Here is a 72,089-nt window from a genome sequence, read left to right as displayed (position 1 = left end):
CCATGTTCTATGTGGGTAATAGAGGAGTTTTGAGTTATGGTATTGGGGTCCAGTGTAGCAGCAGTGATGGCTTTACAGGACCAGCTCTAGAACATGATCCGGGACATTGTTCTGGCTGTGTATGTAGTCTCAACCCTTGTTCTCCACGCAAAATATTCAATATCCTCTAATAATATTTTTTCACCTTTAAATAGACAAAGTTGTTTCTCTTGCTTGCAACTAAGAATCCTGAGACTTGCCAGTTTGTTGGAGAATGGAGGACCTGCTAAGAAGAATTTGAAAAGTGAATCTTCCGTTTATAGAAAGACAAAGGGATCTTGCATAGGTAATGAAACATTCAGTTATAGTCTTAATTTCCTAAATCATTTGACAATACTGTTTGGACTTTTTTCTGTAGAATGTGGGGAGCTAGTTTGGGAACGTGTCTTCCAACAGCCATAATTATACACATAAGGAGAATGAGGAGACTTTTGTATGAAATGACCCAAATTCAAGGTGTTGCCTCCCGGTGGCCTTTTCATGGAAGTGTAACAGGTTGAGAAAATCTTCTCTCAATCAAGCATGACCGAAATTTGTCTCTTCTGTTACGCGCAAATTAATTTTTAAACTGGCATTCATTTAGTTGAATTCCAAAATGTATCTGCAGTCGATTAGCAGAACAGTGTGGAGTGGTGTAAACAGGCAGTAGGAATGAATTCTTAAGAACATCCATGGCTATTTCCTTTCAGTTAGGCAGCCAAGTGAACTGCACTAGCCATAATTACCACCTGGTTATTGCCAGAATGATCCCAGGAGACACAGATTCTAAAATATGGTCCTAAATTTTCAAATTTGATAAAACTATGCAATTTAGTTCCTCTCATAATGCAATTCATAATTTTAATTATAAAGGATAAGTCTTCAAAGAACTTGATAGAACATATCATACAACAATGTATATTTATTGTTTATTGCTTATCTTCCCTACTACAATGCAAGCTCCATGAAAGCAGAGCCACTGACTGTTTCAATGCTGTGTCTCAGCACATAGTAAGTGCTCAATAAAATTAGTCTAACAGGAGTAGAAGATCATACTCCCTTAGAATTTATGAATAAGAGAGAATATGTGTGTGTTATATATTGTTTGTTCTTCTAACCACGTCTTTGGAGCATGTTCTCATCATTTAGTTTTTTCTTTGTTTGCCTATTTGTTTTATTGTGGTAAATGTATAAATAGTAAAATATTTGGCATTTCAACAATCTTCTCATGTACAGTTCAGTGACATTAAATATGTTCATCATGTTGTTCAACCATCATCCTGAACCATTCCCAAAATTTCCCGTCACCCTTAGCAGAAGGTCAGTGTCTCCTAAGCTCGTTGAGTTTTTAGGGAATAAAATATGGTAGCATGTAAATGAGTGCCAACCAGCAAGTCACAGCTCAGTTAGGTCTTGCTTGTTCTGCACATCACTTGTCCACTAAGGGCTTTCTGTCTTCAGTATGAACACAGAGGTTATTTATACACAAAAGAACTTTAGGTAGATATTCTTGGATTTCTTGTATGTCAATAGAGGGTATGTTTTGTCTTATGATGTGACGGTATGTAAAGAAATGCTTTTATTTAGGCAATTATTTAAGTAAAGTATACGGTTTTAAAAAAACTCTGTGGATCTTCAATATCTTGTCTGTACTTTTTAAGTAAGCAGTACTTCAGAGATAGTTCTTAGGCTTCAGGGTAAATAGTTACTCTCTGAATTGACAATTTGTGAGAGCCTGCCATCCTTCACCTACTTTGCATAACTAATATCCTAAACAATATTAATAATGTTTTTTGATATTGAGGTTGGGAGTGAAATTTTCATTTTAAATGTATTCCACAAATAATTTGATAGTTGATTCTGTACATGTCATTTTTAATGTACTTATAACCGCAACTTCTTGGCAATAAGCCATACCACGCAGCAAATGTTCTCTTTATTTTCTTGGGTTAAATAAAGCAACATTTTATCCTCATCCTTGTTTAGATTTTATTCACTATGATTCACTTTCCTAACCCTGGATTTTGAAAATAAATAGTAAATTCTCTTCACCTTTTGCTTTCTCTCCAAATTTGAGAAAGAATGGTGAATACAAACTTTAAGAATATAAAGTGCCTATAACTCTTAGTCAGAATCAACTCAATGGCAACAGGTCTTTTGTATAACTATTCTATCACAATCTAATTCCAGAAGATAGACAGCTATTTTGCTACCAAAAAAAATAACAAACATTGGCATAGTCAAGTGAACTCCCATTATATTATTAAAACTATTCCTTAATCAGGAGAAAATTTTGGTCTAGGAATTCAGGAGGAAAGCTTTAATGTGGTTCAGTAAAACCCTAAGAATAGGCAGTACCATGGTAGTCAAGACACATCAAGAAGGACTAAGGTTTAGGGAGCAGGTAGATACATTTCTACCCTTCTGTGCATGACCATGTCATCTCCCACAAACATTTGGAGGAAAGAAACATCTGGCACATGTGGGTTTCCTAATACAAAACCAGATCCACTCAATAAGTCTTGTATTAAAATATTGATTTCAAATAATGAAGCTCTGTGGTAATGTAAGAAACCCTAATGGCACAGTGGTTAAGCGCTCAGCTGCTAACCAAAAGGTCGGTGGTTGAAACTGTTCCACAGGAGAAAGACGTGTCAGTCTGCTTCCATAGAGATTATAGCTTTGGAAACCCTATGGGGCAGTTCTAGTCTGAATGAGTCAGAATTGACTCGATAGCAACAGATTTTGGGTTGGTTTGTAGCAATGCAGTTATCAGGGTCCCAGGTCAACTCTCTGTGAGTGATGGTGAGGGAAAGTGGCCTATGAATTTGTCAGTGTGGAGAAAACAGAAAATTTTGTCCACTGATCATCAACACAATGACTTCGTAATACCTTTCCCTATGATATGGGAGATTTGGAGCCAAATTATTGGTGAAGCTTTATGGGGTGTGGCCTTATAATAATAATGACAAGCACATACAGGTAGTCCCTGACTTACGATACATTCAAGTTACAGTGAAACACACTTATGACCTTTTTTTTTTTTTTGGTACATCTTGTTGTTAGTGATATGTATTACATACAATGTTGCAGCATGTAATTTGCTAATGTTACCATTCTCAGGTGTTCATTCACAGATGTTGAATTTCATGATTTACTGTTCAAAACACTGCCATATAGATTTAGTTTTCTAAACTAAATGAAGGGCTTCAGTTGCTTGAAAATATGGACCCAAATGCTGATTGCTTTGCTAAAGCCGATAGACAGATTTGGGAAGCAGTGAGATGTTACCACGAAATATATGATGAAAAAAGTAAGGGACCATACAGACAACTCATAAATTTTCTGACTAGAAACACCATCCCATTCCCAGGGACAATCCAGATGATCACGAACCATCTACAACTGGAGTTATTACCAAAACTGACAAAATGCCAACATAGTCCAACTCTTCTTCATCATTGGAATAAATTGTCATGATTTGTGTATTTTGTTATGTATGTATTAAAGCTTATCCCTAAGTTTGTATGTAAAGTTTCCATCCCCAGAGACAAATAAAGATCAGATTTATAAAGACACTGATAATAAAAAGCAATAATAATGAAAACTTTTTAGTTTTCATTATTGAATTAAAAAAATGAAGTATTTGACTTACATGGAGTCATCAGAATAGAGCCCTGTCAAAAGTCAGGGACCACCTATACTTATCACTTTCTGTGAACTACGCACTGTTGTAAGCACTTTACAAATCTTAGCAACTCTGTAAAGTAAGTACTATGATTAGCCCCATTTTACAGATGAGGAAACTGAAGCACAGAGAAGTTAAATGATTTGCCCTGTTTACAGCTAGAAAGTAATAGAATTCAAGTCCATGATCTTAGCCACTATGTTACGTGTACTAGTAATGATCCATATTCAATAATGGAACCATTAATCTCTAAACAATAATTTTTTTCCTGGATAATGTGGTTCTTTTCGGTAATAAAATAAATATTCTGGTGTGTATAAGTTATGTGTGTCTGTGTTTGTCAGAAGCTCAAAGGACAAAAAACACATAATATATATCACCAGAAATCATCATAAGTTAAACAAATACTTTGAATCAGGTCCAATTCATGTGGAATTAATTTCCTGATAGCTTTCTTACATTATTATCTAGACTTTGATGTGTTGCACAGGGTAATGATCACACCTACTTCCCTTAAAAAAAAAAGTTAGAAGAATAATTAAGTTAGAGCCATGTCACTAACATTTGACAAAAGATGATTGCTGTAAATGTTTTTAAGTAAAAATTAATTTTCTTTTGCAAACAGTTTTAGATCATTCACGTTAGGCACACATCTCAAGGTGGATCATTTTTCATTAGTGTAATTGACTTAAGGCTTATTACTAGAGGGGATAAAGCCTAAGAACTGACAACTGAATCCATCAGAAGCAAAAAGTGATAAATTTTTCACAAATACTTTGAAATATTGATAAGTAGAAAATTTGCCTTTATTTTTCTTTTTCTAATATGTTTAACGGTGGTTATACTGTGGGAAATAACTATGCTATCAATGCTGCTTAACTATTTATGATGTCTCTTTATGCATTAGTTCATATACATGTGTATTTGTGTGTCTCTGTATACATATATATGACATATGTATGTACACACAGAGATTTATATACATACATATTTACGACCATTTGTGTCCCTCTTTGAAGCACCTGAGCTGTAGATACAAGTTCCTAAGCCCTTTGGATTTTAATATAATTAATAGAGTGCTAAATAAGTGGTGAGTAAAAAATAAAAATGGAAACAGAACAATATCTGGCAATATCTTGATGTGTCAGTTATGTTTTTTTTTTTTTTTAGTTTTGTTGAATATATGCACAGCAAAACGTACACCTATTCATCAATTTCCACATGTGTGAGTCAATAACGTTGGTTACATTCTTCACGTGTGTTGCTATTCTTGCTATCTCTACCCATATTGCTTCACCACGATTGACTTAGACTCTCTACCCCTCTAAACTTCTCATCTGTGCTTTAGAGTTACTATTAACAATTTGAGGTCAGTTATGTGTTTAAGAATGTGTCAGCCTCAAGGAGTCAGGAAGCACTGTGGGTTGGAAGAACTTTCAGGTCACTGTCAGATCACATTAAGAAACTGAAAGCTTGACTCACCTTATTTCTCTTGTCCCTAGTTTTTTTATTTACTAAAGGAGAGCGGCTGTGCTAGATGATATTTGAGGGCTCTTTTAGCTCTAATAGCCTGTGAATTGTAAACATCATTAACTATTGATATCTTTCACAAGAGCAAGTAGTTGAATCCTAATTGTGTTCCCTTTTCCGTTTTAGTGTGTTTCAAGCTTCTGAGATTTCGCATTAGACAAGAAATATATTGGGCTCTCTTTTTCCTAATATGAGGGAATGCAGGTGGTGAGACAATGAGTGTCCCTCGAGGGGACTCACATAAATGATTTCACATTGTTGGGCTAGTTCTGAAGACATCAGACATCTGAAAGGGATAGTACTAAAGTTAGTGCTAAGATGGGACAAAGAGAAACTTCCAGTGAATCTGTAAAATAGAACACATGGTGCTTTAATATCTAAGATTTTTTAACATATTATGTTGGCTATAAGTGGTTTTCTTGTTAACTACATGGTTAATACATTCGACTGCTAATCAAAAGATTTAAGGTTCAAATCCTCCCAAAGGACTCTTGGAAGAAAAACCTGGTGATCGATCTACTTTAGAAAAAATAGCCACTAAAAATCCTATGGAACATGTCCACTGTGACACAGGGGTTCATCAGGAGTTAAAATCAACTTGATGGCAACGTTTTTTTTTTCCTGTCTATTTTCAAGCTTAGGTTTTCTGAAAGACTTTTAAGTCATCCCAGCATTCGTTGCAGATGTTTTCAGGATTCTTGCCGTTCTGTGTTAGAGTATCTCAACCAATCCAGACTCTCATGTCTTCTCTGATACCTACACTCCCTCTGATACTACCTCCCACATCACAGGCTTCCAGATGGCCAATTTTAATTCAGTTAGCAACTATTTATGAACTGTATACTATTTGTCCCACTCTGTGGTAGGTGGTAGGTACTAGGGAAGTACACATAAATAAAATAGGGACCTATCAACATGAATTGATCACAAAGCACTCCCCTGGGTTAAATGAACAAATTGATCCGCTATGTAGCTCCATTTGAGAATGAGCACTTAAAAATGAGAGAATGACTGCCTTTTTTTTTTTTTTCCCCCTCACACTGATATTGGAAACTTTTTCTCATAGTGCCATGGTGGAATCATAACAATAAAACAATTACATCAATATTTACGAGAATACTCTTGTTTACTATGTCAAGAGGGAAGGTAAACATTCCTTTCCTTTCATCCAAAATTGACATCAAACTATTAACATACATATTAAAGGAAGTGGTGCTAAAACACATTGTTTATAAATTTTTGAGAACTGATAGGAGCCCTGGTGGCACAGTGGTTAATGTGCTCAGCTGTTAACAAAAAAGGTTGGCGGTTCAAACCCACCAGTCGCTCCATGAGAGAAAGATGTGACAGTCTGCTTCCATAAAGATTTACAACCTTGGAAGCCCTATGAGGCAGTTCTACTCTCTCCTACAGGGTCACTGTGAGTCGGAATTTACTCAACAGCAATGGGATCTTTTTTTTTTTTTTTTCTGGTCTTATATATCTGCCAGAAACCCTGGTGGCGTAGTGATTAAGTGCTACGGCTGCTAACCAAAAGGTCGGCAGCTCAAATCCACCAGGCGCTCCTTGGAAACTCTACGGAGCAGTTCTACTCTGTCCTTTAGGGTTGCTATGAGTCAGCATTAACTCGACTGCAATGGGTTTGGGTTTTTTTTGGTATATATCTGATAACATAAATGGCAACTATACATGTGGACTTCACCTGAAGGAATACAGAGGAATCAAATCAACTACATCTGTGGAAAGAGAAGATGGAAAAGCTCAATATCATCAGTCAGAACAATGCCAGGGGCTGACTGTGAAACAGGCCAGCAATTGCTCATATGCAAGTTCAAAGTGAAGCTGAAGAAATTTAGAACAAGTCAACGAGAGCCAAAGTACAACCTTGATTATATCCCACCTATATTTTGAGACCATCTGAAGAATAGATTTGATGCATTGAACACTAGTGACCAAAGACCAGAAGAGTTGTGGAATGACATCAAGGACATCATACATGAAGAAAGCAAGAGGTCATTAAAAAGACAGGAAAGAAATAAAAGACCAAGATGGATGTCAGAAACGACTCTGAAAGTTGCTCATGAACCTAAAGTAGCTAAAACAAAAGGAAGAAATGAAGTTAAATTGTTGAACAGAGGATTTCAAAGGGTGGCTTGAGAAGACAAAGTAAAGTATTATAATGACATGTGCAAAGACTTGGAGATAGAAAACCAAAAGGGAAGAACATCCACAGCATTTCTCAAGCTGAAAGAACTGAAGAAGAAAATCAAGCCTCGAGTTGCAATATTGGAGGATTCTATAGGGAAAATATTAAATGATGCATGAAGCATCAAAAGAAGATGGAAGGAATATACAGCCACTGTATCAAAGAGAATTGGTTGACGTTCAACCATTTCAGGAGGTAGCATATGATCAAGAACCGATGGTACTGAAGGAAGAGGTCCCAGCTGCACTGAAAGCACTGACAAAAAACAAAGCTCCAGGAACTGACAAAATACCAATTAAAATGTTTCAAGAGACAGATGCAGCCCTGAAAGCACTCACTCATATGTGCCAAGAAATTTGGAAGACAGCTACCTGGCACTGACTGGAAGAGATCCATATTTATTCCTATTGCCAAGAAAGGAGATCCAACAGAATGCAGAAATTATCCAAAAACATTGTTAATATCATACACAAGTAAAATTTTTGCTGAAGATCATTCAAATGTGGTTACAGTGGTACATTGAGAGTTAACTGCCAGAAAGTCAAGCTGGATTCAGAAAAGGACATGCAATAAATAAGGGATATCATTGCTGATGTCAGATGGATCACAAGTGAAAGCAGAGAATACCAGAAAGATGTTTACCTGTGTTTTATTGTCTATGCAAAAGCATATGACTGTGTGGATCATAACAAACTATGGGTAACATTTCAAAGAATGGGAATTCCAGAGCACTTAACTGTGCTCATGAGGAAGCTGTGCTTAGACAAAGAGGCAGTTGTTTGAACAGAACAAGGGAATATGGTGTGGTTTAAAGTCAGGAAAGGTGTGCGTTAGGGTTGTATCCATTCACCATACTTATTCAATCTGTACGTTGACCAAATAATCTGAGAACCTGGACTATATGAAGAAGAATGGGATACAGGATTGGAGAAAGACTCATTAACAACCTGCGATATGCAGATGACACAACCTTGCTAGCAGAAAGCAAAGAGGACTTGAACCACCTATTGATGAAGATCAAAGACTACAGCCTTCAATATAGATTACATCTCAATATAAAGAAAACACAAATCCTCACAACCAGACCAATAAGCAAAATTATGATAAACAGAGAAAAGATTGAAGTTGTCAAGGATTTCATTTTACTTGTATCCACAATTCATGGAAGCATGGAAGCTGCAGTCAAGAAATCAGACGAAGTATTACATTGGTCAAATCTGCTGCAAAAGACTTCTTTTAAGTGTTGAAAAGCAAAGATGTCACTTTGAGGATTAAGGTGGGCCTAATCCAAGCTGTGGTGTTGTCAATAGTCTCGACTGCATGTGAAAGCTCGACAATGAATAAGTAAGACCAAAGAAGAATTGATGCCTTTGAATTACCGTGTCAGAATTGACTCCTCAGCACCTAACTACAACAACATATCTGATAAGGATCTAATACCTAAAATATATAAAATATTTCCACAACTTAAAAACAAAAAGTCAAACAGCCCAATCAAAAAAATGGGTGAAGGACTTAGACATTTCACTAGGAGATTCAAAGGTCAACAAGCATTTGAAAAGATGCACAACATCATTAGCCACTAACCCAGTGGCTAATGATGTTGTGCTGCCACACCTCCTTTAGAATGGCAGTGACCAAAAAAAAAGGAAAACAGCAGGTGTTGGTGAGGTTGTGGAGAAACTGGAATGCTTGTTCATTGCTAGTGGGGATGTAAAATGATGCAGCCACTGTGAAAAACAGTTTGACTGTTCATTAAAAAGCTAAATGTAGAAATACCATATGACTCAGCAATCCCAGTCCTAGGCATATACCTAGAAGAAGTGAAAGCAAGAATGCAAATAGAAACCTGTACATCCAAGTTCACTGCAGCACTTTTCACAATAGCCAAAAGGTAGAAACAATCTAAATGTTCATCAACTGATGAATGGATAAATAGAATGTGCTCTCTCTCTATATGTACATATATATTACTCAGCCAGAAAGACAAATGAAGTCCTGATGCATGTCCCAACATGCATGAACCTTGAAAGTATTATGCTGAGCAAGAAAAGTCATTCACAAAAGAACAAATACTGTATGATCTCACATGTATGAAATAAGCAAATATGTAGAAACCAAAGATTATTAGGTGTTACAAGAGGTGGGAGAGAGGGGAAAAGAGGGAGTTTTTGCTTAGTGGACATTTAGTTTATGTTAATGCTGGTGGAATAATTTGGAAAATGAGAGTGACAAAGGTTATAAAATATAAAGAATGTAAGCAACATCACAAAATTATACATGCCAAAATTGTTGAATTATTAAATGTTTTGTTGAGTATGTTTTCACTACAATAAAAAAAATTCTTAGATAAAAAATAATAAATAACCTGAAGAAAAATAATCTGGTCTGTCATGTGACAGACCATTCCTACCCATTCTAGTTCTATAAACTCACTCATCACTTATCAACATGGTTATGTTCCAAAGACCAGGTCCTTATGAGAAAATCAGTGTCACATGAAAGTGGAGTACAACCACATCAGATCAAAAAATGGAAGATGGCTACATCATTACATAACTGCCAAACCACTGAGAATCATGACCTAGCCAAGTTGACCATAACTTTAACCATCACAGTGTTACTCTTGCCTTGCCCCTCAGTGTTCGTTACTGCCAGACATACATCGTTAGTGCACAAAATAGTCAATGTATTTTTTACAATTGTCGTAAATGCCAAATATCAGATAATGGGATAGTCAGTAAGTAAGGAGTAGATGTAGATGGTTTTAGACAGTAGATTTGGTGGAAACATTAATAAGTAAGGCAAGTAAATTCGTACGCTCTTGGCCCAACTGGCTACTGCTCACTAAATCAAAAGTTGCTGAAGTCAATAAAAGTCGGGAAAAAGATTTAACTTGCTTTGACATATTTCTTCATAGGTGAAAGACAGTATACATAAGTAGTCAATAGTAAAATAATTATATCTGAAATCTGCCTGCTTCTCCTGAAAAGTAGTGAACTTGCATTTCACAAATAAGGATGTTGGTTTCTAATTTTGAGGGTCTCTAACCACAATTGGTCTATTTCTGTGAGAATAGAGGTTCGATTGTCTAGACCTGCACTATCTAATACCCAGAAACCCCAGTGCCGTCGAGTCGATTCCGACTCATAGCGACCCTATAGGACAGAGTAGAACTGCCCCACAGAGTTTCCAAGGAGCACCTGGCAGATTCAAACTGCCGACCTTTTGGTTAGCAGCCGTAGCACTTAACCACTACACCACCAGAGTTTCCAGTGTCTAATACAGTTTTTTTTTTTTTTTTTTTTACAGAGCACTTGAGATGCAGCTACTTGGAACTGAGGTGTGGTCTAAGAATAAAACACACACAGTATTTTGAAGACTTATATGAAAAAAGGAATGACCAATAAGTGCAATAATATTAACAGTTTATTCATATATTGTTATATTAATTACATTGATTAAATGATAATATTTTAGATATGTTGGGTTAAGTAAAATGTATCATTAAAATTAATTTCAGGAGGGGGGGCCAAGATGGCGGACTAGGTAGATGCTACCTCGGATCCCTCTTGCAACAAAGACTCGGAAAAACAAATGAATCGATCAAGTACATAACAATCTACGAACCCTGAACGACAAACACAGATTTAGAGACGGAAAACGAACAAATACGGGGAAGCAGCGATTGTTTTCGGAGCCTGGAGCCAGCGTCCCAGTCAGGTAACCTTTGACGCCCGATTTAGGGCAGAGCCCAGGGGAGCTGACGGCGTAAACAAGGGGCCCAGCCCTACCCCCCGAACTCACCCCGGGAGGGGGCTCAGCCGGTTCGCGTGGGCGGCGTGGCAACACAGCCCGTGGGAGAAGTCCCCTGGAGGCAGTGACTGGTCTTGGAGCTGGGAGAGCAGCGTCCCAGCCGGGGAACCGTCCCGCGGGGATTTTGACTGGGCGCTGGCACGGCACAAGCACGGAGAGCTGCTCCACTCCCCTGAACTAACCCCAGGAGGGGGCCCAGCCGGTCCGCGGGGGCAGCGTGGGGGCGGCGTGGCTGGCGGGACGAGGAGTCCCCAGGAGGCAGCGACTGATTTTGGAGCCGGGAGTAAAGCGTCCCAGCAGGGAAACCTTGACGCTGGCAGCGGGTGGCTTCAGAGGGCCAGACCCCCGGGGGCAATCTCCACACAGCCAGCACATATAGGCAACACGCCCCGAGGGAATCTCAGATATAATAGTCATTCCAAGCAAGACAAGCAACTCTGGCTATATTCTGAGGTGCTACTCTCCTATCTCTCTGATCCCTCCCCCACCCTTCACAGGCGGCTTCATTAACATTGGAATTGCCTGAGCCAGAGGGAGAATGGCTCCTCGGCGGCTTTGCTTTCCACCCTTTTTTTTTCCTTTGGTCTTTTCCTAACCCACTGTTTCGGCCTGAGAGAAGGAACAAAAAAAAGGAAAAAAAACCCAGGAACCAAAAATCCACCCCTAATTGGACTAAAAACACAGAACCAGATACAGCCAAGCATATATGATCCAAATCTCAGACTTTCATCCTTACAGGGAACAAGGCGGCAGTTATAATCCAAAGGCAATTCTGATAGAGATCTGACTGCATTTGTTTTTAGCGGATTTTCTGGAAAAACTAGTTTCCCAGTGATGGCTAAGAGACAGCAGTCCGTATCAAACCACATAAAGAAGCAGACCATGACAGCTTCTACAACCCCCCAAACAAAAGAATCAAAATCTTTCCCAAATGAAGATACAATCCTGGAATTATCAGATACAGAATATAAAAAATTAATTTACAGAATGCTTCAAGACATCACAAACGAACTAAGGCAAACTGCAGAAAAATCCAAGGAACACACTGATAAAACTTTTGAAGAACTCAAAAAGATTATTCAAGAACATAGTGGAAAAATTAATAAGTTGCAAGAATCCATAGAGAGATAGCATGTAGAAATCCAAAAGATTAACAATAAAATTACAGAATTAGACAACGCAATTTTTTTTTAATAGGAAGTCAGAGGAGCAGACTCAAGCAATTAGAATGCAGACTGGGACATCTGGAGGACCAGGGAATTAACACCAACATAGCTGAAAAAAAATCAGATAAAAGAATTAAAAAAAATGAAGAAACCCGAAGAATCATGTGGGACTCTATCAAGAAGGATAACTTGCGTGTGATTGGAGTCCCAGAACAGGGAGGGAAGACAGAAAACACAGAGAAAATAGTTGAAGAACTCCTGACACAAAACTTCCCTGACATCATGAAAGATGAAAGGATATCTATCCAAGATGCTCATCAAACCCCATTTAAGATTGATCCAAAAAGAAAAACACCAAGACATATTATCATCAAACTCACCAAAACCAAAGATAAACAGAAAATTTTAAAAGCAGCCAGGGAGAAAAGAAAGGTTTCCTTCCAGGGAGAATCAATAAGAATAAGTTCAGACTACTCAGCAGAAACCATGCAGGCAAGAAGGGAATGGGACGACATATACAGAGCACTGAAGGAGAAAAACTGCCAGCCAAGGATCATATATCCAGCAAAACTCTCTCTGAAATATGAAGGCGAAATTAAGATATTTACAGATAAACACAAGTTCAGAGAATTTGCAAAAGCCAAACCAAAGCTACAAGAAATACTAAAGGATATTGTTTGGGCAGAAAACCAATAATATCAGATACCAGCACAACACAAGGTCACAAAACAGAACATTCTGATATCAACTCAAACAGGGAAATCACAAAAACAAATTAAGATTAATTAAAAAAAAAAATACTCATAACAGGGAATCACGGAAGTCAATATGTAAAAGATCACAATAATCAAAAAGAGGGACTAAATACAGGAGGCATAGAACTGCCATATGGAGAGTGATACAAGGCGATATAGAACAATACAAATTAGGTTTTTACTTAGAAAAATAGGGGTAAATAATAAGGTAACCACAAACAGGTATAACAACTCCATAACCCAAGATAAAAGCCAAGAAAAATGTAACAACTCAACAAACATAGAGTCAAACACTACGAAAATGAGGATCTCACAATTTAATAAGAAGAACGTCTCAGCACAAAAAAGTAAGTGGAAAAATGAAATTCTCAACAACACACATAAAAAGGCATCAAAATGACAACACTAACCACTTATTTATCTATAATTACGCTGAATGTAAATGGACTAAATGCACCAATTAAGAGACAGAGAGTCTCGGACTGGATAAAGAAACACGATCTGTCTATATGCTGCCTACAAGAGACACACCTTAGACTTAGAGACACAAACAAACTAAAACTCACAGGATGGAAAAAAATATATCAAGCAAACAATGAGCAAAAAAGAAGAGGAGTAGCAATATTAATTTCTGACAAAATGGACTTTAGACTTAAATCCACCACAAAGGATAAAGAAGGACACTATATAATGATAAAAGGGACAACTGATCAGGAAGACATAACCATATTAAATATTTATGCACCCAATGACAGGGCTGCAAGATACATAAATCAAATTTTAACAGAATTGAAAAGTGAGATAGACACCTCCACAATTATAGTAGGAGACTTCAACACACCACTTTCGGAGAAGGACAGGACATCCAGTAAGAAGCTCAATAGAGACATGGAAGACCTAATTACAACAATCAACCAACTTGACCTCATTGACTTATACAGAACTCTCCACCCAACTGCTGCAAAGTATACTTTTTTTTCTAGCGCACATGGAACATTCTCTAGAATAGACCACATATTAGGTCATAAAACAAACCTTTGCAGAGTCCAAAACATCGAAATATTACAAAGCATCTTCTCAGACCACAAGGCAGTAAAACTAGAAATCAATAACAGAAAAACTAGGGAAAAGAAATCAAATACTTGGAAACTGAACAATACCCTCCTGAAAAAAGACTGGGTTATAGCAGACATCAAGGAGGGAATAAGGAAATTCATAGAATGCAACGAGAATGAAAATACTTCCTATCAAAACCTCTGGGACACAGCAAAAGCAGTGCTCAGAGGCCAATTTATATTGATAAATGCACACATACAAAAAGAAGAAAGAGCCAAAATCAGAGAACTGTCCCTACAACTTGAACAAATAGAAAGTGAGCAACAAAAGAATCCATCAGGCACCCGAAGAAAACAAATAATAAAAATTAGAGCTGACCTAAATGAATTAGAGAACAGAAAAACAATTGAAAGAATTAACAAAGCCAAAAGCTGGTTCTTTGAAAAAATTAACAAAATTGATAAACCATTGGCTCGACTGACTAAAGAAATACAGGAAAGGAAACAAATAACCCGAATAAGAAACGAAAAGGACCACATCACAACAGAACCAACTGAAATTAAAAGAATCATACCAGATTATTACGAAAAATTGTACTCTAACAAATTTGCAAACCTAGAAGAAATGGATGAATTCCTGGAAAAACACTACCTACCTAAACTAACACATTCAGAAGTAGAACAACTAAATAGACCCATAACAAAAAAAGAGATTGAAACGGTAATCAAAAAACTCCCAACAAAAAAATGCTCCGGCCCGGACGGCTTCACTGCAGAGTTCTACCAAACTTTCAGAGAAGAGTTAACACCACTACTGCTGAAGGTATTTCAAAGCATAGAAAATGACGGAATACTACCCAACTCATTCTATGAAGCCACCATCTCCCTGATACCAAAACCAGGTAAAGACATTACATAAAAAGAAAATTATAGACCTATATCCCTCATGAACATAGATGCAAAAATCCTCAACAAAATTCTAGCCAATGGAATTCAACAACATATCAAAAAAATAATTCACCACGATCAAGTGGGATTTATACCAGGTATGCAGGGCTGGTTTAATATCAGAAAAACCATTAATGTAATCCATCACATAAATAAAACAAAAGACAAAAACCACATGATCTTATCAATTGATGCAGAAAAGGCATTTGACAAAGTCCAACACCCATTTATGATAAAAACTCTCACCAAAATAGGAATTGAAGGAAAATTCCTCAACATAATAAAGGGCATCTATGCAAAGCCAACAGCCAATATCACTCTAAATGGAGAGAACCTGAAAGCACTTCCCTTGAGAACGGGAAACAGACAAGGATGCCCTTTACCACCGCTCTTATTCAACATCGTGCTAGAAGTCCTAGCCAGGGCAATTAGGCTAGACAAAGAAATAAAGGGCATCGAGATTGGCAAAGAGGAAGTAAAATTATCCCTATTTGCAGATGACATGATCTTATACACAGAAAACCCTAAGGAATCCTCCAGAAAACTACTGAAACTAATAGAAGAGTTTGACAGAGTCTCAGGTTATAAAATAAACATACAAAAATCACCTGGATTCCTCTACATCAACAAAAAGAACACCGAAGAGGAAATAACCAAATCAATACCATTCACAGTAGCCCCCAAGAAGATAAAATACTTAGGAATAAATCTTACCAAGGATGTAAAAGGCCTATACAAAGAAAACTACAAAGCTCTACTATAAGAAATTCAAAAGGACATACTTAAGTGGAAAAACATACCCTGCTCATGGATAGGAAGACTTAACATAGTAAAAATGTCTATTCTACCAAAAGCCATCTATACATATAACCCACTTCTGATCCAAATTCCAATGTCATTTTTTAATGTGACAGAGAAACAAATCACCAACTTCATATGGAAGGGAAAGAAGCCTTGGATAAGCAAAGCATTACTGAAAAAGAAGAAGAAAGTGGGAGGCCTCACTCTACCTCATTTCAGAACCTATTATACAGCCACAGTAGTCAAAACAGCCTGGTACTGGTACAACAGGCACATAGACCAATGGAAGAGAATAGAGAACCCAGATATAAATCCATCTACGTATGAGCAGCTGATATTTGACAAAGGACCAGTGTCAGTTAATTGGGGAAAAGATAGTCTTTTTAACAAATGGTGCTGGCATAACTGGATATCCATTTGCAAAAAAGTGAAACAGGACCCATACCTCACACCATGCACAAAAACTAACTCCAAGTGGTCAAAGACCTAAACATAAAGACTAAAATGATAAAGATCATGGAAGAAAAAGTAGGGACAACCTTAGGAGCCCTAATACAAGGCATAAACAGAATACAAAACATTACCAAAAATGACAAAGAGAAACCAGATAACTGGGAGCTCCTAAAAATCAAACACCTATGCTCATCTAAAGACTTCACCAAAAGAGTAAAAAGACCACTCACAGACTGGGAAAGAATTTTCAGCTATGACATCTCCGACCAGCACCTGATCTCTAAAATCTACATGATTCTGTCAAAACTCAACCACAAAAAGACAAACAACCCAATCAAGAAGTGGGCAAAGGATATGAACACACACTTCACTAAAGAAGATATTCAGGCAGCGAACAGATACATGACAAAATGCTCTCGATCATTAGCCATTACAGAAATGCAAATTAAAACTACGATGAGATTCCGTCTCACTCCAACAAGGCTGGCATTAATCCAAAAAACACAAAATAATAAATGTTGGAGAGGCTGCGGAGAGATTGGAACTCTTATACACTGCTGGTGGGAATGTAAAATGGTACAACCACTTTGGAAATCTATCTGGCGTTATCTTAAACAGTTAGAAATAGAACTACCATACAACCCAGAAATCCCACTCCTCGGAATATACCCTAGAGAAACAAGAGCCTTCACACAAACAGATATATGCACACCCATGTTTACTGAAGCTCTGTTTACAATAGCAAAAAGCTGGAAGCAACCAAGGTGTCCATCAACGGATGAATGGGTAAATAAATTGTGGTATATTCACACAATGGAATACTACACATCGATAAAGAACAGTGACGAATCTGTGAAACATTTCATAACATGGAGGAACCTGGAAGGCATTATGCTGAGCGAAATGAGTCAGAGGCAAAAGGACAAATATTGTATAAGACCACTATTATAAGATCTTGAGAAATAGTAAAAACTGAGAAGAACACATATTTTTGTGGTTACGAGGTGGGGAGGGAGGGAGGGAGGGAGGGAGAGGGTTTTTTATTGATTAATTAGTAGATAAGAACTGCTTTAGGTGAAGGGAAAGACAACACTCAATACATGAAGGCCAGCTCAATTGGACTGGACCAAAAGCAAAGAAGTTTCCGGGATAAAATGAATGCTTCAAAGGTCAGCAGAGCAAGGGCAGGGGTTTGGGGACCATGGTTTAAGGGGACTTCTAAGTCAATTGGTAAAATAATTCTATTATGAAAACATTCTGCATCCCACTTTGAAATGTGGCGTCTGGGGTCTTAAATGCTAACAAGCGGCCATCTAAGATGCATCAATTGGTCTCAACTCACCTGGATCAAAGGAGAATGAAGAACACCAAGGTCACACGACAACTAAGAGCCCAAGAGACAGAAAGGGCCCCATGAACCAGAGACTTATATCATCCTGAGACCAGAAGAACTAGTTGGTGCCCGGCCACAACCGATGACTGCCCCGACAGGGAGCACAACAGAGAACCCCTGAGGGAGCAGGAGATCAGTGGGATGCAGACCCCAAATTCTCATAAAAAGACCATACTTAATGGTCTGACTGAGACTAGAGGAATCCTGGCTGCCATGGTCCCCAGACCTTCTGTTGGCACAGGACAGGAACCATCCCCGAAGACAACTCATCAGACATGAAAGGGACTGGACAGTGGGTGGGAGAGAGATGCTGATGAAGAGTGAGCTAATTATATCAGGAGGACACTTGAGATTGTGTCGGCATCTCCTGTCTGGAGGGGGGATGGGAGGATAGAGAGAGTGGGAAGCTGGCAAAATTGTCACGAAAGGAGAGAGTGGAAGGGTTGACTCATTAGGGGGAGAGCAAGTGGGAGTACGGAGTAAGATGTATGTAAACTTGTAAGTGACAGACTGACTTGATTTGTAAACGTTCACTTGAAGCTCAATAAAAGTTAATAAAAAAAATTAATTTCATGTGTTCCTTTTTAAATGTGGCTACTAGGAAAATTTAAATTACATGTACGTTTTGTATTTTATTTCTGCTGGATAGCACAAATATAAAACCTAATTTTGCTGAAGAGCATTCAAAAGCGGCTGCAGCAGTGTATTGACAGGGAGCTGCCAGAAATTCAGGCCAGATTCAGAAGAGGACATGGAACCAGGGATATCACTGCTGATGTCAAATGGATCCTGGCTGAAAGTAGAGAATACCAGAAAGATGTTTACCTGTGTTTTATTGACTACGCAAAGGCATTTGACTGTGTGGATCATAATTCCCATTGTGAAGAATGGGAATGGGAATTCCAGAACACTTAATTGTGCTCATGAGGAACCTGTACATAGATCAAGAAGCAGTTGTTTGGACAGAACAAGGGGATACTGATTGGTTTAAAGACAGGAAAGGTGTGTGTCAGGGTTGTATCCTTTCGCCATACCAATTCAATCTGTATGCTGAGTAAATAATTCAAAAAGCTGGACTATATGAAGAAGAACAGGATATCAGGATTGGAGAAGACTCATTCACAACCTCTGTTATGTGGATGACACAACCTTGGTTGCTGAAAGTGAAGAGGACTTGAATCACTTACTAATGAAGATCAAAGACAACAGCCTTGAGTATGGATTACACCTCAATGTAAAGAAAACAAAAATCCTCACAACCGGACCAATAAGCCACGTCATGATAAATGGAGAAAAGATTGAAGATGTCAAGGATTTCATTTAACTTGGATCCACAATCAACATCCATGGAAGCTGCAGTCAAGAAATCTAAAGACGCATTCCAAGGGGCAAATTTGCAGCAAAGGACCTCTTTAAAGTGTTAAAAAGCAAAGATGTCACCTTGAAGACTAAGGCGCACCAGACCCAAGCCATGGTATTTTCAATTGCATCATATGCATGTGAAAGCTGGACAATGAATAAGGAAGACCGAAGAAGAATTGATGCTTTTGAAGTGTGTGCTGGCGAAAAATACTGAATATACCACAGACTGCTAAAAGAACAAACAAATCTGTCTTGGAAGAAGTACAACCAGAATGCTCCTTAGAAGCAAGGATGGCGAGACTAGCATCTTAACTACTTTGGACATGTTGTCAGGAGGGATCAGTCCCTGGAGAAGGACATCATGCATGGTAAAGTGCAGGGTCGGTAAAAAAAGACGAAGACCCTCAATGACATGGATTGACACAGTGGCTGCAACAATGAGCTCAAACATAACAATTGTAAGGATGGCGCAGGAGCGGGCAGTGTTTCGTTCTGTGGTACGTAGGGTAGCTATGAGCCTGAACTGACTCAACAGCACCTAACAACAACACAGTACTTCAGTACAGGCAGTGTATTACATATGTGTTTGTTAGTTTCAATTTACACCCTGTCGTTGTTGTTGTTAAGTGCCTCTGAGTTCGTTCCTACTCATAGTGACCCCACGTACAACAGAATAAAAAGGTGCCCAGCCCTGTGCCATCCTCACAATCATTGTTATGCCTGAGCCCATTGTTGCAGCCACTGTGATTTTCTGACTGCTGCTGTCATGGGCATTGATTGTGGATCCAAAAAAAATGAAATCCTTTGTAACTTCGATCTTCTCTCCGTTTATCATAATTTTGCTTATCGGTCCAATTGTGAGGATTTTTGTTTTATGTTGAGGTTTAATCCATACCAAAAGATGTAATCTTTGATTTTCATCAGTAAGTGCTTCAAATCCTCTTCACTTCCTACAAGTTTGCGTCATCTGCATATCGCAGGTTATTAATGATGCCGCGTTCTTCTTCATATAGTGCATATAACGTCAACTCTACTTTGAGGAGGCAGCTCTTCCTCAGTCATATTTTGAGTGCCTTCCAATATGAGGGGCTAATCTTCCGGCACTATACCAATGTTCCACTGCTATCCATAGGTTTCCACTGGGGAATTTTTTCAGAAGTAGACTTCCAGGTCCTTCTTCCTAGTCTGTCTTAGTCTGAAAGCTCCGCTGAAACATGTCCACCATAGATGTCCCTGATGGTATTTGAGCTACTGATGGCATAGCTTTCAGCAACATGAACACCCCCACAGCAGGACAAACTGACAGACATGCAGGGAATTTTTTTTTTTAAGTAAATTTCAAAGCCAACATTCTGCAGATGTATCTTACAAACATTTCAATTCTCCTTATCTCTAATCATATCAGAGGGCATATGAGGTAGACTATGTTATTGTCCCAAATATGTGCAGCAACATTTAGAGTCTCTCTCTATCGGAGAATTATACTTACCCATCCAGGATTGGGCACGTGACTTGCTTTGGTCAAAGAAACATGAGTGGCAATGACTCATACCACTCTGGGCAGACTCTTTAAAAACCATCATGTGGTCTGTCAACTTTCTTTTCCCTCTGCCACAAGACCAGTATGTCCTACACAGGGATTGCTCCTTCAGCCTGGGTCCCTGAAGAACCATAGCTGACCCTGCAGGACATATAACACATTGAGAAGAAAACCTTTCCCCAGAACGTGGCCAAAAATAGGGAAAGAGGAGAGAGGTGATAGTGTAGCATCTGCTTTCCCATCAGCACCAGAACTCGGCGTGTGTTCTTCCATTTCAGCAGGTGAGGGCCAGAAATTTATGGAAGTTTTCAGAGAGACTCTGTGAAATTCAGGTAGAAATCCTGCGAGGCAGAGTCTGTGTCTGTTTTGCTCACTGCTGTGTTATCAGCACATGGTGTTTTCAATTGCCTCTTATGCACGCGAAAGTTAGACAATGAATAGCGAAGACTGAAGAAGAATGATGCCTTGGAATTACGGTGTTGCTGAAGAATATTGAATACACCATGGACTGCCAGGAGCAAGTATAGTGAGGCTTCATCTCACTTACTTTAGACATGTCCCTGGAGAAGGACATCATGCTTGGTAAAGTAGAAGGTCAGCAAAAAAGAGGAAGACCCTCAACGAGATGGATTGACACAGTGGCTGCAACAATGGACTCAAACATAGCAGTGATTGTGAGGACGGTACAGAACCACACAGTGTATCATCCAGTTGTACATGGGGTTGCGATGAGTCACAACTGAGTTGACAGCACCTAACAACAATAACATAGATGTGTTAGGCAGAATAATGGCCTGCCAAAGATATTCACATTCCCAGAATCTTTTAGTATGTTAGGTTACACTGCAAAGGGAAATTAAGGTTGCAGATAGAGTTGCTAACCAGCTGACATTGGTAGTCAATGAAAATGAGGGAAACCCTCAATGAGGTGAATTGATAAAATAGCCAAAACAATGGTCTTCAACATAGTATAACGGCCATGAAGGTAGCGCAGGACCGGGAAACATTTCCTTCTGCTATGCATAAGGTTGCTACGAGTCAGAGCTGACAATGCCACCTAACAACAACAGCAGTCAGCTGGCCTTAAAATGAAATTATCCAGGTGAGTCCGGTGTAAACACTAAACCAAAAAAACCAAAACCATTGCCACCTAGTCGATTCCAATTCATAGAGACCCTATAAGATAGAGTAGAACTGCCCCATAGGATTTCCAAAGCTGTAAATTTTTACGGAAGCAGAATTTGCATTTCCACCCCAGATATACTGAATCCAAATCTACAGTTTAACAAGATCCCCAGGTGACTCTTATGTATTACTTCCTGGGAACTTGTTAGAAATGCAAATTCTCAGCAGGGGTTTGAACCTGAACAAACTGGTGAAGTGGTGAAACCCATGGGAAATTGTGTACCACAGATTAGTAAGTAAACACAATTAAGCCTGTGAGTGCCTTGCTTACCGTAAATCTGTGCGTACCTTGCTTATTGGTTAATCCTCCCTTGAATAGAATGAAACATCGCCCATTTCTGTGCCATCTTCATGATCATTAGCAACAGCAGCAAGAGAAAACTAATGTAATTGACAATAATTAGTTGCATTGCTGTCAGTTGTCTACAATTTACAGAGTTTGAAAATAGCCTAGTCAAAGACAAAGGCTTGTATCCGTATAGGATCAGATGATCTCCAGTGTATCCAACATTCCACTGAAAATATGCTATTCCAAAGTCTTACATTTTTCCTTACATTACCATTTTAGAAAAGTAACAATATTTATTTTATTTTTTGCCTTTTCCTGTCTTTTTTAAAATTTATTTTATTATGCTTTAGTTGAAAGTTAACAGAGCAAAGTTTCTCATTCAAAAATTTATATACAAATTGTTTCCTGACATTGATTGCAATCCCCACAATGCATCAGCACTCTCTTTCCACCCAGGATTACCTGTTCTCATTAGTCCAGTTTTCCTGTGCCTTCCTGCCTTCTCATCTTTGCTTATGGGCAGGAGTCGCCCATTTGGTCTCAGTATACGTGATTGATCTAAGAAGGACGTTCCTCAGGTGTGTTATTGTTTGTTTTATAGGCTTGTCTAGTCTTTGGCTGAAAGGTGAACTTCAGGAGTGGCTTCATTTCTGAGTTAGAAGGGTGTCAGGGTGCCATAATCTCAAAGGTTCCTCCAGTCTCTGTCAGACCAGTAAGTCTGTTTTTGTGTGTGTGTGTGTGTGTGAATTTTGAATTTTGTTTTACATTTTTCTCCCACAGCATCTGGGATCCTCTATTGTGATCCCTGTCTGAGCGGTTGGTGAATGATATTTATTAAAGAAGACCTCATACTCATGCTATATCTGCAATGCTTACAGAGCTTACTTTTTAGGCAAGCAAATGTAAGTGGGAATGTATTCCTAATGAGATGAATGACTTAGCGTTTAGCAATTGCAAAGATGCCCTATCCAACCACAGGATCATTAATCACTGATGGAAGCAGAAGTGAGCAAATTAATGACTTGATGGTTCAGTAGAACCCCCCTTGAAAACTGGGCAGAGCCAAGTCATCAATAACTTTAGAATCAATTCTTGCTCCATCAGCCAATTTCTAGCCGAAAGGAGTAATGGCCTTTTGGTAGCCAACCGCTTCAGCTTCAGGGCTTGTGTTACAGTGAGATTTTCTTTCCTTCAATTAAATTGACCCTGACCCTATGGAAACCTTGCCAAGTAGAAATTGATTGACAGGTACTGATAAAAAATGCAAAAATATAGAAAGCATTAGATAAAAAAAAATGATGATTGTAGTGGAATTATGTTGTTTTTGTTTTCCTACTATCTATATCTCATTCTTTTTCATAGCAGCACACTTAGAGTTTTGGACCAGACTGATCCCATACATATTCTCTTCACCAGCCCCATTCAAACAAGAGTGGCCCATCTGTTTCAATTATTGGTTTAAGAATTCTTATGAGACCAAATTTGACTCAGTGAGAATCAAGCCTAGATCATTAGTTGAAAGTAACAGGAAAGAGGTGCTTTTGCCCTAGTGGGCTTGCTAAACTGGTAGAATATGGACTGGAATTGAGGGAGTATCCGCTTGACAATAAAGCCAATTCAGAGGAAAGCAGAGATGAGAACACAGATTTCTTTGATATCATTTGCACTTCTGAATCCAGCCATGCCTATTATAAGATTTCTTCCTCTGGACTTATCAGAGTAGTCAATTATACTGCCTTTTTACACCCATAAGCCTGTTTAGGCTTAATTTCTATCACTTGCAATCAAAAGAATCTTGACTTATATAACCATGTATGTTTAAGACACTATCTCACTACCAAAGAGAATGATCAAGAAAGTAAAGAAATATGCTAGGAAAAAAAGAACATTTCCGATAGTTAAAAAACACCATCATAAAAGGAATTCAAACACCGTCTGTACATAAACATAACACAACAGATAAAAGTATAGATCATAGATATCACTGCATTCTGTAGTTAAAATTAACCATTGAAAATTCTTAACAGAATCAAATATCTGGACAAAGTAGCTTACCTTCTTCCACTATGGCTTCAGCATACTTTTTTATAACCAAACCCATTGCCATCAAATCGATTCTGATTTATGGTGACCCTATAAGACAGGGTAGAGCTGCCCCATAGGGTTTCCAAGGCTGTAAATCTTTATGGAAGCAGACTGCTGCATCTTTCTCCTACAGAGCGGCTGGTGGGTTCAAACTGCCAACCTTTCAGGTAGCAGTTAAGCAGTTAACCACTGTGCCACCAGGGTTCCTATATATAAAATATCTAAAACACTGTCCTGGAATCCATACCAGCATTTATTGTTTTTTGTTTGTTTTAAGCCTAGGTGAATGACACAGAAATGGAAAAATATAATCTGCCTTTGAGATGCTTATTGCTGTAGGGGGAGACTACAGAAGAAGAAAACCCAGCTGTTACTGAAAGTGAGCACTGTTTGTAAGAATAACTACAGCACAGATCTGATAAGCTGTCACTCTCTTGCTTTTATCAATTCAAAACAAACGCCTTTTTCTTAGAAACCTTTCTAGGACCATGATTGTAGCCCCACATCTGTGTCCCTTTTTAATCTATATTCAGCACATCTGAGAATGCAGAAGTAAGGCATGATATCAAAAGAACTCAGTTATTAGATTAATATGATGAAGTTGATCCAGTCAGCAAAACTAAGTCAACCCATTAAAAGGAGTTTTAGTAGGGAGTATCATCTTTCATAAATCAGTGAAGGAGACCATGAACCGTTTGGAAAGCAACCTAGTTTGTGCCCCTTCATCATTTATCTTAACTTAGCAGATTTACAGAACCAGGGCCTGACAGTCTCTAGTTCAGATTGGGATCTAATGTCCCATCCCTCCATCCTCCCCCATCTATTCATATAAATATACTAGTATTTTTACTCAGCTCTGAAACAGAAGGGAAAATTTTCAACTCATAAAACAAAGAACTGAGCATCAAAAAAATTTTTTTGAAAACTCCAACGAATCAATAATAATAATAATAAATAACAATAAAAAGACAAACAACTGGATAGAAAAAGAGGCAATTCACAGAAGAGAAAACCTGAATGCTCAATAAACTTGTGAAAAGATGTTCAACCTCACTACAACTCAGGAAAATGAAAATTAAAATAATGACATACCATTTTATGCCTGTAAGGTTGGTAAGAACTAAAAATATCAATGTTGCCAGGTATTAGGGATATTCTCATTCACTAAGCGCAACCACTTCCTAAGTGGAATAAAGTTGCAATTATTCTAATACGCCAATTTGAAGATACTCTATGACCGACTCATTTCACCTGTAAATATGTATTCTAAATAAACTCTGATGCAAAGGTGTTCATTGCAGATTTACTTTTAAAGGTGAAATCTTAAATGTCCATTTCACTTGTAAACATATGCTCTAGATAAACTCTCAAGCAACGGTCTTCATTACAGTTTTGCTTTTAAAGGTGAAAACATAAATGTCCACCATTAAGATAGTGAATAAATTCATTTTGGTAATTCATAAATGGAATACTAGTTAGAATAAATGAATTAAACGTATGTGCACTAACATGTCTACATCTTGAAAACACAATGTTCACTGAAAAAAACAGGTTGCAAGAGCATACATACTAAAGTTGCAAAAAGACATAAACTATACTTATATTGTTTATCGTGCATGTATATGTTGTTGTTAGTTGCCATTGAGTCGGTTCCAACCCAGAGCGGCCCTATGTATGACAGAAGGAAACACTGCCGGGTCCTACTACAACCTTACAATTGTTGCTATGTTTGACCCCACAGTTGTAGCCACTGTGTCAATCCATATTATTGAGGGTCTTCCTATTTTTGCTGAACCTCTACTTTACCATGCATTATGTCCTATTCCAGGGACTTGACCCTCCTGAAAACACGTCCAAAGTACATAAGATGAAGCCTTGCCATCCTGCCTTCTGAGGAGCCTTCCAGCTGTACTTCTTCCAAGACAAATTTGTTCCTCCTTCTGGCAGTCCATGGTATATTCAATACTCTTCACCAACACTATAATTCAAAGGAGCCAATTCTTCTTCGGCCTTCCTTATTCATTCCCCAGCTTTCAAATGCATATGAGGTAATTGATAATATAATGGCTTCACTCAGGCTCACCTTAGTTATTGTTATGGATTGAATTGTGTCCCCCCAAAATGTGTGTCAACTTGGCTAGGCCATGATTCCCAGTATTGTGTGATTGTCCACCACTTTGTCATCCGATGTTATTTTCCTACGTGTTATGAATCCTACCTTATGATGTTAATGAGGCAGTATTAGAGGCAGTTATGCTAACGAGGCAGGACAAAACTACAAGATTAGGTTGTATTTTGAGTCAATTTCTTTTGAGATATAAAAGAGAGAAGAGAGCGGAGAGTCGGGGGAACCTCATACCACCAAGAACCAAGAGCCAGGAGGCAGTATGTACTTTGAACCTAGGGTCCCTGCACTGAAAAACTCCTAGACCAGGGGAAGATTGATGACCTTCCCCCCAAACCTACAGACAAAGCATTTCCCTACAGCTGGAGCCATGAATTAGGACTTCTAGCTCCTAGACTTGGAGACAATAAATTTCTATTTGTTAGAGCCATCTGCTTGTGATATTTCTGTTATAGCAGCACTCGACACTAAGACAGTCATCAAGGTGACATCTTTGCTTTTTAACACTTTAAAGAGGTCTTTTGCTGCTGATTTGCCCAATGCAATATACAATTTCCAACTTTCGCGTTCCAATCAGCAGTAATTATCAGTGCACCCTGATTGCATGTTTGATCAATTTCAGGCTGCAGAAGTTTGTAAAAATCTTCAGTTTCTTCATCTTTGGCCTCAGTGGGCAAATTTGGATAATTGTCCTATTAACTGGTCTTCCTTGTAGGCATATGGATATTATCCTATCCCTGACAGCATTGTATCTCTGGATAGATCTTGAAATGTTCTTTTTGATGATGAATGTGACATCATTCCTTTTCAATATGTCATTCTTGGCATACTACACCATACGATACAAAAAAAAAAACTAAACCCATTGCCATCGAGTTGATTCCTACTCATAGCGTATGACAGCGCGATTCAAAATGGCCAATACCAGTCCACTGCAGCTCACAGTTGTTGATAGGTGCACAACTCATAACAACCCTATGCACCGCAGAACAAAACACTGCCCGGTCCTGCGCCATCCTTACAATCCTTGTATGCTTGCGCCCATTGTTGCAGCTACTGTGTCAATCCATCTCAATGAGGGTCTTCCTCTTTTTTGCTGACCCTCTACTTTACCAAGCATGATGTCCTTCTCCAGGGGCTGATCCCTCTGGACAACATTTCCAGAGTATATAAGACGCAGCCTCACCATCCTGGTTTCTAAGGAGCATTCTGGTTGTATTTCTTCCAAGACAGATTTGTTTGTTCTTTTGGAAGTCCGTGGTGTATTCAATATTCTTCGCCAACACCACAATTCAGATGCATCTATTCTTCTTCTGTCTTCCTTATTCATTGCCTAGCTTTCACATGCATTTGATGCGATTGAAAATACCATGGCGTGGGTCAGGCATGCCTTAGTCTTCAAGGTGACATCTTTGCTTTTTAACACTTTAAAGAGGTCCTTTGCTGCAAATTTGCCCAATGCAATGTGTCTTTTGATTTCTTTTACTGGTGCTTCCATGGCTGTTGATTGTGGATCCAAGTAAAATGAAATCCTTGACATCTTCAATCTTTTCTCCATTTATCATAATGTATCTTATTGGTCCAGTTGTGAGGATTTTTGTTTTCTTTATGTTGAGGTGTAATACATACTCAAGACTGTTGTCTTTGATCTTCATTAGTAAGTGCTTCAAGTCCTCTTCACTTTCAGCAACCAAGGTTGTGTCATCTGTGTATCACAGGCTGTTAATGAGTTTTCCTCCAAACCTGATGCCCCATTCTTCTTCATATAGTCCAGCTTCTTGGATTATTTGCTCAGCATATAGATTGAATAGGTATGGCGAAAGGATACAACCCTGACACACACCTTTCCTGTCTTTAAACCAATCAGTATCCCCTTGTTCTGTCCAAACAACTGCTTCTTGATCTATGTACAGGTTCCTCATGAGCACAATTAAGTGTTTTGGAATTCCCATTCTTTGCAATGTTATCCATAGTTTGTTACGATCCACAGTCAAATGTCTTTGCATAGTCAATAAAACACAGATAAACATCCTTTGGTATTCTCTGCTGTCAGCCAGGATCCATCTGACATCAGCAATGATATCCCTGGTTCCATATCCTCTTCTGAATCTGGCCTGAATTTCTGGCAGTTCCCTGTCTCCATATGATTTTCTGCAAAATTTTGCTTGCCTGTGATATCAACGATATTGTTCGATAATTTCCGCATTCAGTTGGATCACCTTTCTGGGGAATAGGCATAAACATGGATCTCTTCCAGTCAGTTGGCCAGGCAGCTGTCTTCCAAACTTTTTGGCATAGATGAGTGAGCACTTCCAGCACTGCATCTGTTTGTTGAAACATCTTAAATTGGGATTCCATCAATTCCTGAAGCCTTCTTTTTCGCCTATGCCTTCAGTACAGCTTGGACTTCTTCCTTCAGCACCATGGGCTCCTGATCATATGCTACCTCTTCAAATGGTTGAATATCAACCAATTCTTTTTGGTACAGTGACTCTGTATTTCTTCCATCTTCTTTTGATGCTTCCTGTGTTATTGGTGCATGGATATTATCCTTTTGAACCCACCCAGTGGTTTTGAGGGAGAAAGATCTGTTGATCTGCTTCCTTAAAGATTACAGCCACGAAAACCTTATGGGACAGTTCCACTCTGTCACACTGGGTCTTTGTGAGTCATAATTGACAGTAACAAACAACACAAGCAACATTTCACCCAATGGTTTTAGCATCCAGCGACGAATCTTTCTACTATTAATAGTTTTATTTTCTGACAAATTTTTAATGTTTCTTTCTAAATAGTTCTTTAAAGTTTTAATTATAAATACAGTATATAAGGCTATCAAGCACTCTCCATTGTTAACAATTTCTTATGTTTTCTTCCTGAAACTTAAGACTTTTTTTTTTAACTTTTATTGAGTTTCAAGTGAATGTTTACAAATCAAGTCAGACTGTCACATATAAGTTTATACACAGCTTACTCCGTACTCCCACTTGCTCTCCCCCAATGAGTCAGCCCTTTCAAAACTTAAGACTTTTAATTAGAATATAAAATCATTGCATTTTAAAATGAGAGGATTAAATAAGTGACCTAATAGAATAGGAACACATACAGGAATTTCAATGAGGTATTCTTTCTGATAGAGAAAGGAAGGATTGGTGAAACTGTTACATGACAGCAGGATTGACTGGGTAGTGAAGATTAAGGAAACTTCCAACAAAGGAAGTGGGGGTAAGGGCTCAGAAAATACCATAAACAAGGTATGTGATAGCTAAAGTCAGCTTATATAGGCTCACAAGAGCTGATGGTTAAATTTTTAAGACTTTTGTGAGCTGATGGTTATGCACAGCTACTACTAAAAATTAAATTATACAAATAGAATAAATTATCTTAAAAATCATCACTTCCTTTTTTTTTCTTTACCTACATCTTACTATTGTCTATGTTCTTGAGGTTATTTATGCCTATTGTATCTACATGGTGGAAACATATAGGTGTGCTACACAAATCTCTTCCCAACTCCAAATTCAGTGATATTACGTCGGTAGCTTGAAACAGGTCATGGTGGGAGTATTCATACCAGGAAAATCAGAAAACACTACAAATCAGGGCTTGATTTATTGTTCTGTTGATTGTCCAGATTTAAGAAAATAACGGAGAAAATGTTATTAGAGATTTAATGTAAAAGCATGCTGTGTCTGTAATTGTTACATTATGAATAGCACAAAAAAGTTAGGAAATATTCTTCCAGTATTCAAAAACTATTACTCAATTCAGCAAGGAAGTTGATAATATCATCGATGAGTGAAGTTACAATATACTTTTTTTTTGTTTCACTTTCATTTTACTCTTTCACAAAATATCAACCAACATTCATGTTGGAATTACACTCATTGGTCAACTGTAACCATGTGTTGGCTATAGATAAAAGAGTTTTTAGCAAAAATAAAAGTATTCTATGAGAATCAATTGGCTATATGAAATTTTCAACAGACTATTGTACAGTTTATTATTTTTTGTAATAATTAAGAGAATGTGCTACACTTCCTTTAGTCAGAAAAATTTGTTGTATCTATCTATGTATATATTTGTTGTTGCTGTTAGGTGCTCTCGAGTTGGTTCCTACTCATAGCAACCCCATTTACAACAGAATGAAGCACTGCCTGGTCCTGCACCATCCTCATAATCGTTATTATGCTTGTGGCCATTCTTGCAGCCACTGTGTCAATCCAGCTCATTGAGAGTCTTCCTCTCTTTCGCTGACCCCTTACTTTACCAAGCATGATGGCTTTCTCCAGGGAGCGGTTCCTTCTGATAACATGTCTACAGTTTGTGAGACGAAGTCTCACCATCCTTGCTTCTCATGAGCATTCTGCCTCAACTTCTTCTAAGACAGATTTGTTTGTTCTTTTGGCGGTCCACGGTATATTCAATATTCTTCACCAATACCATAATTCTAAGGCACCGATTCTTCTTTGGTCTTCCTTATTCATTGTCCAGCTCTCACATGCATATGAGGCAACTGAAAACACCATGGCTTGGGTCAGGCGCATCTTAGCTCTTAAAGTGACATCTTTGCTTTTTAACACTTTAAAGAGGTCCTTTGCAGCAGATTTGCCCAATGCAACACGTTGTCTGATTTCTTGATTGCTGTTTCCATGGGGCTTGATCGTGGATCCAAGTAAAATGAAATCCTTGACAACTTCAATTTTTTTTTAATACATTTTTCATGATGTTGCTTATTGGTCCAGTTGTGAGAATTTTTGTTTTCTTTATGTTGAGGCATAATCCATACTAAAGGCTGTGGTCCTTGATCTTTATCAGTAAGCACTTCAAGTCCTCTTCACTTTCAGCAAGCAAGGTTGTGTCATCAGCATATCACAGGTTGTTAATGAGTCTTCCCCAAACCTGAAGTTACATCTTCCTCATATAGTCCAGCTTCTCAGATTATTTGCTCAAAATACACATTGAATAAGTATGGTGAAAGGATGCAACCCTGATGCACACCTTTCTTGACTTTAAACCAAGGAGCATACCCTCGTTCTGTTCAAATGACTGCCTCTTGGTCTAAGTCAGGTTCTTCATTAGCACAATTAAGTGTCCTGGAATTCCCATTCTTTGCAATGTTACCCATAATTTGTTATGATCCACACAGTTGAATGTCTTTACATAGTCAATAAAACACAGGTAAACATCTTTCTGGTAGTCTTTGCTTTTAGTCAGGATCCATTTGACATCAGCAATGATATCCCGCTTTCCACGTCCCTTTTTGAATCTGGCTTGAATTTCTGGCAGTTCGCTGTCCATGTATTGCTGCAACTACTTTTGAATTGTCTTCAGCAAAATTTTACATATGTGATATTAACAAAATTGTTTGATAATTTCCTCATTTTTTTGGCTTACTTTTTTTTGGAATGGGTACAAATATGGATCTTTTCCAGTCAGTTGGCTAGGTAGCCATCTTCCAAATTTCTTGGCCTATATGAGTGCTTCCAGCACTTTCTCCCTGTGCATAACTCTGCCTCTGCCCATATTACAAGAGCACTGTGCAGTGATTTCGATTTACTGTTTTGTCTCTCCTGCAGTCTGTCATATTCATCTTTTTTTCCTTCCCTGCTAAGCATGGGGCTTGTCACATAGCTGCACTTAGCACTTAACCACTACACCACCAGGGTTTCCCGTCGCATAGCAGGACTTACTAACTGCTTGTTGAAATAATTGATTTTAGAAGTAGAACCACAGGACTTAGTGAGACCCTGGACGGAGAGAGCGAAGACCTTTCTGAGGAGTCTATAATTAGGCAATAAAGAGATTCCGTGTTTTAGTAGTGGGCAGGGTGAGCGCTCTGTGAACCGATGATGAAGGTAAAGTTACTTCGCTAGTCTTGCGTCTTGGGTCATGGAGCCAACTGGCGAACTGTACAGGCAGAGCCGAACAGAGGAGAAAGAACTACACTTCCCGTCATTCCTCCTGTTTCACCTCTTTGTCCCCGCCTCCTCGCCACGGAAGTGAAAGGGAAACTTCCGGGTTGTAAAACCCTGGAGCCGGTAGCGTTGGGTCGGCCCTGTTTGGGTTAGTTCGGAAGCTCCGCCTTCGCTCCGGTCTTTCTGGAAACCCACTTTTACGCGAGGCTGTAGCGAACAGGTATTTCCGCGCCGCAGGGGGTGTTTCCGGGGCGGTCCGCTGTACCCGGGCGGGAGCGACCCTTCCCCTGTGGAGCTTCAGATTTCGGGCAGGGCGCGGCTGGCCTGTGGCACAGCTCGGGGAAGCTGGTTATCGGGGTCGTAGACTCGGCGCTGACGGTTTATCTCTTTCTTCTCTTCGGCAGTCGCAGCGTCCCAGACACGTGTGTGAGTCCCCCATGGCAGATACGGCCCCGAACAGCCCCCAAGGGGCGGGCGCAGTGGTAAGTGCGTGGGCAGGGTCGCCTGGCTTGATTGCGGAAAAATGGGAAGGAGCTGGTCTTCAAGCGCTCCGGGAGCTCAGTGTTTTCAGGACTGGGATTAGTGATTGGGGGAGGGGAGTGGTTAGCAAAGGGAGATTGTGAGGAAGATACAGGAGGAGCTACAAGCTTCTGTTTCCGAAGCAACCACGGGCCGGCCGGGAGCAGGTGGCGCTCACCTGTGTGCAGTGGAAGCTGGGCCTCTTCCCTCCGCCTTGATCCCATAGTGTCATAGGCTCCAAGGTTGACTTCGTAACCTAAGGTTGTACGGTGACACATGCCTTTCATTCCGTCCACGCGTGCGTGCAGGGAACGTTTTTGACTGCTTTATCGCGTGGTACCGAAATTACGCAAAGCTAGGAGAGTGATCTTTTTAATTTCTTCACTTTGTCCTTAATTCTTTACGTTTTTGTAATTTTTTTTGTTTTTAATATGCTGATCTGTAGCTTTCTAGTTATTTGTACCCAATGAGTATGTTAATTAGGCGAGTCACTTTATTTTTTTTTAACATGTTGCAACATCTCTATTTATATACACTTTTTGTTTTGTGGAACCGTTTAGAGTTGCAGGCATCATGATGCTTAATCCAGAAATAATTCAGTATTCTTCTACATGACCACAATGCAGTTATCACATTTGGAAAATTTAATGTTGGTACATGTTATTAGCTAATATACAGTTCACATTCAGATGTCCTCAGTTGTACTGTAAAGCTACTACCCTCTTAGATTTCAAGGGGAGCCAATCAAAAAAGCATGCATTGCCTATACTGGCCATATCTTTTTAGCCTCTTAATCTAGAACAGTTCCTCTGCTCCTCTCTTTTTTGTTTTTCATGATATTGATATTTTTGGAGAGTCTAGACCTATTTTGTAGAATGGTCCTCAAATTGGATTTGTCTGATTTCCTTACCTCACAATTAGATTAAACATTTTCGCTTGTATATGTAACATATATGTAATGTGTTATCATTTGATAAGTGTGTCCTTCTCAGTGCATTTTACATATACACACATCAGGAAGCATTTTATGTCTTAGCAGTGGAGATGCTATGTTTAATTATTTGGTTAAGGTGGCATCAGCCAGATTCTCTGTTGTAAAAAATACCTTTTCCCTTTGTAATTAAAAATGACTCTGTGAAATGATAATTTGAGACTGTGTGAATGTCTTAATTCCTCACAATTTTTCATCCAAAGATCCATTGATGTTTTTTGCCTGAACTGTTTTTTAGTTGTGCAGTTATGATTAATATAAATAGGCAGGCCGTTCACTCTTAAAATGTAAACAAATAAACTTTTATGAAATAAAATATATAGAAAAGTATACAAACTGAAGTGCTTTATCACCAAATGAATATCCCAAACAAGTAGGGTTACAGACTGTTGTAAAATTAAGTTTTCAAATAAAGTGTGGAGTATATTTATAGAGAAACTGAGCACAGTAAGCAAGATTTATCCTTTCACTTGACAACTGCTGATCATTTAAGTTTAGAGGAGTATGGTAGACTCTGGATAGAATAAACCACAAGCATATTTTATATTTCTGAAATGACCTGCGTATCATGAAAAAGGCATGCACTATAACATCCTTGAACTTTAAAATATGTACTTGAATATTTCTATTTCAACATAATTTGTATTTTTTTTTTTAAAGGTAAGTTAGATAGCTTAGAGCAGTGTTTTTAGACTTCAGGTTAAGACTTATTAGTAAGTTTTGAAATCAGTTTAGTGGACCACAGCCAACTATTTAAAAAAAATTAATTAGAACAGAAAATATCAAAATCCATTATACACAGTAAGGACAAGTATTATTTTTGTGAAACTTTTGTCTACTTTATATACCTGCCTATGTTTGTATTGGGTCTCAAGTATAAAAATTCTTCATGTAGATCCTAGGCAAAGAAAGTATAGAAGTCATTTTGGAATTTGAATATAAGTCTTGAACGAGAAGTTATTGTTTTGTGGCAATGGACATGTGCTTTGGAAAAAAGTAGCAAAGGAAAAGTTTTTTTTAACAGAATGTGAAAATGAGGAAGAAAATGGTATATGGACATTTCATCTAGGGCTACCCAAACTAGGGTAAGGCTTGTGGGGGCCTTGGCATGAAGAGAGTCATGTGTTCTGAAAGGCAGGTGCCCTGTAACACCCACAGCTGTATTTTGAGCACCTGTGGTATGCCATGGCTTTTTGTACTAGGCAAATCACCCAAAGCTAATTAGTTCAATGCTTAGCGACTATTACCATGGTTTTACAGTACTACTTTGTAAGGTTTATTTAATCCAGACTGGCTTTGTGTGATGCCTTCTTACTCAGATCTGAGACCTACCTATCGAAATCTGAGATTTTTCTAAAAATAGGCATATGGTTCTCTCGAGAGCAATTAGTTCTTATTTAATGTTCTTTTAAAATAGATGAAGCCAGTATTATAAGCATTGAAGGAAAACAGACAATTATAGTTAAATTTTTGTTCAGATTTTTCTTTCCTAGTTTACTTTTTTTTAGATGTTAGCTGATTTTTTTTTTTTTTTAATCTAAGTACTTCCTGTGCTTTCCATATGAAAACTATAAAATGTTGGACTCATTAATGAGCATATACACTAAGCAGCAAGTTGCCTTAGAGTTTTCACTACGAAATAAATGGCTATACGTCTTCAAAACATTTTGATTAGGACTAAAACTACATAATCTTCATTCTTCAAAATGTAATCCGCCAGCCTGCTTTACTACAACATTTTTCTTTTTCAATCTAGCAATTTATGATGGCCAATAAACTGGACACGGCAATGTGGCTTTCTCGGTTGTTCACAGTTTACTGTTCTGCATTGTTTGTTTTGCCTCTTCTTGGGTATGTATTATACGTATTTCTGCCTTTGATAGTCAATTATTCAGTAACTTTCTATGGAATGTCTTTTAACTAGATGACTTGTTCAACTGTAAGCGGTTCAGGGGCAGATAAAACACAAGTCCTGCCCTTAAGGTTTTGATAATCTGTTATGATGAACTGGTGAAATATTTTGTATCTTATGCTTTGTTACAACTAATAGCACATTGAAAATGTCGAGAAATGGATGGGTGGGGATGAGACCAGTTCATGTTTTTTACAATTCTGACTTTTTTTTTTTTTTTTAACTTGCCATGAAGAATGACTGCTTTATAAAATTTATTTGGGTATGTGTATATGAAGTGATGCTTATAAGAAGGTAGAATAGGTTCAAGTGATTTTTTTCCTATTGACTATTAAATAATAGATTTAGGTGTTGTGCAATTATGATGCAATTCACAAAGGAGGAAGAGATGGTAGTTGTTTATGTCTGATGATAACCTCTCCTCTGGTAATTTGCAGGTTGCATGAAGCAGCAAGCTTTTACCAACGTGCTTTGCTGGCAAATGCTCTTACTAGTGCTCTGAGGCTGCACCAAAGATTACCGCACTTCCAGTTAAGCTTAAGCAGAGCGTTCCTGGCCCAGGCTTTGTTAGAGGACAGCTGCCACTACCTGCTGTATTCTCTCATCTTTGTCAACTCCTACCCGGTTACAAGTATCCTTTTTATAACATGTTTCCAACGAAATTGCCTGCTAAGCATGTAAGAGATTTCTTCTGATTATTTCTTGCTATGGGAAGAATTCAGCAATGCGGGCCTTCTGTGAAGCCTGGATTTGTTTTGTTTGCGTTCAGTTGAATGAAGATAACATTTAGTTTGAGAATTCCTTACTTAAAAATATGAAATCTAAACACTGGAGAACTGATTTGGGAATTTTAAACTTCATGTGTCTTTTTTCTTGCTTTTAACGCTTCTCTGTTAGAAATGCATATTTTACAATTTCAGATTCAAAGCACAGGCCTATGTAGGACTTACTTAATTTTTTTTTTTTCATTTAATTCACATCTTTGGGAAAGTGTTCAGGTGTCTGTCTTTCCATTCTTAACTCCATTGAGCTGGAAACAAATGAAAATAAGTCAAGAAATAACTTATTTAATCAGAGAATGGGATAATCAATAAAATTAAAAGGAATTGGAATTTGCTGTGGATACAGTAGAAAATAAGGACACATGGATAATCCCTGAAGATTATGAGAGTTAAATAACTCATTTGGAATTTGAAGATTTAAGCATTTCAGAAGTGTGTGTGATGATCCCACTCTCACTGCTGTTGAGTGAATTCCGGCTCCTGGCGACCCTATAGAACAGAGTAGAGCTGCCCCGCATGGTAATCTTTCCGGAAGCAGACTGACACATCTTTCTCCTGTGGGATGGCTGGTGGATTTGAACCACTGGCCTTTTGGTTAGCAGCCTTAGGAGTGAGCAATACTTAGATGTACTTTTAAATACGTGGGAAAAGCAGGTAGCTATGTGGGAACGTATGTACAGATTCTGTTTAAATTCCTTACTTTCCTAAGAAAATATCAGTGATTTGTAACTCTAGGATAAAGTTTTTTATATTTTAGGGCATGTCTCTGTAACGTGCCATCATAATTTTTTTTTTTTTTGGTAAAACTCGCAGATGATTTTGATAAAACTCACTGGATAATTGTACTACAGCTGTAAACAGTAATCTTGTTTGTTTGGTATATTACTGGATTGATCCATCTGCATTTGCCAGCCACATTCATTGTTGTCCTTTGCAATCAATTCTTGTCCCTCTGAGATACAATGGGAAGTTATATAGAGGTTCTTGGTTCTGCTTTAATGCTTTAAAATTTCTTTGGTGAGAAAAGTAGAAAATGTGTTTCCAGATAATTATCATAGAACAAATTGACTACATCGGTTCTGACTCTGGAACCGTGCCTGACCCAGAGCAGTTTCTCTGAAGTTCTGTTGAGTGAATCCTGAGGTCGTAACCAATGAGAATTGTGACCAGTGAAGGCAACCTGCCTGCGTTTTCTATGTAGTTATTTACTAGCCCCTCCGTCACAGAATGTTGAAGATTAAGGATTATATATTTCTTAAATTCTTACAGGGATAGAACAGCGAGCAGTGAAAATAACAAACTGGTAATTGGCAAGAAATACTAATCTGATTCCTAAGGTAGTTTGGCTATTATGTGAAAAATAAAGGTGGGCCCAAAGTAACATTACCAAGTTGTGTTCTGATCTTTGCCCTTACAAAGGTGATATACTGTCCTTGCTGTAACACTTAAAGGTACTTAGGGGTTTAAATTACAGGTTTTTTTTACCCCTTGTCTTTTTTTAAGTAGTTTAACAGTGGCATTGAAAGCTAAGATTGAGTCTCTTATCAAGAATTTGAGACTATAGAATGTTAGAGGTAAAAGACTCAGAAGTGTCTACCTTTGATCTCTACATATTCATTTAACATAGGGTGAAGCTTGGGTTAGAAAAATGAGGTCAGCTAGTAGCAGAGCCAGAACTAGAACCTAGGTATCTCGACTACCGATTCAAGGTTTTCTTCTGACTAATCCACACTGCCTCTTTTATTCAGTCAGTCTTAAGTCTAGATATGTGTCAAAGTTTAAAATTCAATTTAAAAAGTGAGGTTTTACAGTATACTTAGAAACATCTGGGAACCAATTACTCTCTTACCGGAGTTTCTAAACACCATATGGGAGTCCATGAGTGGACTTTCTGGAGGGTGTCAGTGAATACCTAGAAATTATGTGTATGTTTAGGTTCCCTGGGCACACATGCATTTTCCTCAGGAGAGGGTAGATTTTATTAGTTTTAACGGGGTCTGTGGTTTATTAAAAAGTTTAAAACTTTTTATATATGGTCTCTACAGGGTTGCCATGAGTTGGAGGCTGACTTGATGACAACTGACAGTACCACTACCCTTCAGGAAATTGGAATTTTACTTAACGCTTATGAGTGGCAGGAAAGAATTGGTCAGGATATTAATTTGCAGAAATTAGAAAGTTAGGATTTTTTTTTAATACTTGGGTATAGGTCTGTGTCTTGCTTGTCAGTTGGAAATTAGGAGCCTTTGGATCCTAAATGAGTTACAGTGAATTAGATACCCAGATTGTATTATAGCAGCCCCTCTTTCCTGTCACACCAAGCCTTCAGTTAGTGTAGAATAATATTCATTTTTTAGAAACTTTAAGTACTTTTGTTAGGAACTTCTGATATTTTAGGACAAGTATTTTTGCCATTTGCTATTGGCTAACAGTTTATATCATTCCATGGAAATAACTGACAAATTGTATGTTTTTATTAATCTCGTATAAATTGGAGGGGAGAGTGGGGTCTGTTGAGCAGTTTCCATTTTTCAAAAAGTGGAATGAAAATTGTATTTTTATCTATGACATAAAGCTGAACAGCAACTCATATATAAGAATTCTTTGCTTAATGTCTGGAATTAAACTGATGACACTCAATAGATTGTATACTAACACAAATATACATTGTCATTTTATTAGTACAGACTGAAGGTATTTATTCTAACAGCTGGATAGGTACAGTATCTCAAAATGATGGGCTTCTTGTAGGAGAGAAATAAAAAAGGTCTTTAGTTGAGGAAAATCTGGAAACTGCTCTCTAAATCTCAGTCTCCTCATCAGCGATTGAAATTGGTGAAAGCAGTCCAAAAAAAGTATCTGTGTTTGATGGCTCTTAGAATGGCCAGTTTGGCCATTTTGGGGTTAAAAGCTATTTAACCCTTTGAGGTGGCCCAGATTTTAATTTAGCAAATATTTACAGTGTTTTATTAAGCAATAGGAATAAATGAAAAATTTTCACTATTCATAAAAAATTTCAGAACTTTAGAAAATGAAACTGGGGTTTACTTGTAAATTTTAAGTTTCTTGTAGATGACAAATTTTTATTTGGTTTTAAAATATATCAGTGAAGCAAAAGCCATTACACTAAACCCTGCTTTAGCAGATATTGTTTCAGATCTGTATATTTTGACATCATAAGTAGCCTGTTTTGCAGCATATTTGATGAGTTTAAATGTTCTCCTTAATTGCTTTCTTCAGTGAGTATTTTTCCGATCTTGTTATTCTCTTTGCTCCATGTTGCCACATACACTAAAAAGCTCCTTGATGTAAGTAAAACTATGCCTTTTTTTTTTTTTAACTTCTAGACTATAGGTAGTTGACATCAATTTCAAAGTTCTAAGGCAGTTTAGCTTTTGTCACAAAGGGTTTCTCTATTCATACAACTTTGTTCTGAATTATTTAGTGATTTTGAAAGTTTTAAGTTTGTAATTGTTTATTGTAGAAGTTTCACAAAAGTACGTTTTGTAGACAAAGGATTGTATTAAGAATTACCTCTTAGTCCCCAGAGGACTTTTTAAGTTGTAATGGATCTCTTTATTTTTTTAATTCTCTTTTAAGTAGGTTATGTCGTCAGAGATCTTTTGTTCTATTAGTTTGCAGCTCTAACTACAAGTAAATTGTATTTTGTCTCTTTTATGCTCATGTTCAAAACTGCTAATTAAATTTTTTTTAAGTACTAGGTTGTAACATTAAAGCCTATTATAATTTACACAGCAACCATTAATACCAAAGATGAAGAAATTGAAGTTTTTACCGACTTCTGCAGTCTGAAATTGATCAAACATGTAATCAAGATGTGTTGATAATTACTGATGATTGCAGTGCAAGAGTTAGAAACAAAGAAGGATTAATAGTTGGAAAATATGGTCGTGGTGATAGGTGCAGAGATTGCATGATAGATTTTTGCAAGACCAATGACCTATTGGAAATACCTTTTTCTGACAATATAAATGGCAACTGTACATGTGGACCTCAGCTGTACATGTAGATGGAATACACAGGAATCAAATCAGTTATACCTGTGGAAGGAGACAATGGAGAAGCTCAATATCATCAGTCAGAACAAGGCCAGGGGCTGACTGCAGAACAGACTATCAATTGCTCATATCAAATTTAAGTAGAACCTGAAGAAAATTGAATCAAGTCCATGAGATCCAAGGTACAACCTTGAGTATATCCCATCTGATCTTAGAGACTGTCTCAAGAAGAGATTTGGCCCATTGAATGCTAATGACTGAAAACCAGACGAGTTGTGGGATGACATCAAGGACATCATACATGAAGAAAGCAAAAGGCCATTAAAAAGAGAGAAAAGACCAAAATGGGTATCAGAAAAGACTCTGAGACTTTCTCTTGAGCTAAAGTAGCTAAAGCAAAACAAAGATGTAATGAAGTGAAAGAGCTGAACGGAAGATTTCAGAGGGTGGCTTGAGAAGGTATTATAATGAAATGTGCAAAGACCTGGAGATAGAAAACCAAAAGGGAAGAACAAGCTCAACATTTCTCAACCTGCAAGAACTGAAGAAAAAATTCAAGCCTTGAGTTGCAGTATTGAAGACTTCTGTGGACAAAAAATTGAATAACGCATGAAGCATCAGAAGAAGATGGAAGGAATATACAGATTGACTGTACCAAAAAGAATTGGTTGACATTCAGCCATTTCAGATGGTAGCATATGATCAAGAACCAATAGTATTGAAGGAAGAAGTCCAAGCCGCCCTGAAGGCATTGGCAAAAAACAAGGCTCCAGGAATTGATGGAATGCCAACTGAGATGTTTCAATAAACGAATGCAGCATTGTAAGCACTCACTGATCTGTGCCAAGAAAATTGGAAGACATCCTGGCCAACGAACTGGAAAAGATCTATATTTGTACCCATTCCAAAGAAAGATGATCCAACAGAATGCGGAATTTATCCAAAAATATCATTAATATTACACACAAGTAAAATTTTGCAGAAAATAACTCAAAAACGCTTGCAGCAGTACGTCGACCGGGAACTGCCAGGAATTCAAGCTGCATTCATCTCACGTACTTTGGATATGTTGTCAGGAGAGACCAGACCCTGGAGAATGACATCATGCTTGGTAAAGTAGAGGGTCAGAGAACAAGAGGAAGACCCTCGAGGAGATGAATCGACACAGTGGCTGCAACAGCGGGCTCCCACATAGCAACGTCTGTGAGATGGTGCAAGACTGGGCAGTGTTTTTGTTCTGTTCTACATTGGGTTGGCAGCTAACACCGTTAAAGCCTAATCTTAGAATTGTTGTCAGGTGCCGTCAAATCAGTTGCAACTCATAGTGACCCTTAGGGTGCTAGGCAGATTTACTGGATATGTACTGAAAGTTGAGTTAAAATATGCCTCATGTTGGCCTTTTTTTCATTCTTAGGTTTCTTTGGTCACAAATAGTTATTTGGTCATAGTAGTAATTAGACTCTGATTTCTACCCTTAGTTATCTAAGGGGTCACAGGTATTTTAACTGGGTAGTCAGATTTTCTATGGCTGGAAAGAAAAAAAAAAAAAACCATTTTTTGTGAAATAATCTAATCTTTCTAAGAAAAATAAAACATCTAAAAATGAAAAGGACTTTTCCTAATGTTGTTTTTCTTGCTCACTCTTTAAATACATGAGATACAATAAAGCAGGAAAGTATATTGACTTTTGTCCTTTAAGTAGTTCGTAAACTTTTATACCATCATTTCCATTTAATTGACTTTTGGATGTATTTCCTGTTGGATATGCTATTTATTTTATCGAAAGGAAAAAAATGAGTCGTTGAAAATGCTTCGTTGTTTATTGTTTATTTTCTTTTGTTTTAGGCAAAGGGTTCAAATAGTTTACCTCTGCTGAGATCTGTCTTGGATAAACTAAGTGCTAATCAACAGAATATTCTGAAATTTATTGCTTGTAATGAAATTTTCTTGATGCCTGCTACAGTTTTTATGCTCTTTAGGTAAGAATAAAACTACATTTGTTTTGAGAGGCTGATGACTAAGTGAATGTAATAAATAACTCAGATTTTAATGTCTAGAGCCATTGGAGCTTAGCAATCACCAACCTAACCCTTTTCACCTTATAGCAGAGAAACTGAGATGTTTGTCTTATTCATCCTGCCTTGTGATTTATCGTTTAACATTTTGAAAACTTAATAAGTAATTTCACAATTACTCCTTTTGAAAGACTCTCAGGAAGTCTATTCCATTCTGCCATTATTGAGGTGATTTTTCTTATACTAGAGAAAAGTCTTAAATGTGCTAAGCTTTAAGCTATTCATTGATTTTGTCTTTCAGTGATAGTTGTCTACAAAATCTACTTGTTTGTATTTTAATTATAGAAGTAATATATGAATAAGGAAAAAACCAAACTCGTTGCCATCGAGTTGATTCCAACTCGTTGCCACCCTGTAGGACAGGGTGGAACTGCCCCATAGGGTTTCCAAGAGCACCTGGTAGATTCAGACTGCCGGCCTTTTGGTTAGCACCCAAACTCTTAACCACCCAAACTCTTAACCACTGCGCCTTTCTTTAAAAAATTAGAACGTTAAAATGATATTGATCTCTTCGTTAGATTCTTGCATTTAAGTTTTATTTACTTTTTCTTTTACATCATAGATATTATATCTGTTTTACATCATAATGAATCAGTTGTTTGCACCTTGGTTTTTTCCGCTCATGGTGTGTTTTCATGACTTAATTTGCACACACAGTACTGGCTCGTTTCTTTTAATTGCTCTTGTGTTCCATCAGAGGAGCCCTGGTGGCACAAACAGTTAAGCACTTGGCTGCTTACCAAAAGATTGGTGGTTTGAACCCACCCAACAGCTCTGCAGGAAGAAGACCTGGAAATCTACTTCGTAAAGATTACAATCAAGAAAACCCTGCGGGGCAGTTCTCTTCTGTCACATGGGGTCGCTATGAGTCGAAATTGACTCAGAGGCACCTAATAACAATAGTGTTCCATCTTATTAGTGTGCTGTATTTTATTACTCATTCTCCTGTTGACGGACATTTAAGTTGTTTCCAGATTTTTCCTTTTCCAAATGTTAATGAAATAAACATCTTAGCCGGGTGGTGCAATGGTTAAAGGGCTTAGCTGCTAACCAAAAGGTTGGCAGTTCAAATCGGCCAGCAGCTCCTTGGAAACCCTATGGGGCAATTCTACTCTGTCCAATAGGGTTGCTATGAGTCCGAATCGACTCAGCGGCAATGTGTTTTTTTTTCTAACTCACGTGCCAATGTTTTTTATAATGTAGATACCAGAGTTGATTTTGCTGAGTATAACCCAAAAAAGACCCCAAACCCATTGCCCTCGAGTTGATTCTGACTCATAACAATCCTATAGGACAGAGTAGAACTGCCTCATAGGGTTTCCAAGGAGCACCTGGTGGATTTGAACTGTCAGCCTGTTGCTTAGCAGCGGTAGCTGTTAACCACTATACCACCAGGGTTTCCTGCTGAGTATAAGGTAGATCCATTTTATATTTAATAGACCATTGTCCTCTAAAATGTCTGTGTGGTCTGTTTTCCATAATGTCATTAATATGTAGCAAACTTTTATTTTTGTTGATTATAAAGTTATATTTCATTTTAATGTGCATCGACTTGATTAACTAGTAAAGTTTTTACATACCTGACAGTTACTCCTTTCTTTAGCAGTCTCTTTTCAAGCTAATAACAAAATTTTATAGATTTTCCTTATAAGTGGGTCTCTTCTGTCCTTTAAAATAATGTTTTCCTCTGAGAACTCCAGGATCACCACATGTTGTTTAAGTTGTCGTGTCCCAAACTAGTCAATGTAATCTAAATAAGGTTCTGGAATAATACAACAAAAAAACTTCTTGTGGTTGTTAGGGACCTGTATTCTGGTTGACTTGACTAAGCCTTCTGAGCCTTTATTTCCTTACTTTAAAAACTGATAGTATTTGAAATAGGTAATTTCAAAATCCCTCTAACTGTAACACTGAATGCTAGAACATAGGCTTTGATGCAGCTGTGTATCAGATGAGTAACTCTAAAACTTTTGCCCTAAAGTCAGTAAGTCTTATCTTCAGAGCTGAAGGCACATAAAAGATTAGTGTAATCTGGGGCAAAGGAAAAGGGACGAGGTAAAAATTCCACTGTTCCCTTATGACTATATGTCTTTTCATCTTTCTCTTTTGTGATCCTAATCTGACACTTAAACCTATTTTGGTTTTCCTAATTATTTAAAGGAACTTTTTGCCCTCTTACTTTCTTAATCATTTTTCTGTTTCTTGGGTTGCCTAATCCTGATCTCGAGTCATGCCAGGTTCTGTGATTTTTCATATAACTAGATAAAAATTAAGGTGATAGGTACCAAAACCAGTTTATTAATGGATGTGATTGATGTCTATATTTGAAACATCCAGGTTCTGTTTAATAAGCAAAATAATTTATACTTTTCTTAAATCAGCTTAACACACTGCTGACGAAATGCCGAGATCCCATGCAAATCTACACAAAAACTTCATTTTGGAACTGCATCAAATTTTTTGTTGGAGCACTGTGATACATTAACTCAGTTGTGCAATGTAACATTTTATTTGAATACTTACTTAGTATATACCAATTATTTTAATTTTCAAGATTATTGTAAAGGAGAAGAGATATTTAGAGAAATCGGTTTGTTATTCTAAAAAAATTAAATAAGGCTGTAAAGTTTTACTGAATCTTTAATAGGAAAAACTCTTAATGCTCTAAGTATGTTACTTGGATAAAACCACATTTTAAAATAAAAGTCAGTTTTAAGTCATTACATGCTGCCATTCACGATAGAAGCATAATCTAATATTAGAATGCTTTATCAAGTTATATTTGTTACAGTAATACCCAGAACCAGAAGAACTAAACCCTTTGCTGTCGAGTCAATTCCAACTCATAGCGACCCAATGGGACGGAGTAGAACTGCTCCATAGGGTTTCCAAGGAGCGGCCGATGGATTCGAACTGCCGACCTTTTGGTTAGCAGCCTGAACTCTTAACCACTGTGTCACCAGGCCCCCATAGTACTCACAGCTCTGTATTTGAAAATGAACATATACTCTAAGTGTTTATCCTACTCACACATGCACACATGCGTAACAGATAAAGGGATTATCATTGTAGCTTTATTTATAATTATAGACTGGAACCATCCAAGATACTCATTAGTAGTGTGAGCTTGTTAAATAATGGTACATGCATAAAATGGAATACTTGAAGCTGTAAAAAGAATGAAGAAATTTGCCTTGTAATGTGGGATGATCTCCAAGTATAGTAAGTTAAAAAATTAAATATGAACAGGGTGGTGCATTCCCATGTATGTTTTGTTGTGTGTGGGTGCATACGTGTTGTGTGTGTGTATGTACGTTTAAGGGCTTGTTTCTTTCTGCCTAAGTTTCTTAATATTTAAAACAGGGATGATAATGCCACCTCCTTCCTAGAACTATTGTACCGATTCAGTGAATTATATAAAGTGAGTGCTATACTGATATTCGTCATTATATGCACTTGTGTATATAAATTTCTGGAGGATACATTCAAAACCAAAACCAAACCAGTTGCTGTTAATTCTGACTCATAGCAACATTATAGACTGATATAACTTGGGGGAAAGGCTAAGTAAAATGACGGGAAACCTGTTTTTCAGTGAGTAAGATATCAAGTTTGTATTTTCTGTAGTGTGCATTACTTCAATTTAGAAAGTTAAAGATTTGCCAACCTATTGGGGGACATGAACATAACATTTAGTTTAATGATAAAGTTGTAATGATGCAAAGTATTTTTATTATGAAAATAATGTCACAATTTAAGAAGGGTCAAAAAATAACCTGAAATACCACCCTTAACATTTTAATATATTTTTCCTCAAAAAGTTTTAAAATATCGTTATATATAGTTTTGTGTTCTGCTTTTTTCAAAGTTGCCATTTAGTTTTCATAACCAAGATTTTACATAGCTATACAGAGTATATAAAAAAAAAATGTAATTTACTTAGATATTCCCCACCATCCACATTAAAGGTATTGCTGTATTTTATTCGTAATTATTTCAGTCAGTGTCTTCATCTAGATGCTTTTCCTAGGGAAGAATTCCAGAGTTGAAATTTCATAAGCATATATATAGCTCTTGGGTTATTATAATTATATTTTTTAATAAAGAACAATAATAGTACAGGCTGGGTAGATTTACTAGTGAGCCTATTGAACTTTACTAGGTTTTTTTCGTTTATGTAAAATGAACCATTTTTCACTTCAATATTTTAGGAAGCTTTAAAACTTGATTATGAACAACTAGTAGTAATTATGTAAGCATTTATGTAACATTTTCTGATTTTTTTAATAGTTTTTTAAAATTCCAAAAGTAAAAATATATACATGGACATATGCTTATAAAAATTAACATTAACCAGTCACCAATCATATACATTATAGTTCCTTTTTTAGGATAACTCAGTTATATATGATAGGTATTACTATGACCATTTGATGAATGAAGAGACACATTCTCCAATTGAATTGCCTTTTAAGTTTTAAGAGTATACATACGAATTCATGTCTGTTTGTCACCCTTGTATTTGTTTATTTCAGTGGTCAAGGAAGTTTGCTTCAGCCTTTTATATACTACAGATTTCTTACTCTTCGATATTCCTCGCGAAGAAATCCATATTGCCGGTAAGCTGATGACTAGTTTTAATCTATTTTGTTTGTTAAGCGTATTGTGAAAACAATAGTATTTGTACCTCTTAAGAGCTACTTAAGAGCCTTGGTGGCACAATGATTAAGAGCTCAGCTGCTAACCAAAAGGTCGGCAGTTCAACTCCACCAGCCACTCCTTGGAAACCCTATGGGGCAGTTCTACTTTGTCCTGTAGGGTTGCCATGAGTCAGAATCATCTGAACGGCAACAGGTTTTGCTTTATCATATTATAGTAATTTACAGGAGAGAGAAATCAATGAGCCAGAAGATAGAAGAGTCTAGGAAGGTTTTACAAAAGAGAGATTTGTTCTGGAAAAATTAAAGCTTTTGAATAGACAGACTAGGAAAAAGTATTTCAGGTAGGGAGACAACAACAAGTAGGTACAAGCCATGTTTGAGGGGCGTTGCGTACAGCTCTTTGACAATAATGGAGATTCTGAATGGTGAGTTATTTTCTAAGATTAGAAAGGTATTTTGAAGCCCTATGATAAAACTTCTTGAATTCCAGGATAAGAATCTTGGAATTTTTCTTTAGATGATTGGGAATAATGATTGTTTTTGACGTGATCAGAATATTCTTCAGATAGTCTTGTGCAAAATAGATCGCAGAAGAAAAGAACAATGGATTACTATAGTATTCCAGGAATGAAACTTAATATACAATAAATTATGTATCCCGATCTCAAAAGTTAAGAGTAAAACTGAAATGAACAGCTAATTTTTAATAACTTATTAACTCAGACATTAATACTTAGTTTTTTTTCCCCCAATTTAAAATAAATTCATTACATAGAGTTCAACCCCAAATCCCATCAGTGTATTAGGATGGTCCTTGTTACATTTTGATAAAATGAAAAGGACAGTTTGAATGCTGGCTTATCATTTACTAGGTGTGTGATTTTAGGCAAGTTGTTTAAATTTGAATATCTTCATTGTTAGAGCGATGTAAAATGGTAGGAATAGCATCAGAACCTGTCTAACTTCAGGGGAGATAATGACCAGGGTCAGCACAACGCTGATCCCTGTGAGGTAGAGGTCAGACATACCTCCACTCTCCAACCTTTTTACCAATTCTGACAGCAGCTGTCCCTCCCATGGCACTATCTATTTCTCTTCTGGGTTTGATAATCCAGTGCAGTGGCTACACAGAACTCAGACCATACTTAAAGTTGAATGGTGTTTTTAGGAAGTAACAGGGTACGAACCCAGGATCAGGAAACATGCAAGCAGCCTCCTTTCTTAAGCACAGGACAACTCTCTTAGCTCCTCTCGGCTGTGTAAGCAGGCAGGCCCATTTTCTGCTATGGATGCTCCCTCTGTGCCATGTGGGCCTCTTCTCAGACCCCTCAGAACAGGCCTTCTCTTTGGCCTCTCAGGACAGATGGCCCTGCTGTCTGTCATCAACTTTGCCCCTGTTGTTGCTGGCTCTTTTGATGGGCCTCTTTTGGCCCTTTGCTATCTTTGGTGTTACAGCTCTTTTAGGAGGTTCTTTGCCTCTTCTCTCTGCTGCTTCTCTCTTTATTCCTCCTGCTTCTGTTTGCTTCCTGTCTGAATAACTTCCGTGTGGTTGGCTGTATATATATACAAACTCCTCATCAATTTCAAGACATGGCCCTCCCATCAGGGCCATGAACTGACCAATCCCTCTCAGTAGGCCAAAGATACTTCATTTGCATAGTCTATCAGCCAGTCCCTGCAGGGTGTATACCAATCACAGGGCAGGCTGCAGCCCACAACCAGCCAAAAAGTATCAAACCACAAGTTGTTTACAGCTTACCCAGGAAATATCAGTCAACCTGGACAAAAGTAAGAAACCCTCTGGGATAGAAAACTAGGGCTTAGGGAGAAAATCTCTCAAGCTGTTTTTCCAAATAGCCAAGACAAGAGGCCACATAAAGGAACTTATTTCACCACAAGAGTGAAGTGAAATATGTTTTAAAAGTGCTAAGAATGTAGTTGGTTCTTAATAAATAGTTTTTTGTTTTTTTCTTTTCTGCAATTCTGATTACTCACTTTTGAGGAGATCTTTGTGATTTTTTTGACAATCTTTTTTCCTGAATTAAGAACTCATTTTAGGCATAAATTATTCTTTGGTTGTTGTTGTTGAGAATGTACACAGCAGAACATACACCAGTTCAGCAATTTCCACATATAGGTAAATGTCCTTAGTGAGCCCCAAATAGGAAACCCTGGTGGCATAGTGACTAAGAGCTACCAAAACGTTGGCAGTTCAGATCCACCAGGCGCTCCTTGGAAACCCTGTGGGGCAGTTTTACTCTGTCCTATAGGGTCACAGTAAGTCGGAATCGACTCAACGCCAACAGGTTTGGTTTTGGTTTTGGTAGTGGCAGGTAAACCTTCATTTTTACTAGATCCCATGTGTTTTTGCCTTCTTTCTTGCTGTCCATGTATTCATTTCAGACACTGCCTTCAGTCTCATTCCTGACATCTATCTTTCATGAGCAGATTTGCTTCTTTGTGTTTCTTTATACCCATTTCTTCTTCACTCCCATTTTCTTACATATCATATTAGCAAATCTATAAATTTAGAAGTATTCAGTAGAATGAAAATAAAAGGATAGGAGTGGATCAAGACAACACAAATAAGTGTTAATAAACATTTTCAAAGATCTTCCATAAGCATACCTTTTAATCAAAACAATGAAAAAGTATCATAAAAGATCTGAGCTTATAAATGTTGGTAAACAGACTGTAAAAACTACTTTTTCTACATTACACTTTTTTTTTAAGAGCTTTGAGACTATCATCAGTTTTTATTATTTTCATCTATCATATTTATTCTTAAATTGGTGGTGTCAAAGTTGGGAGAGGGTTATTTACTGATTAGTTAGTAGATGAGAACTACTTTAGGTGAAGGGTAGGACAGTCAATACAGGGAAGGTCAGCTCAACTGGACTGGACCAAAAGCAAAGAAGTTTCCGGGATAAACTGAATGCTTCGAAGGTCTGCGGAGCAAGGGCGGGGGTTTGGGGACTATGGCTTAAGGGGACTTCTAAGTCAGTTGGCATAATAAACTCTACTGTGAAAACATTCTGCATCCCACTTTGAAGTGTGGCGTCTAGGGTCTTAAATGCTAACAAGCGGCCATCTAAGATGCATCAATTGGTCTCAACCCATCTGGATCAAAGGAGAATGAAGAACACCAAGGTCACACGATAACTATGAGCCCGAGACAGAAAGGGCTAGAGACTTACATCATCCTGAGACCAGAAGAGCTAGATGGTGCCCAGCCACAACTGATGACTGCCCTGACAGGGAACACAACAGAGACCTCCTGAGGGAGCAGGAGAACAGTGGTATGCAGACCCCAAATTCTCATAAAGAGACCAGACTTGACGGTCTGACTGAGCCTAGAAGAAGCCCGGCAGTCATGGTCCCCAAACTTGTTGGCCCAGGACAGGAACCATTCCCGAAGACTACTCATCAGACATGGAAGGGACTGGACAATGAGCTGGAGAGAGATGCTGATGAAGAGTGAGCTACTTGTATCAGGTGGACACTTGAGACTGTATTGGCATCTCCTGTCTGGAGGGGAGATGGGAGGGTAGAGAGCATTAGAAACTGGCAAAATGGTCACGAAAAGAGAGACTGGAAGAAGGGAGCGGGCTGACTCATTAGGGGGAGAGTAAATGGGAGTATGTAGTAAGGTGTGTATAAGCTTATATGTGACAGACTGACTTGATTTGTAAACTTTCACTTAAAGCACAATAAAAATTATTAAAAAAAAAAGTTGGTGGTGTCAGTCCTTTGTGTAGGTGTTGTTTAGAGCTGTGCAATTCAATCTGTCCGATGTGGTAGCCGCTAGCGGCATTTGACCATTTAAATTTAAAGTAATTCAAACTTAAGAAAATACTCAATAGATGAATCCTGATTACAAGGGTGTGGAGAGATATGGAACAATTTCAAATTCCTGTGGAATCCAGGCTTACTGGACCAGTTGAAACTGGGAGAAACTCCTGAATCTATTGTCATGAGATAATCTTTAAGCTTGAAACTGAAACTATACCCTGAAGTCATCTTTAAACCAAGCAACAGTTTAGCTCAATTAGTAAAAAAAGTTTACCTTGAGCATTGCTTTCTTTTAAAGAATTACCCATATTTGATCAAATTGACAACAGTAACTCTAAAGTATAGATTAGAAGTATTAAGGGCCAGCGAGTCTAACTTAATGGGGGTGAAATAATTTGGGCAGAGACAGTGAGAGAGATGATATAACATGAAGAATGTAACCAGTGTCACTGAATTGTATACGTAGAAATTGTTGAATGAGTATGTTTTGCTATGTATATATTTTCACCAAGAATAAAATTTTTAAAAATTCAGAAAAATAGAAAACTCAGTTCCTGAGTCATACTAACCACATTTCAAGTGCTCGAAAGCTGGTGGCCACTGTATTGGACAGCACAGATATGCAACATCTCCGTCATCACCAGAAATTTTGTTGTCAGCGCTGCTGTACAGGAATTTTGACTTGGTCTATTGAAAGAACTAGTGATAAGATTTTAGACTAGCCATTGACCTCATTAGGCCGCCTTTATAACCCCGGGGAGTTTGACTAGAGTGTTTTCAAGGTGCCTTCTAGTTTTATTCGTTTGTCTGATTCATTCATAAAACAGTGATTGTGCGTTGATAACACATCTATGTTGAATTAAAATATCTTTCAAGGTACTTGGCGCTGAATTAGACCGCTATGGAAGTCAGTGTGATGGTCAGAGGTATCGTGAAAGCACAGAGAACAGAGAGAGACACATGAGAATTCACTAATACGGTAGTAATTTAGGCTCATTGGGTGGCGCAGACAGTTTCTGTTGACTACTAATCGAAAGGTTGGTGGTTCGAACCCACCTAGCAGCATCACAGAAGAAAGGCCTGGTAATAAAGACTGTTGTTGTTAGCTGCTGTTAAGTTGATTCCAACTCATGGCAGCCCCTTGTGTTAGAGTAGAATTGCCCGATATAGGGTTTCCTTAATAATATTTTATTGTGTTTTAGGTGAAAGTTTACACAGCAAATTAGGTTCTCATTTAGCAATTTTTAGACACATCGTTCCATGGCATTGGTTACAGTTTTCACAATGTGTCAGCATTCTCGTTATTTCCATTCTGCTTGTATTGTTTCCATTGATCTAGCTTCCCTTCCCCTCCTTGCCTTCTTGTCTTTGCTTTTGGGTAAATGTTGACCATTTTGTCTCATATAGTTGATTGTTTAAGGGAGCACATTACTCATGGGTGATATTGTTTATTTTATAAGCCAATCTGTTATATGGCTGAAAGGTGACATCCAGAAATAGCCTCAGTCCCAAGTTCAAAGGGCATCTTTGGACGATAGTCTTGGGGCTTCCTCTAATCTCTGTTGGTCCAGTAGATCTGGCCATTTTTAGGAATTTGAATTTTGTTCTACATTCTTCTCCTGTTCAATCCAGGACCTTCCATTGTGTCCTGGTCAGAAAGGTCAATAGAGATAGCCAAGCACCATATAGTTCTTCTGGTCTCAGGTTCGAAGAAGCTGTGGTTTGTCAGCCCTGGGACTAGGACTAGAAGGCAGGAGGGGACAGGAAAGCTGATGATAGGGAACCCAAGATTGAGAAGGGAGAGTGTTGGCATGTTGTGGAGTTGTTAGCCAATGTCATGAAACAATATGTGTGCTGTTTAATGAGAAACTGGTTTATTCAGTAAACCCTCATCTAAAGTACAATTTAAAAAAAGCAAAATAAACAAACGTATTTGTACATTAAAAAAAAAAAGAAGAGGCCATAGTTTGTCTGGGCTATCAGTCTTATGGACTAGTTTCTTTGAGCCTTTCGTTTCCTTTATTCATCATTCTTTGTAAAAACAAAAAACAAACCCGGTGTCACAGCAACCCTATAGAACAGAATAGAACTGCCCCATAGAATGTCCAAGAAGTGGCTGGTGGATTTGAACTGCAGACCTTTTGGTTAGCAGCTGAGTTTTTAACCACTGTGCCACCAAGGCTCCCATCGTTCTTTATAGTTTTGTAGTATTTATTCCATTGTATGTATGTACCACTATTTGTTTATTCATTTACCTGTTGATGGGCACTTTAGGTTGTTTCCGGCTTTTTGCTGTTGCCAATAATGCTACAATGAACATAGATGTCCATATGTCTATTCGTGTCACTGCTCTTACATTTCTTGGGTATACGCCTAGGAGTGGGATTGCTGGATCTTAAGATATTTCTAATTCAGCTTTTTGAGGAAGCGCCATACCGTTTTCCATAGTGGTTTTATCATTTTACAGTCTCACCAGCAATGTATAAGAGTTCCAGTCTCCCCACAACCTCATCAGCATTTGTTGTTTTCTGTTTTTTTGGTCATTGTCATTTTTCTGGGGCTGAGATGGTATCTCATTGTAGTTTTTATTTGCATCACTCTAAGGCTAATAATCACAAGCTTCTTTTCTTGTCTTGTGGGCCTCCTGAGTGTCCTCTTTGATGAAGTGTCTGTTCATGTCACTAGGGTTTTCTTAGGTATAATTTTAACAGAAGCAGGTTGCTAGGCCTTTTGTGCAGTACTGCTGAGTGGGTTTGAACTGTTTTGAACTGCCATCCTTTAGGTTAGCAGTCAAGCACAAACCGTACCATCTGGGGATCTTCTGTAAAGAGGAACCCTACGGAGCAGTTCTACTCTGTAACATACGGGGTTGCCATGGGTTGGAATCGACTTGATGGCAAGAGGTTTGGTTTTTTGGTGGTAATTTAAGCTAATTTTTTTTAAAGTTTGAGTTTTGTGCCTGAGTTCAGGCACATAGGTGCCTGAAAGTGCTTGGCATACTGGCAGTTACATGTTGTTAGAGTTTAGGAATCATATATCGAGATCTGTGTTGGGAAGGTGGGATTTGGATTTTATTTGGAGGGATGGAAAGCATTTGAAGTTTTAACCTGGGGGGAGGTTGGGAATGATGAGATCTGATTTATTAACGTATTCCAGAGGATTGATTGTAGACTTACCAAGAGGAAAAAAGACCAATTTGAAGATTGTTAGTCTAGTCAAGATAATATTAGAGGTTAAACTCATCCATTGGTAAAGGAAAGAAAGGATAAATTTGAAAGATATTTAGGAGGTAGAATCTTAGGGCTTGGGAAGAAGAATGAGATACAGAAGACCTCCATGTTCCTGGCGCAGAGACCTCAGAGATTTGTCAGTAACGGTGGCGTCACTAAGCAGATATGAGAAGGAGGGCAGATTTTTGGATAACTATGCATCTTTCCAAATTATCTTCCTTTTTTTGGTGAGAGAATATTAAAAAAACTTTTTAAAGTAGATTTATTCCCTTTTTTTCACCCTAACCCTAAAGATAACACTGGACAGAGAAAAATAGAACAAGACTTGTATCTTATGCAGGGGTTAGGTTCTTGAGTCAGTACGTAAGGTGAAAATTGTGACTAGTCAAAATTACCATGGGTAATTCTTCAGATCACAATTTACAGTATAATATATGGGATTTGGTATATGCTAGTCTGTACAGTATGTGTGTGACTTGTACAGTAATACACAGCATGTAACAGAGAGTACTTTGTAGGCATGGAACACAGAAGCAAAGTCCACATCCTGTTTTGAGCACAAACATGCAACATAGCTGGAACGTAGGAGTTACGGCAGGGAGTAGTGGCAGGCGATGAAGCAGAAAATGAGGTTGACACCAGATTGTGGAGGGTTATGGATGTTATGCTGTGAAACTGGGCTTTAATCTGTAGGCAAAAAAGAGCCAGTTTGCTCTGCTGTTGAACGTCTGCTGTGTTGTCTCATTTAAACATCACCACGACTCTGAAGTGCATATTCCTGTTTTACAAAGGAGGAGTGCTCTAGGAGGCATGTTCATTTAAGGGAATGGGTGGGATTGCCTATATAATTCTCTCTCTCTTGCTGTCTTTTTTAAAGCTAGTTTAACTTGCCTAAGTTAAGTGTGAGAATGATGGGACTCTACTAAAAAGAACAAAATATAAAATCATTCATAACTCAGCTTTCAGATACAGCCATTTATTAAATGCTTTTGTTAGAGGAACCTTTCCACTCAAAAAAGACACAAGTGTTGATTTTGAGGATTTTATCGTGTGTTTGTTCCCAGAATACATCATAGCTATTTTAATTTTGTAAAATTCTTTATTGGCTGTGAGAAATTTCTTCATTAGCATTTCCTAGCATTATGTATCTTTTTCCTTGTGTTTCTGAAAGATGACAATTCTGTTTTGCAGGACCTTGTTTAATGAACTGAGGATTGTTGTTGAACACATAATAATGAAACCTGCTTGCCCCCTGTTTGTGAGAAGACTTTGTCTCCAGAGCATTGCCTTTATAAGCAGACTGGCACCAACAGTTGCATAGTTTAATATCCAGTTAAGTTATATCTAATATAAGCATTATTAGCAGCTGATACTTCTGCTAGGGGATTGTAAATTCCAGGTGTTACACTGACCTCAATCCAGTTTATGTAATTTACATAAATGCATCTCAATGGAAAAGTAATCATTTTCCTGGCATGTTAAATCAAGCCTTTTTTAAAAAAGTTTCTGAGAAAATTCTACTGTGCTGTGTTGGTAAAGGTTATGGAAGTTTGTATCTTATGATAAATGTACCAAATCTGTTTTAGATGCTGCTATGCTTATATCGTGAAGTACATTTATTTCTCTTAAAAAAAAAGAAAAAAAAAAAAAACTCAACCTAATTGGTAACCTGAGTTTATATCTGGCATGAGTTCATTATGGTAATATTAATACATGTGAATTCAGTATATTTTGAGACAGTGTTCCTTTGCCATTCAGTAATTTTGGTTGATGATTTTAGCAGAAGCGTTTCCCACTGAATTTAACTTCAAATTGCTATTAGATTGATTTCATGCTGCTTTGATAGGACAGATTCATTTGGATGTACCATTGTAAGTAATTCTATATGTATCTTACTATGACCTTCCAAACTTTATTTCCTTAAATATTTGTGGCTGAGTGTTTACAAGAAAGAAAAAAGCTAAAATACAAGCTTGTTAACTGATGGGATAAATATTTGGAGTCATCTAACCTTCTACAACGGAAAGCAGTGCTTATACAGCTTTCCTTTGAGTAATGTTTCTCAAATAGGAAATCCTTCTTTTACAAATGTGGGCACACAGGTTATTGGTATTATTATAGTTTACAGAATTAACCTAGTTCAGAACGATGCTTGACTGCCAGCTTTCTCAGTTTGTTAGGCTTGAGTTTTCGGACGCCTTTTGAAAGGAATGCAACTGAAGATTGAGCGTATGCCCACCGACTGTACTTGGTGTCATTTCTGAAATAGTAGAGAAGATTATTCTATAGATTACATATTTACCTATCAGATTTGATTTAAAAGGTTAAATGTAAAGGTTTATAGGTAAAGTAATTGAGAATGAGGCTGGGGGAGGAGTTGTGGGGGAATAGTGCACATAGGTAAATTTGGGGAATTGGGTGCTTACAAATGTGATTTGGGTTGTGGGATATATTGAGTCCTGTTAAGCTTCTCTGAACTCCTTTATAAAATTCCTTTTGATCTTTATTACTGTTGCACGATTGGAAATGTTTAAAACATTATAAAATTTTAGTACAGAGTAAGGTAATGGTTTTTATAACTGATTTTCTTCTGTCTGCATGTAATTTCGATTTATCAAATATATTCATTAGTAACTTAACCATAACATCAGCTTTCTTTTTGTTGAACCTCCAAATCTAGACAAAGATGATATGATAGATTACAAAAAGTTCTACTTGGTAGTTCTTGTTTGAAGTCAGCTGTAACTAGATATTTTTGTAATGTTGTCCACTAAGTTGGAGAAACAGCCTCATAATATACAGTTGATTGTGTGTGTGTGTGTATGTGTGTCTAGCCTCATTATCATTATATATGTAATCTGATAGTTTAAAAACTAAAATTTGTAGAGCAATAAAGTGACTAAAATTAAGTAAACAGCATATTGTTGATTCCTAGTGATGTTTTTAAAAAGTCTTGAATTATATCAAGTTTTGGCAGCTGAAGACACTTTTTTTGAAATTACTAGTTTTTTTTTTCTATAAATTTTTTTTTAATCTTGAGATAATCAGATTTATAGGAGAGTTGGAAAAATAGTACAGAGAGTTCCTGTGTATCGTTTACTCAGCTTCATCTAGTGTTACCACCTTACGTAACTATAGAGTATTTGTCAAAGCTAAGGAATGAACTCTGGGACAATACTGTAAACTAAAGGGAAGAACTTACTCACACTCACTAGTTTTTCCATTTTTTATTTTTGTGTCCTTTGGTTTTAACATGACCATCTTTTAATAACCTTTAGTATTTTTTTTTTTTTTTTAGTTTTTTCTCTTTATTTTGAAAATCAAAAAGATTTTCACAAAGGAAAAAATTCATGTTGGTTTTAACATGAAAATTACTACAAATGAAAACACTGTTATTGACATTTTATCACATATAACAGGATTATAATATCTCTGATGTGCTCATGTTTGACTCAGTGGAAATAGAGATTTGGTTGGTCCTTAAAGGAAGGCATGATTTATAAATGAAACACTCCTAAACTCCTGAGAAAGTAAATTTTACAATTTGAGCATTATTAGATGTTTAGTTTGCATGAAATTACAGTTAGAAATGCTACAGAATGAATATATACAACCTGCTGATTTGGCATCAAAATTAGAGTGTAACTTGTACAATTATCAAATTAAAATTAAGGAAATACAATAATGGTATAGAGAATGAATGTAGTTTAAATTAACTCTTACTACATAACTCTACTTTTTGTTTTACCTACAGGTTTAAAAGAAGTTGATTTAACATTCAGAATAGCTAATTCTTCAGGAAGTGGTATAGTACCATTTTTTTTTATACTGAGGAAACCCTCTTGAACAGGTGGAAGTCTCGTATAAAACCTACTTTTTTCTATATTCATTTTGTATACTTGATTCCTTACAAATTTAAACTTTTTAATATCAGTAAAAAGACACATTTCTTAAATACAATTTGTATTTAGATTTTTTTGAAGTGAGCATCACTGAGGTAGATGCTCCTGAAAGAAAGCAAAGAAGAAAACTAACCTTAGTTGTTTGGTTTTGTTTTTTTTTTTAATAAATTTGGATATTTAGGAAGCTCCTTTACAGAGAAAATCAAGACATGCTAATTTTAAAACAGAGGTTATGGATGGTCAGTGGTATCTGTCATATAACCAAGATTTGCAAAGCTGTTAATTAGAAAGCTTCCTAAAAATAAAATAAGGATCCAAAAATTCAGGTTAGGTGTGGAGGTTTAGGATGTAAATATTGTTCATCCTGGAAAGGAAAACAAGTATACATGTAATAAGCAGAACTGAAAGATTCAGTTTTAAAAATGTTTCAGATTAGAATGAAATTAATTTCGAGGGATGGTGGCAAAGACCCTTAACAAGTGCTAACGAATTTATTTTGATTAATATAGTTATTCTGGATTCCCCCCTCCTCAGTTAGGATCTGTTAGTCTCAGAGCTCTCACTCAAATTAGACTGATTTTGATAACGTATTCAGAAATGAAAACCTAAAGGGAGAAAGCCACAGACAGTTATGTTTTATAATCAGTAGGTGGCACTCTTTCCTCAAGTAGCCCCCAGTTGTTTCAGATGCAGTGTTGAAAGGTCACTAAAAGTGCTTGAGTCAGCCATAAAACTAAGAATCTGTACTTCACAACCCTTTTAATACGTAATTATTTCATGTTCAACACATATTTAGTAAGCATTTACTGTGAGTACGTGTATTAATAAAGAAATGTTCAAAACTGGAAGAAATACCCTGTCAATATCTGCTTCTAAGAAAACAGTAAAATATAAAATAGTCCACAGTTGGGAGTGACATTACTCAGATCATGGTCTGTTTTGTTTTGTTTTGTCAATATTAAGTGCCTGACTCCCCTAAACACTGTAAAACCATTCTTGCTCCTTCTGTATTTTCAGGCGTATAGAAGACCATTACTTAAAACTTGTTCATTATACCATTTTGTAGGCACACTAATGTAGCAGTTCAAGCTCTTTTAAAATTCAGACTTTTCACAGTAATTCAAAACCATAGTGAATTTTTTGGATATTCTGTCAAAAATGGCAGCTAAATTTGAAAATTCAGTTTGGGTTGAAGAGGCAACTAATTTCTCTCAATATCTTGTTGGAATTTCTCTAGAGTTGGGAGAATTCCACAGAGGCTATATGATACAGTAGCTCAACAGATAGTATACCAAAGGCTCGTGTTTATAAATCCAGGTGTTAGTCCCACAGATTGTTTTAATAAGCAGTCCTCATAATATTCTGGGTGGATAATGATTATTGGGCATGTACTAAGGATTGTGAAAGAACTGCTAAAATATTGGGGAGGTTTCTTGGTGGTAATTATTTTAGGAGGTGTTTATCTTCTGACGTGGTATTCAGGAGGGGTTCTTTAGAAGGAACTCTTTCCAGTGTATGGGACCAACTCTACTAGCATTTCATCTCCTTTGCGTACAGGAAAACTGATCTGCGTTCAGTTTGAGTTGATGTGACAAGATACAGTAAAAGTGCAGTGTTTTTTAACTCTAAAACAGATTCTTAGGAAAGGATAGGGAAACACCATAGATGGTATCTTTGCTGGAATCTAAAAATTACGTTCTAGAAGGGCCCAAGAATCGTTTCACTTTTTCCTGCGTAACTTCATTTGAAACTATTTTTTTGATGTGCTTATCCCTTTGAAATTAACTTTCTTTTCTCTGTTCATGACAGTTTAATGTCAGATTTTTCTCTTTTTCCTTTTTAACTTTGAAACAGAACAATTCCTTTTTCACGTGAAATTTTGCCTACACGTATATAATAATTTGTAAGCTGAGATCAAATGGGCAGTCTTGGGCAGGTGACATTTATGATATGTTTATATTGGATCAAATGTGAAATGGTTGCAAAGATTAGAACTAGTCATTTAAAAAATGTTTGATTTATAAATGCATTACTTCTGGTGCTCTATATGATGGGATATATTGAAGTAAAAAATTTGTATATACGGTATGTCAGCATTTCTTAGTAACTTCTCTCGAAGCTGTTTTTAATATCTAACATTGTGCAGGTTGGGGAGTTTTACTCTTCAGGCCAATACTGTCTAGATGGTATAAATTTATAAAATAAATTGAAAAATGCATCATTCCCCTGTATTCAAGACCAAAGCACATAAATGCTAATGTAGGGCTCAGAGGGGAAATATAGTTCTCCTGCGTATTTGAGAAAATGTGAAGCCCTTTCAAGAAAATCTAATAAACATAATAATCATAGCCTGCTGACACTAAGGAAAAAGGACCTCATTCGCTCTTCTATGCAGAGATTTACTGGTCCCTACTGATTTCCAAATTGGATCACTATAGTAAATTATCTGTCCTGGTACCTGTGAAAGTAAGCCCTGGGATACATATTTGTCCTATGTTCTGCTTAAATCAGCAAGAATGATAAATTCGATGGTGTGAAATTGGAAGTAACAAGGGCTTTCTTTGGTGATTGAGCAAAATAATGTCTCCACTTGTAATTTATTGTGACCTTTTTTCACTGTATGTGCTTTGTATGTCAAATATTTATTTCAGTACAAGTTAAATTGTTGTTCCTTCATCTGTATTGTTATAGCTAAGGTTTTATTGATGTAAAAAATCAGATTGTGTAATAAAAATCTCTGGATTTAAACAGGTTTAAAAATGTTATGTTTACAAAAGAACATTTACAGTTAGAAGTCAGCTTTCTTTTGAGCCTAATTGCCTTATTATTATAATAAGGTGAATTTAAACATAATTTATTGTCCCTAGTCCATCGCAGATTATAGAAATACTGTGATTTTGTGGTCTAATGGTAAAACTGAAAAAAAAGTTAAATTACGGTCAGTCTCTGAGCTGGTTGCATGTTTGCTTCTGTACTTTTCTGCTAGTGGGTTCCACATTTATAGCATAGTGGATGAGTTATTCATGACTGGAAAATGATCCACATTCTACAATATATCCAAAGTCATAAATCAATACCAGACAACATAGAGGAATATATTTCCTTCTAAGCATTTAGAGATTGCAGATATTTTCTGTGGCATTTTTGGTACTAAGCAATACACTGCACAACGAGAGTTAAACAAATCTTTACCACTTGGAGATTGTAATCTAAAAAGAATTATGGAAGTCAGTTGTATAAAGGCAGTTCGGACTAGTTAGTAAATGAGTTGTCCACATAAGGGAAGAAGTGTTTGGTCGCCTGATGAATGAAAAGACTATGAGGCAAATTGATTTCCTAAAGATTTAGTGTATAGGGTGTTGGGGACATGCATGTTGAAGACTCGTAAGGCTCCTTCCTTTAGCATATGGGAACATTTGGAGCGTTTATAAGATATTTCTAAGCATTGAGAAGTGAAAGGTCGTCTTGTTCCTTGAGGCTGGTTGAATAAAGAGACTCCTCAAAGAAATGGTGAACTGAGATCTTGGAGAGGAGTTGTCAGTCTTAAAGCATATGTTTTATCAACAAAGGTCATCTTTTTCTTTTTTAATTCTTCTTAGGGAGAATTTTGAACATATACAAAAGTAGAAAAATGAACCTCTGCGTCCTTATCACCCAGCCCTCACAATCCTCAGCCATGGTCAACCCTGCCCCATCTCCCTTCACCTCTCCTGGTTTATTATATGTATGTGTATGTGTGTCAGTAAAAATTTTAACATGTATCTCTAAAAGACAAGTGTCCTTTTTAAAATCAGTATTAAAAAGTTAATAATTAACATAGGTCTTTTAGAGTGGATGAATAGACATGATTTTACAACCATAAACATAATATGAAGAAAGGAAAATTCTAGTTTTTTTTTTTTTTTTTCAGCCAAGGGAAGACTTTTTCTCTATACTGCTGTCCTCAGAGGAAGACGTAGACCAGCACCTCCACCCTCTTGGGGAAATGATAGGAAGGGAGATTTTGCCTTTCCAGTCTTTGCTCTCTCCTTTCTAAAGGAGGTGGTGTATCCAGAGTCTTGCTGGAAAACCTGGGATTGTGGGACTTTGATAGGTGGTCTTGCAAGAAATAGAATGGGGGCAGGTCACTTCTTTAAAGGAAGGTGTCACGGTTAACCAGAAGAGGGGGGAAGTAATTTGGGGTTATGCCACTAAATTAAGGGAGTTATACCAGAATCATTGTCTTCATTAAAATTGCTTTTAGTAAACCATAAATATTCCCAAATACTTAATGAAATTTAGCTCAATTTATTAATTTTTGTTTGATTTATATTCTGGTTTTATATTTTTAATACCCAACAATTTGTGGTATTTTTTCATTAAATTTGTCATATTTGGAGCTATAAACCGTTATTACCTAGAGTTCCAATAGTAATAGGTCATTTCATTCAAGTAACAATAGCCAAAGAACCTCATGACAAAGAAATGAAACTTGAAGTGATCCAGAAGAAAGTTTGAGTGTGTCTCCTTTTGGGCATTAACTCATAAATGATATATACTCAGATTTCTTGGATATGAACTAATGGTACTTATACTGTGAATATTATGTTTATGTTTGTCAGTTTAATTAGTAATATCCAGAGCATATAGTTCATCTTTTGAAATGTTTATCTAGAAGGTTAGACTTCTTTTTTTGGACTTACTGCACTAGTGAGCTTATCTATTTCCCTTTCCTGAGAACAGTCTTCAATTTCAAAGTAAAAATAGAGGAACATTTCTTACAAAAACTTTGGAACCATTTTTAGAAGAACATTTTGACTTGGCTCTTTTATATTTTTAGTTGTGTGAATAAATTTCTGGAAATAAACATGTTTTTTCAAAGTGAATAATTAAATGTTTATCCTAATAGGAAACTACCAGAGGGTTTTTGTTTTTTCTTTTGACTCTTGGTATTGCAGCAAAGTCAAAGGATCTGTAAGGAGACTTTTTACAACTGTACTTGGGTTTTTATGTTCACTATATTTGCTATAAGGAGCCCTGGTAACACAGTAGTTAAGCGCTCAGCTGCTAACCAAAAGGTCAGCGACTTGGAGCCACCAGCCACTCCACCAAAGAAGGATGTGGGAGTTTGCTTGCGTAATGATTTACAGCCTTGGAAACTGTCTTAGTCATCTTTTGCTGCTGTAACAGAAATACCACAAGTGGATGGCTTTAATAAAGAGAAGTTGATTCTCTCACGGTCCGGTAGGCTAGAAGTACGAATTCAGGATGCCGGCTCCAGGGAAGGCTTTCTCTGTAGGCTCTGGAGGAAGATCCTTGTCATCAGACTTCCCTTGGTCTCTTCAGCATTGCAGGAACCTCCGGTCCAAAGGACACACTCAGCTCCTGGATTTCTTGGTGGTATGAGGTTCCCAACTCTGCTTGCTTCCCTTTCCTTTGATCTCTTGTAAGATAAAAGGTGCTGTAGGCGACACCCCAGGCAAACTCCCTTTACACTAGATCAGGGATGTGACCTGGTAAGGGTATTAAAATTCCACCCTAATCCTCTTTAACATAAAATCACAACCACAAAGTGGAGGACTGCCACAGAATACTGGGAATCATGGCCTAAGCAAGTTGATAACATTTTTTTGGGACATAATTCAATCCATGACAGAAACCCTGTGGGACACTTCTCTGTCCTGTAGGGTCACTATGAGTTGGAATCAACTCAATGGCAGTGGGTTTGTTGTTTTGGTTTTCATACTTGGTATAAAATGGCTATAATGATTATGTATGAGTAATTATATGTAATTAACATGCTTTTAACAACTTGCCAGTATCTTTTAGCCTTTTGACCTTTAAATGTACCAATAGCCTTGAAGCAGATTTATAAAATCATTCCTAGCCTACTTATTTTCTATATGTTGGTAGTTAACAGATTTTCCAATATTAAAACATTAGAATCTTCTTTTAATTACAAGCAAAGTGCCCCCGGTGGCAAGTTTTCTGAAAAATAATTCTAGTGCCTCTCATCTTGCATGGTTGGGGGGGAGAAACATAGTTTGGACTCTCTTTATTTTCACATTAAACTATCTAATCAAGGCTTGGAAAAGGTATGAAAAGGCTTCTTATGATTTCAGCCTTTTAATGTTACAAAAATTAAAAGATTGAAATCTCAAGACGCCTTTCTATACTTTAAAAAGAAAAAATAGCACGTGTCTGTCAATTGTTGCTTGTGTGTTGCTATGATGTCAATTGTTGCTTGTGTGTTGCTATGATGCTGGAAGCTATGCCACCAGTGTTTCAAATACTAGCCGGGTCACTCATGGTGGGCAGGCTTGGGTGGAGCGTCCAGACTGAGACTAGGAAGAAAGGCCTGGTGATCCTCTTCTGAAAATTAGTCGCTGAAAACCATGTGGATCGCAAAAGAACATTGTCTGATACAGTGCTGAGAAATGAGCCACCTAGGTTGGAAGGTGCTCAGAATACATAGTGGTTGCTGCAAGGGACTCGAGCATACCAACAATTGAGAAGATGGCACAGGACCAGGCAACGTTTCCTTCAGTTGTACCTGGAGTCTCCATGAGTCAGCAGACTGGACGGCAACTAACAACAACATTATAAAGTGTTTTAAACCATTATCATTGGATAATCACTGTTCGTTTTCAAGGTGCTGAAGTGAGCTAATGAATTTTTTCATCGTATTCAGAAGACAGTAGAGTGACTTATTTATGTCTGAGAAACCAAAATAAAAGAGTTATGTCCAATTCCACAGACAAGTCAACAGGAATTCCTGACTGATAATTTTTGAAGGAAATCAAGAGTACAGTCCTCATTCAGACCATGTTCACTGAGTGAGTGCCCATTTTTATATTCAAAGTGACAGAGTCTTATAAAACAGCCCAGGGTTGATCTTTAGGATAACATCATCATTTGAGTATTCATGTGGTTCTTTTTTAAAATTTGGGGGCTAATTTTAATGATTCAGGTCTTAGGAGAAGCCTCCATACATTTCCTATTTGTCCAAAAGCAGCAGCCTCTGAAGATGGTCTTAGATAGTCTTGCACACCTTCAAGGTTTTAAGCAAGGATAAGAGGAGATACTCTTCTCTTGTAAATGAGCGTTTTTGTTAACAATGTTTCTCAGATAAGTGGATCTCATCTTCTAATTGCCATGCCAAGAAGAAAAAAAAAAATAGTATTGCATATGCACTTAAACCAAATAATTTTTTGTCTTGAAATAGTATTACAGATATAGTGGGAACCTAAAAAAAAAAAAAAAAAAAGTTGCTTTTGAGTCAGTTTTGACTGATGATGACCCCATGTATGTTGGAATAGAACTGTGCTCCAGAGTTTTCGATGGCTGAATTTTCTAAAGTAGATCGCCAAGCCTTTCTTTGGACTTGAACCTCCAACCTTTTGGTTAGCAACCGAGCACCAAGAAAAAAAAAAAAACCAAACCCACTGCCGTCAAGTCAATTCTGACTCATGGCGACCCTATAGGACAGAGTAGAGATGCCCCATATAGTTTCCAAGGAGCGCCTGGTGGATTCAAACTGCTGTCCTTTTGGTTAGCAGCTGTAGCACTTAACCACTATGCCACCAGAGTTTCCCAGGGGCTACCAGTAGAACTTAATGCTGGTTAATTTTAGTGATAGTTCTGTATAACTTCCAATTTTTAAACTGCCTAGCTCATCTCATATTTTCACTGTTTATCCTCATCATTAAATAGAATATTAAAAAGCCCTTCTGAAGAGTATAAAACAAGTTTGGGTTATCATAATTAACTGCTTAGTAATTCTGGTTGTAAATCACAGTGCAAAGTCACATGGAATCTTTTGGGGATTTTTTGTTGTTGCTGTTGATGGTTAAGTGTCTTAGGAAGAGACAGATGACAGGACCCTGTTTTCAACCCTGGTGGTGTAGTGGTTAAGTGCTACAGCTGCAAACCAAAAGGTTGGCAGTTCAAATCCACCAGGTGCTCCTTGGAAACTATGGGGCAGTTCTGCTCAGTCCTGTAGGGTCGGCTATGAGTCGGAATCGACTCAACAGCAACAGGCAATGGGTATTTACTATTATCTAAGAAAAATAAATTCAAGGGGTAATGTAACACACGCAATGTATTTAGGGGTCCTGACAAAAATAGGTGAATTGGCCAGTGACAAGACTGTCAGTAGTAGACTGTAGATTAAGATGGAAAGTACATGGTTAAACAGCTTTTGAGCACTGCCAGTCACACACTGTGGACTCCCTTTAGTTTACGGGCCACCAGATGGTGGCCTCTCCTGGGGCCAATGAAGAGGTTTGTCCCAGACCTCCTTTGACTCCTGTCTTTGCGAGTTGGGGGACTGGATTACATGTGAATCCTGAGAATTCATTCCTTTTGCTGACTAAAACAAATGTCCCTTCCCATCTCTTTCCCCTGCATGCCATCCTTGTCACATGAAGTTAGTCCCTCACCCAGATGCTACTTGGGAGGGAAAATACCTGAATTTGAGCCTTCGAATGCTTCAGTGTAGCTTATACTCTCTTGCCCACAATTCTTAGTTTTTGAGCATGTTTGGGTTACAGGAGGGGGAAGGGAAAGGAGAGTGGCATCCTCAAGTTAGGTGGAGATCTTTAGGCCCCCGTGGCCTGAGGCTTAGGTAAGTGGCTCACTGGTGCCCCTCCCTTTTTTTTCCCCCCGAGGTATAGAAAGACAAATCTGGGAGAAGGAGAACTCTGTAAGGCCTAGAGCATAGCTTAGGTGAAAAGCCCACCAGCACCCTTGGAAAGTCTATAGGTGAGCCATCGTTCCAGAGAGACTTCCTAATTTTTACCTCTTCAACTCCATCGTGTCTTCATTTCTTTTTTTCTCTAGTTTAAATACCTCAGGCTATCACTTGAACCTTTGTCAGTGTCCTCAGCACTTATGCCCCATTGTCCTTTATCTGACAAAACCACAACCTCCAATCTAAAGTACTAAAGTACTGCCCCCACCACCTAATTCCAAAAAAACCAAACCCATTGCCATCAAGTTGCCTTTTGGTTAGCAGCCATAGTAACTAGTGGTTAAGAGCTAGGACTGCTAACCAAAAGTAAGACAGGGAACTGAGGGCCTCCTAAATCTGCAAACAAAGTAACAGGAAATGGGCCAGGGAGCAGAAACAAAGCCATTCTCCAGAACAATGGGGCAAGGTATCAGAAAATAGCCCGTAAACTTCTTTAAAAAGTCTTTCGGAAGCAGCTGGGGAAAACCATCCCCAGGGACATGCACAGAACATCCACCTGTGACCTCTGTGTGACTTTCCACCAGGGGCAGTGAGGGGCTGCAGCAGTAGCCGGGGAATTGAACTCTGGGAGCAAGAGACTGCACAGGCGTGACACCCCATAATAAGTCCTGTCACGAATCCCAGAGGCCTCTGGGACAGGAGCCATTTTAGAAAGCTGCTGCGCACACACCATAGTTAACATATCCTCACCTATGCCTATGAATAAACATAAATCTTTTCCTACCCAAGAGCTTTAAAAAACCCAGGCAAGTCTTTTGTTCTGTGAGATAGGGGTAAGGGTTGCTTAGGCCCTCTTCTCCACTTACAAGCCTCTTCGATAAAGCTTTGCTTGTGTGGAAAACTCTTCATGGCTTTCTTGCTCATCCTTGACCAGTGAGAGGTAAGAACCTTATTCCGGCAACAAAAGGTCAGCACTTTGAATCTATCAGGCGCCCCTTGGAAACTCTATGGGGCAGTTCAACTCTGTTCTGTTGGGTCGCTATGAGCTGGAGTCAAGTTGATGGTAATGGGTTTTTTAAGTGTATTATTAGTGTTTTTCAAATCTATACCTAGTCAACGCTGCTTATGTAAAATAAACACCTTGTGGGATTTGGTTCTTTGGTTTGGATATTTAGGGTCATGGTTTCATGGGACATCCCAGTTAACTGGCCTAATAATGTATTTAGTGCTTCCATTCAACCTCCTAGTTCATTGCATACTGCCTGGGGTCTTAAAAGCTTGCAAGCAGCCACCAAGACACAACAGTTGGTCTCTCTTCCCCTGGAGCAACAGGAAGATGAGTCAAGAATAGGAGGAGGAAATAGAATGTATGGCTAATTGCTTCCATAAACAATTGCCTTCTTTGCTATGAGACTAGAAGAACTGGATAGTACCTGGCTACCATCGCTGAACATTTTGATCAAAGATTCTATAGAAGAATCCTGTTAAAAAGGGGGAAACGCAGAACAGAATTTCAAATTCTTGTCAATTCTAGTGTTTCTTGAGCTGTGGCGGCTGGACGAACCCCTAAAACTATTGCCACAAGATAATCTTTAAACCTTAAACCAAAAATTCCCTGAAGTCTTTAAAGAATAGTTTAGCTTAACTAGTGAAGTGTCTACCTTGAGCATTATGCTCTTGTAAGATCTATCTATATGAGTTGGGATTGACTCACCAGAAACGGGCTCTGGGATCAAGCTGACAACAGCAACTCAAAAGATAGGAACGTGAAGGGGGAGTGAGTTTATGTTAATAGGGGAGAAACAACTCAGAAAAGGAGGGTGAGGATAGGTGCACAACTCATTGTAATCAGTGTCACTGAATTGTACATGTAGAAACTTGAGTTGGTGTATGTTTTGTGTGTATTCTCAACAACAAAAAATAAAATATATTTAAAAAAATCTATATCCTTATTTCTTGTCTGATTTTACTATGAAATAGAAAGGTGTGTTAAAATCTTTCACTATGATGACTTTCACTATAATTCTCTAAATGTGTTACCTTATGTATTTTTGAAGCTATATGGAGCCCTGGTGGCACAATGGTTAAGTGTTTGGCTGCTGTCTTAGTCATCTAGCGGTGCTGTAACAGAAATACCACAAGTGGATGGCTTTAACAAAGAGAAGTTTTGTTAAAACTTAAAGTAGATGAAAATCCAAATTCAGGGCATCAGCTCCAGGAGAAGACTTTCTCTCTGTTGGCTTTCTCATCAATGTTTCCCTGGACGAGGAGCTTCTTCATGCAGGGACCCCAGGTCCAAAGGACACGCTCTGTTCCCAGCGGTGCTTTCCTTGTGGTATGAGGCTCCCCAGCTCTGTGCTTGCTTCTGTTTCCTTTTATCTCTTGTAAGGTAAAAGATAGTACACGGTACACCATTGGGAAACTCCCTTTACATTGGATCAGGGACGAGACCTTAGTAAGGGTGTTCAATCCCACCCCAATCCTCTTTAACATGAAATCACAAAATGGAGGACAACCACACAATACTGGAAATCGTGGCCTAATCAAGTTGACACATATTTTGGGGCGGGGAGGGGGGACACAGTTCAATCCATGACAGCTGCTAACCAAAAGGTCTGCAGTTTGAATCCACCAGCCACTCCTTGGAAACACTATGGGGCAGTTCAACTCTGTCTTACGGGGTCACTGTGAGTTGGAATCAACTGTACGACAATGGGTTTGGTTTTTTTTTTTTTTATTATTATTAGATGTCTTAGTCATTTAGTGCTGCTATAACAAATGCCACAAGTGGATGGCTTTAACAAAGAGAAGTTTATTTTCTCACAGTCTGGTAGGCTAGAAGTCCAAATTCAGGGTGTCAACTGTAGGGGAAGGCTTTCTCTTTGTTGCTCTAGATGAAAATCCTTCTCATCAATCTTCCCCTGGACTAGGAGCTCTCCACGCAGGAACCCCGTGTCCAAAGGACGTGCTCTGCTCCTGGCACTGCTTTCTTGGTGGTATGAGGTACCCGACTCTGCTTCCCTTTCCTTTTATCTCTTGTAAGGTAAAAGGTCGTGCAGGCCACATCTCAGGGAAACTCCCTTTACATTGGATCAGAGATGTGACCTGAGCAAGGGTGTTACATCCCACCCTAATCCTCTTTAACCACAGGCAGAGATTATGGTTTATAGCACACAGGAAAATCACAAAATGGAGGACAACCACACAATACTGGGAATCATGGCCTAACCAAGTTGACACATATTTTGGAGGGACACAATTCAATCCATGACAATCGGGTTTATGCAACTTCATATTTTATCTTCCTATTGAAGATTTTATTACTAAATAATAATCCCTTAACTCTAGAAAATAATTTTTTTATTTACAGTCTACTTTGATTTAATATAGGTGTACCAGGTTTCTTTTGCTTAGAGTTTCCCTGGTACTGTATCTTTTCTCATCCTTTTTGCCTTAGGTATGACTTTTATAAACAGCTGTGCTGAAGTGTTCTATTGTCAACTTGTCAAACGACAAGGTTCTGGGTTAGAGTTGGCCCAAAGAAGAATTTGCTTGAGAATTGAGAGGAAAAAGGGAAGGAGCGATCTTAACTCTGAAGTTTTGCAGTCAGCTTGATAACTAGCTGCCCTGGTGCTCAGGAGGGTCCCATGTGTTCTTGCTCATTTGTGTTTCATCCAGCTGTTCTTCCTGAATGCTGCTCCAGGCTCATCACCCCCAAACACTTAGCTGTGGACCCACAGACATAGTAGCCACACTGATGCAACAGCTTCCCATAGAGTTCTCCACAAACTCCCCTGCTGCATTCACATTTCACAGATGGATGGGGTGTGCTTGGGTTCTCAGCTTTTCCCTACAATCTCCAACATGCCCACTTGTAGCAATGTTTAGGAGCACTGATCAGTGACTAGCTAATCATCCGTCTCCCTCTTCTGAATGTTCCCGTCCCCACCTCGTCCCACAAGTCCCTTATTCCATAACATACTGGTTCGGCTTCGCCTACTGAACCCTGGCTGATACAAACAAAATATAACCAGATTTTATTTTCATACTCTGATAACTTTGTTTTTTTAACTGGATAGTTGGTTCACTTATACTTCCTGTGTTTATTGATATAAAAAAATTTTTTTTTATTGATATATCTGGGTTTATTTCTAGTGTCTTACTTTGTGTGATTTGTCCTACCTTTTCTGTTTCTTTTTCCTCCTTTTTGCCTGTTTCTGCATTGATGAGACTTTTCGATGCCATTTTTTTTCCCCTTTACCAATTTGGAATTGATACACATTTGCTACTATTTTCTTTTTGTTAAACTTTAGAAAATTTAACATGGATACTTAACTCTGAGCTAAAGGATTCAAATTTGCTTCTTCCAGGTGTCTTGGGGCACTATCAAACTGGGGCCACTTTAAATTTCTCAGCACTCTCTCTCTCTCTATGTGTGTGTGTATATACATGTATGTTATTGTTGTTAGGTGCCATCAGGTTGGTTCCCACTTACAGCAACCTTATGTACAACAGAAGGAAATGTTACGTGGTATATATATATATATATATAATATATATATATATATGTGTGTATATATATGTATATATATGCCCTCAACAAGTGACACAGTGGCTGCAACAATGGGCTCAAACATAGCAACAATTGTGTGACACTATATACATATATATATGACTATATACATATATATATCTATATATAACCAAACATATTGCCTTCGAGTCGATTCGAACTCATAGTGACCGTATAGCACAGAGTAGAACTGCCCCATAGGGTTTCCAAGGAGCAACTGGTGAATTCGAACTGCTGATCTTTTGGTTAGCAGTTGGTCTCTTAACCACTGTGCTACACTTTCTTCACGTGTGATGTCCTTGATGTCATCCCACAATTTGGTCTTCAGTCGTTAGTGTTCAATGAATCAAATCTATTCTCGATAAAAAACCCAGGGCCGTCGAGTCGATTCCGACTCATAGCAACCCTATAGGACGGAGTAGAACTGCCCCGTAGAGTTTCCAAGGAGCGCCTGGCGGATTTGAATTAGCAGCTGTAGCACTTAACCACTGCGCCACCCGGGCTCCCCTATTCTTGATGTGTCTCTAAATTCAGATGGTATACACTCAAAGTCATACTTTGGCTCTCATGAACTTGCTTTAATTTTCTTCAGCTTCAACTTGAACTTTCATATGAGCAACTGATGGTCT

General features: G+C 37.8%; 1 protein-coding gene across 2 annotated transcripts; it reads left to right on the top strand.

The window, feature by feature from the left end:
• Positions 1-32,424: 32,424 nt before the first annotated feature.
• Positions 32,425-71,082, top strand: TMEM33 (transmembrane protein 33). Of its 2 annotated transcripts, XM_049886333.1 has the most exons (9): positions 32,425-32,553; positions 32,738-32,815; positions 35,600-35,694; positions 36,193-36,386; positions 39,778-39,845; positions 42,402-42,535; positions 47,167-47,250; positions 55,506-55,646; positions 58,069-71,082. In XM_049886333.1, the coding sequence occupies exons 2-8, from the start codon at positions 32,771-32,773 to the stop codon at positions 55,633-55,635; spliced, it is 750 nt and encodes a 249-aa protein (XP_049742290.1). In that variant the 5' UTR covers positions 32,425-32,553; positions 32,738-32,770; the 3' UTR covers positions 55,636-55,646; positions 58,069-71,082. The 2 variants fall into 2 exon arrangements, with proteins under 2 accessions (XP_049742290.1, XP_049742289.1); XM_049886332.1 differs by lacking the exon at positions 58,069-71,082 and having other exon boundaries at positions 55,506-58,060.
• The last annotated feature ends 1,007 nt before the right edge of the window (positions 71,083-72,089 follow it).

The sequence above is a fragment of the Elephas maximus genome, chromosome 5 (assembly GCF_024166365.1).
Source record: "Elephas maximus indicus isolate mEleMax1 chromosome 5, mEleMax1 primary haplotype, whole genome shotgun sequence".
Classification (NCBI taxonomy): domain Eukaryota; kingdom Metazoa; phylum Chordata; class Mammalia; order Proboscidea; family Elephantidae; genus Elephas; species Elephas maximus.
Note: the sequence above shows the minus strand (reverse complement) of the source record. Positions and strands in the feature narration are given on the sequence as shown.

Bases quoted from the DNA above. Each gene is read 5' to 3' on its own strand.
- TMEM33 (XM_049886333.1), top strand. From the start codon at position 32,771: ATGGCAGATACGGCCCCGAACAGCCCCCAAGGGGCGGGCGCAGTG. The intron at 42,536-47,166 runs GTAAGAATAAAA...TGTTTATTTCAG, and splicing joins ACAGTTTTTATGCTCTTTAG to TGGTCAAGGAAGTTTGCTTC. The intron at 47,251-55,505 runs GTAAGCTGATGA...TCTGTTTTGCAG, and splicing joins CGAAGAAATCCATATTGCCG to GACCTTGTTTAATGAACTGA.